This window comes from Gopherus flavomarginatus, chromosome 2 (assembly GCF_025201925.1).
Source record: "Gopherus flavomarginatus isolate rGopFla2 chromosome 2, rGopFla2.mat.asm, whole genome shotgun sequence".
NCBI classification, from domain to species: domain Eukaryota; kingdom Metazoa; phylum Chordata; order Testudines; family Testudinidae; genus Gopherus; species Gopherus flavomarginatus.
The window spans coordinates 245532014-245604102 of NC_066618.1; the positions used below are offsets into that span (position 1 = coordinate 245532014).

General features: G+C 42.1%; 1 protein-coding gene and 1 long non-coding RNA gene across 3 annotated transcripts; one reads left to right on the forward strand and one right to left on the reverse strand.

Annotated features, from left to right (window-relative positions):
• Nucleotides 1-2770: 2770 nt before the first annotated feature.
• Nucleotides 2771-28029, reverse strand: PEX2 (peroxisomal biogenesis factor 2). 2 transcript variants are annotated; one of them, XM_050941215.1, is made up of 3 exons: nucleotides 27773-28029; nucleotides 23732-23863; nucleotides 2771-4937 (listed from the first exon to the last, which is right to left on the reverse strand). In XM_050941215.1, the coding sequence occupies exon 3, from the start codon at nucleotides 4918-4920 to the stop codon at nucleotides 4003-4005; it is 918 nt and encodes a 305-aa protein (XP_050797172.1). In that variant the 5' UTR covers nucleotides 4921-4937; nucleotides 23732-23863; nucleotides 27773-28029; the 3' UTR covers nucleotides 2771-4002. The 2 variants fall into 2 exon arrangements, with proteins under 2 accessions (XP_050797172.1, XP_050797171.1); XM_050941214.1 differs by lacking the exon at nucleotides 23732-23863 and having other exon boundaries at nucleotides 27773-28028.
• A 51-nt stretch (nucleotides 28030-28080) lies between these two features.
• LOC127045424 (uncharacterized) lies at nucleotides 28081-39517 on the forward strand. Its single transcript, XR_007772688.1, has 4 exons — nucleotides 28081-28185; nucleotides 32464-32534; nucleotides 34972-35145; nucleotides 38773-39517. It is a non-coding gene; the product is annotated as an uncharacterized LOC127045424 (long non-coding RNA).
• Nucleotides 39518-72089: the final 32572 nt, after the last annotated feature.

Consider the following 72089-nt stretch of genomic DNA (forward strand, 5'->3'; position numbering starts at 1 on the left):
AAAAGAGTGATGCACAAGTGGTTGGGAGGGTGAAGAAGAGGCATGGGTGTTACAGAATCTTAGTCTCCCTAAGAAGTATAGGTAGGAAGAAAGCACCATGTATACTGTGTTCTGTAATTGTGGAATCTTTCTCTATACTTTAGATAGTAATTGCTAGAGAGAATCTTTAGCAATCTGAATATTGGAATTTACAAGAACCCAGCAAACTAAGGGGAAGTTCAGCAGAAGTTAGCGCTACTTGAACAGTTGAGAGAAATGTTAAGTCACACTTTGAGATTACTGGCTTGACAATGTTCCTTTAAAGGAAAACATCCTTTTGGCTTTGTGATGGGGTGTATCTACCTGCACTGGCCCCACAGGGGTTAACTGTGCATTGCAGGCTAAGGAAGCCTCGCCCCTCCATCTCTGCTGGGCACGCTCAGCCTGGAGAAAAGGTATAAAGGGAAGCAGCCCACCTCAGTCATGGTAGACTGCTGAGGACTGATGCATATTGTGAGCTCCTGCCACAGAGCTGCTGGAACCTCAGTTTAGAGACCAGTCATGCGAAATCCCAGGTGGACACTGGCCAGTGTGACCTGGGAAGGGAGTCACTGCAGACTTCACCACCAGAGGACTCATGGATTGCTGTACTAGTAGACCGGGTAGGAAGTAGCCCAGGGGAAATAGATACCAGTTTGGTCATAGAACTGGGAGACTTATCAGTGTGTTTTGGTGGGACCCCCACTGACCTAGTGACACCCCTCTCCCCCACCAGGTAGAGCTCTGGGCTGAGTCCCAGTGGAACTGGTAGGCCCAGGTCCCCCATCCCCTGCTGCCAATCCCACTCCAGGTTGGCAGCTTCTCCTCGCCTTAGGTCTAGAGGTTTGTGGTTGTCTACTGTTCACCTGAGTCAGAACGCTAAACTATTGAGACTGTGTCTGCCCTGATTGAGGGCCTGAGCACCCCAGACTGTTGCTTTGATGTTCTACCCTGCTTGAGGGCCTGAGACTTGGGGGTGACCCAATCTACTCTGACTCCTAGGTCCCACTGCCCCGAGAGCCAGTGTAGCCCAAAGGACTCTGACCGCTAGGTTGCGCACTCCCTTTTTGTGGATTAGGCTGTCAAACAGACTAGCAATTGGAGTGTAAGCTCCCAACTGACAGTACATGACTGGCCAACCCTTGATGGGGTATATCTATCCCGCAACAGGCTTATCTCAGCAATATGATAGTCCACAGTAGTAAGTACTTATCTCTGTTAATAGTCTATTTAAATATAGTGTATGTGATGGTTTGGGGGACAACTTATGTATGGACAACTTATGAATGCTGTTTAATATTATGAACTCACTACATGCATCTATCAAACTACAAACTCCATTTTGTTTTCTGAGCACCATTTTGATTATTACTGTTCTGTGCTGTCACCTTTGCTCTATAGCCTCCATATTGACCTGGAACACGCTGAAAGGGTCAAGAGAAATTCTTGCACCTACCAGCAGGCTAACAAAAGAGGGTAATTAAACCTTGATGATTGTCCATTCAAATGGAAGCACCTGGGGACAAAGAGCTGGTTACTGGCCAGGGCAAACTAATTTTTCAAGGCCAGTGGTGACCAAGTAACAGACCAACTGGTGGGGGAACTCTGATCACCTGACAAGGGTTTGAGGCTGACTAGGAAAGTCACACCACTGGGTCAGCTAGAAATTTATAAAAGAAATGGTCTCTCACTGGCTCTTTTAGAGAAGAGACCAGAAGGTAAAGCTATGTAGGAGATGAAGAAAGGACAAGGAAGGATCCCAGACTCCCTAGAGAACTCTGACAAAATCCCAAATGCTTGAGTGGTGTTAAAAAACAAACACCCCAAAACCCCTGAAACAGAATTGCATATTGGTGTTTCTTATTTTGCATGGCTTTGTCTACCCTGTGTTGTCTAAACTAAAGAGTGATTATTTTAGAAATCCTGCTACAAAATCAGTGTCTGTTTGCTTCCAACTATCACATGTCCCTGAAGGTGTAAACTATAAACCAGAGTGGTGATCTGGGAAAGGGTGTGCTCAGATACTGAGAAGTTTGGGGGAGGAGGGTGTAGGGCAGGCACTGGTTGTGGGGTCTAGCATGGTTGGATCATGGAATTCCACTTCTGACAAAGACTATCAGACAGAGTCTATGCCCAGAGTGAACCTGGCACCAAAAGACCATGCTGGAGCCTAAAGCTTAGAGCACATGGGTTTGGTGTTGGGATTCAAACACAGGGGCTGGGTGAGCCTCTAGCAGGGTGATCTTGACCAAAGCTGTGACAGGTGGAGTATGTATACACTGCAGCTGAGTGTCCCCCAGCCTTGGTAGACAGATTTGTGCCAACAGGGCTCAAGCTAGTGTGCTAAAAATATCCATATGGACCGTAACATACTGACAGAGGCTTGGGCTAGCCACTTATGCTCAAGATCACCCTTCCCGTTGAATCTGAAAGCACAACTTCATTTTCAGATTCATTGATACAATGAAAAAGTGTATTCAGACATGCAATAAGGAGTAGAAACTAGCTAAATGGTATATAGTAATAAAGGCTGATAACTTCTAACTTCTAACAAAACTCAGAGTTCTGGTACAGGGTACATAGAACTTACACCAGTTATAGGCATTGGTTCATTCCACAGCTGCACTAGTTACTCGGGCAACATCACTGTTCTAACTGTAGTTGAACAACAGAACTCTAACCCAAGATTTAGTTTAAAAAAAAAAAGACTGAAAAAAGTAATGCTAAAAATAAGAGATTTGGACTGTTCTAATAGAAAGTATCAGCAGACATTTTGTTTTTATTACATACACCTTTTAGATGACAGTATAATTAGTGATATTTTATCCATACAATAAATGAATAGACACAACAAAGGCAGTTATCTTTAGGATAGAACACAAATTAGCTGAATTTTTTTCCTCATATCTTTAGGAAAGACATACATTTTAGGAATTTTCTGTTGTCACAAAATACAGCAGCAGTTAAGATCCTGTTTTGAAAATATAACATTAAATTTAAGTGTTAAAGGGAAGCTGCTAACTACTGAAGTTTTAGCTCCAAAATTTCCTCCCTTAAAAATATTAACCCAGTGTCAAATGTCTTCTAAACAGTTTGGAGGGGAAGAATTGGCTTCTCAATGGTTGTTTTGACTCCTTCGCAGCCAAGACTTCACCTAATTACGTAGTGTAAAAAAAAAAAATAAAAATCTAGTATTGCTAAGGAACCCACCCCAGACACACACACTAAAACACCTGTTATTTATGACAACTTCAGAGTTTGGTGCTCTGCTATTGCAGAGCTGTACTGATAATTGATATCCAGTGAAATTGTGGTACAACAATGAAAATAACCAAACAAAGAGACCCACGTTTATCACTGTGGTATATGAATGCCTATAATAAATATTTATAAAGGCAATAAAAGTACCCTATGACTTTTAGGTGGTATCCACTTAGTAGCCTGGAACGGTAGATGTATTTGGTTGGGACAACTAGGGAACAGATTCACTGCAATGAATTTAAACTGACTTAATGGTACAAAGTGGCAAAAAATGTTTAAAAGGTACTTTTAAGCCTATTCCCCAGTACTAAGAGAACATTATTATTATTATTTTTTGCTGATACATCCTAGGGTGCAGCTCTCCATTTTTCTTTAGGTGATCTCACTACTTTATTATAGATGCTAATGAGTTACTTACCTCAAAAGTAGTTTAAAAGGAATGTCTTTTATGGTGATTATAGAAGGCAGTTGATGAAATATGTGGATAGCTACCATCAATATAGTCCCATGAATCTTTGATTATAATTGGAATAATGGTTAAATTACAATTTTATATTAGTATATGGAAATTAATGTCAATACAGACTTTATTATATCCACAGACATAAGACACAAAGATCAAACTGCTGTAAACAAATATGACAATATGATCAATTTAATAGTGGTTATGAATACTACACAGTTTACTCTAAAGTATGTGCTTCAAGTGCACTGCAAAAAACTCTAGAGGGTGTGAACTTCTGTCATTTCAATCTTGTATTTCAATGGCTGAATATTGTGTACCTCTGTACCACACTTAGGACAGGTAAAATACATGTCAAATAAGCAGTTGCTTTTAATACAATAGTAGCAGAAAACATGTGAGCAGCCTATGGTATGAGGCATAGTTGGCCACTCCCCACATACAGAACATTCCTTGCAATGTGCTGCTAAAGTGTTTTCACTGTTGGAAAAAACTGCAATAGGCAAAGACCAAGATGAAATTTTGAGTTTGAGCTTTTGCATGTTAATGAGTGGTAGAAGATAGATGAGAAATTCAGCAAAGCCATGCCAAAGAAGTTCCCTGTTCATGTATTCAAACCCTATTTGACGAACATTCTGAGGCCTACAAAAGACAGATCTAATTCCTAAAATGCGTTCGGTAAATGTTGCAAATTTTCCTTTCTGAAGGAAAATCAGAAAGTTCAATAGTCCACAAAGTTTTAGAAGTCCAGCTACAAAATTAATGAAATGCTTGGTTCTGAAGAATGACTCTAGCTGGCGACTGCTGAACAAATCATAGCATCTTTCTTCCAACCACCTTCCGCCAACAGTGCAGATAAGATACCATAACTTCTGGTGTTTGCTCAATGGCTGATATTTCTGTGTTTGAGATAAGTCATTCTTGTACTGAATATTCAGAATAGTCTGTCCCACAGTTGCATTCTTAGAATAGATGGTGAATCTCCACAAGAAAAGCCATAAAAATGCTTTTACTTCTGGTTCAATGTGAGCCAACAGCCCTGGTTTAAATCCATGAAAACAGCTGGAAAACTGGGACCAAACTAGCTGCTCCAAGGCTTTGTTTAGTTCAAGAGCATCCAGCTGACTTATTCTGAGCACAGGGTTCACGCTCTCTGCATTATTGCCACTGGAAGTCATGTCTTCTTCACAGATTTCTAGGAATAAATACAGATAAGCTTATAGTATAATTTAACATTTTGCATTGTTTATACTTTAATACAGTTCATATAATATTGTGAACAACAAAATTGAACAAGCAAAGCCATCTCTTTAGGAAATATTAATGCAATATTACACACTGCAACCACCACAATTCAAGAAGTGTCATTAATAACATAACTATCCATCTTAAAATTACTTTAACTGCACTATTATTCCATACAGTAACACAGCTGTATCCTCTTTGAGCTATTCATGATACTAATCACACATTTAGTAATTCACTATAAGACTTAATGCATTGCCTGATGCTAGAAGAGTGATCAAATACTAAAATGAAGAGGAAGATTGTCAACAGTAATTGTAAAACAGTATGCTGGTTTATGGAACTTAATGTGGCAAATAGGTATAGTAAGTAAACTCTTGAGGGGAAAGTAGTGAAGACAAACTTTGCCATATCAACACATCATAAGTTGCTGATAAACTATATACTATAGAAGATATTAGGAGATCTGAGAACTAAGCATAGAAGAAATATGGAATGTAAACAAGTTGGGGATAATAAAGCCTTTAAAACAAAGATAGTGATGTTTAAAAAATGCTAAAAAGATCAAATAAATTTTCAGCACGCACACATTATCTTACAATATATCAGTGATGCCAGCATCTATTTTCTAATCCTCTTTTGACAGGTGCATGGTTTTACTACTGGTTGTATAACAATTTTTCTGGCAAGATGATTAAAATGTATGCTGGTAACATCAACTAATGTGTACTCTTTTCCTGCCTGAGTATTAGAATGAAAAATGATGTTATCCTAAAAAAATAACTTGGTGCATATGTAATCATATTAACAATTCTGTGCAATGGGAAAACAGTAGTATACAGTATAAGGGCATCAAAGTAATCTTGCATAAAAGTCATGGCATAACATGTTTCAGAAATGCAGGATTCTGCTGTGGGGTACCTTATGTAGTGGTCCTTTCACTGAGATACAACAAATAAAAAGAGTTGCTAGGAGGCCTAGTAATCTAATAAGTGCACAGGTTGCTACCACAGATTTGGGGTTTTAAACTGAGTTCCTCACAAAACAGACCAATAGGACTTAATTGCACTGTGGAGGTAGCATGTTTAGTTGATTTAGAAAAGTTGGATAGGAACAGAATGAGTCCCTCCAGAGAACAAAAGTCTGAAATGGAATTTACCAAACTCCACAGGGAGCTGCATCCAGTCCTTATTTGTTAGAGAGAAAGTTGCCATAACACAGAGGTTTTTTTTAAAGAGGTGAATGAATTCTCCTTGAACACACACACACACACACACACACACACACACACACACACACACACACACACACACACACCTGGGGGTGGAGTAGCTGAAGTACGTAGCTGAAGTCAACGTACTTAGATCGACTTTCACTGTGGTGAAGACACCATGGTGTTAACTGCTGTGGCTCCCCCATCAACTCTGCATTTCGTAGCGGTGGAGTACAGGAGTTGACAGGAGAGTGCTTGGAGATCGAGTTATCGTGTCTAGACTAGATGGGATAAAATCAACCCCTGCTGGATTAATTGCTGCCCACCAATCCGGTATGTAGTGTAGACATACCCATAGTACTATCGCAAGGAACACACTGTTGAGCTAAATCTTGCAGTAGATGTGATTAGTTTTTCCATGTGTGCTTGAGAGAAATAATATTAAAGTAAAGGAGATCAGAAAAAATTCAAGATGTTGGCATGCTAAGCTTTTCCTGTTGCCTATAGGTATATCCAATCCTCAAACTTGCAGTGCAATTCCTAGTTCAAGACATACTTTGTATTAGCTCTGATCAAACAAGCGTACTAAAAATAGAGCAGTTGTGGTGGCATGAGCAACAGGAGGGGCTAGTCAGCTTGAGTATGTACTTGTCTGAGATGATGAGTACATACTCAAGGAGACGAGCCATTCCCGCTGCTTGCGCTGCCATGAAGTGTAGTCAGACTCTATGGCAGTAGCTAAGAATTCTAAGTCCTGGAAATTAATATATATTTAAGTAGTTCTAGATAATGTAAGCCACAACAGACTATTAGCATGGGCTCTTATCCAGCAAACCACTTAAGCACATGCATAACTTTGACTTTAATAGGACTATTCACATGCTTAAAGTTATGCACACACTTAAGTAATTTGTTGGATTGGGGCCATACATCGCACTCATTACCCTCCATCACTACGACCGTGTTGAAGAAGCCTGCACTTAACTAGGGTTGTTTGGACAGTTAGAATGTATATAAAAAGGCAAGATTCTGAAGTTGCTCCCATTGATTTCAATGTTATCCATATGTGAACATCAAAGAGTAGAATTTGAAATGCCTAGTCCCATTTGAATGATAAATATGTATGAGAATCACAGTGGTCTTGTGGCTAACTTTTGTTGAAATAATAAGCCTCCACTCCACATATTTCCTGTTTTGCAGCAATGGTGGTTTCTTATTTTACTCTGTTTTTATCCACTTTTATTTTTAAACAGTACTAACACAAAAGGTCTCCTTTGATTACTTTCCCTGCCTCAACAACAGTTATTTCAATGCCTTGTTAGACTTGCACTTTGTGTTGTTGTCACAGATACTGGCCCTATCATTGGAACAAATATGCAGCTTGGTGTCTGTACCGATAAATAAATAAATACATACACAGCCTCCAAGTATCATCATCTTTCAGCTTGTATTTTTTCATTGCAATTCTTCATTTCATATTCTTCTGTTTTATACAGATCTCACCAAGAATCTTGTTTTCCGTCATGCCGCCTAATTAACTTCCATTTCTCCTAGTCCCTACTGCTTGTTGTTCTCTTTTCATCATCTTGCTTTAGATCATTTTAAACTAGTGAAGGAACCAGAATTGTATGCCCAATAATAAAGACAAACACCAGTGTTTCATTTAAGTATATCACCAGGCTAGGAGTACATGAAGGGAACGCTCGAGGCAAAAATCAAGAACAGATAAACAGTATAGTGCATTCTACTAAAATCAGTGTGATTAAGTTGTTACATAAATATGTTAAGACAAAATGATTTAAAACTAAATATTGAGATCTCCTGTTGACATTTTATCACCACAGCCAATTGCTTTTATTTCACAGAAAAAACCCTGAAAAATCAGTTTTCCAATAAGTCTTTTCTTTCCCTAAATAAGCCCATGCTTTGCTTTTAGTTTAAAAAAAATAACCCAAAAATCTATCTTGCACAGTGCATTCCAAAATAAAACAAATTGTATATCACAAAGAAAACAGGAATTTCTCCCATTAGATTTTAATGCCGTTATTGAGTATTGTACAAATTATGAATGAATACATTTTATTTAGAAACATATTATTGACAGAAATCAATCAATTGTAATGTGAGTATTGTCAAGAGTCTGTCAATATTAATGTAATTGTGATTAAGGGGATAACATGGATTTTAGCTATAATACCAAGTAACATCTCCTACATTGCTGCTATCAATATAAGTATTATTATTGACCTGTTCTGAGACACTCAGTACTAGATGTATTACCATTAGGCATATTTGTCAATGCATTCTGCCTACAAAAATTCTACGTTTAAATTTACAGCCCTATAACCTTTGTCAGCACAAACGCACGAATCCAAGTAATCTCTAGGGTGTCATTCTCCCCTACCCCGCCTGGCTATTTCATTGTAATAAACTAATTTCCACTGTTCCAATGTCACTGCCATCTTACTCCCACTTTTCTAGCATAATCAACAGAAATATTGTATTTATATAATTTCTGTGTATAAGCTTCAAGATTTTAAAATATTTCAGTGTTTAAAAAATGTTCAAATGAAAACAAATTTTAAAATGTGTTCTGTTCACAACTGTTGTAATTAAAAACATCATTTGGAATGTTATCCTGCATATTTAAATTAGTAGGCTCACTCCTGTTGACATAAATGGGTTCAGGATTGAGCACTTTAAAATGATCTCTCTCCTGCAGCAAACAGAGTTAGTTTTCATATATAAGAAACATATAGGAGACAAAACAATGGCATCCTGATGGAATTTAGGAGGATATCTATTCCAGAAAAAAATCAAATACTGGCATTGGAAACAAGTTCATAAAACTTTCACTACTCTATACTGATTAATGCAAGCCTTCATTAATATACAGGAGTCCAAGATAAGAAAATATAAAAAGTAGCCAGTGTCCAAACATTTACATTTTAATATCTTAATCATTAAATCGTAAAGGAATGCAGTCCACACCATGGGCTATCAACTAGAACCATCAGCCCCAGATAGTACCCAATAAAACCGGAAGTGAACCATCCCCCTTGCATGGAAGGGGGACTTGGACTCCTCTTCAACACTACCCACCCTGAGACTGGGCTCCATACACAGGAATGTAGTAGGCACTGGGCATGCTGAGGAAAATTTCACATCATCTCTCACCCAGCCCTGTAGAGCTCACGTGGAATAGATAATCAGCAACTCGGGCTCTTTTCTGCAGTCCCCAGCAGATGTCACAGGGAAATGCCAAGTTAGTGCGGATTGAATGGAGCCGTACTATGAAGGCGATGACGCCATGGGGGGCTAGAGCTAGTGCTGAGACACTGGGCTTCCATACCAATAGTATAAGATCTTCCAGGTTTGCAGTTGGCCCAGTCCACTCTCCCCTTTCCCTCCAACAGAGCAACAGTGGAGTATCTGCAAGGGGATCCTCATGGAGATTTCTTCTACCTAAGTCCCCTCTTTTAGATTTTTCCATGAGAGGGGAAAATGTAGACCTCAGTTTTCAAGTCATCACTTTTAAATGAGAGAAATCATATTCCAAACCATCAGTATTCAAATTCTTGTTTACACTACAAATGCTTTGAAATTATAGCTAAGACCCTAGTGTAGACCCTTTATGCTGACAGGATTTTTTCTGCTGGCACAGTAATAGCACCTCTTTGAATTATATTAGCTATTCTGAGAGATGCACTCTTCTGCTGGCATAGCTGTGTCTACAGTGGCAGTTTTACAGGCACAGTTATGTTGGCTGGGGTGTGTGTGGTTTTTTCACATGCCTGACTGACATAGCTATGCCGACAAAACTTTGTAGTGTAGATCTGGCCTTAGTCATCAAGTCTTCCCCTGAATAGAGCCTTATAAACTCAATCCTTGAAAGACTAATGAAAAAAATCTTACATCTTAATATTTGTTTATACACTTTCCAATCTCATCTAGTGAGGGCAGAAGTACCCCCAGCTCAAAGTAACGTTGTGGTTCTGACTGCGTTATTAGCCACTGTAAAATTAATTTGTCATCTATCATTAGCTCATATAACCTAAATTTTTTACATGTCAATTAAGAACTTATCATCTAAAAGAATATGGACTTGAGTTCTCTAAGCATAATACTTCATACTTACATAACGGATATTGGTTTCATTTGTTAGTCTCTAAGGTGCCACAAGGACTTCTTGTTTTTGATAAGGGATAGTGAATCATTGAAAATATCTAATTATTTCTCCTCAAAATTCCTGTGAGGCACAGAAGTATTATCTGCATTTTACAAATGGAGAAACTGGTTTAGAGAGGCTAAATAATTGATCAAACAGCAAGTCAATGCTAGAACCAAGTTTAGAACTCAGATTACTCAACCATTTGTTCATTCCCATCTTTGGTTATAATCATATTATTGTTTGTTCTGTTGTTTCTTCCCGAGTTTTCAACAGTGAACAGAAAACTGATCAAAAGATTGAGACTCTGGCCTTACTACTTCCTATTTAGTGCCAGACCAACAAATTCAAGAGACGAGTGCCATTCCCAACTGAAACTCATTAAGCCTAGATGTTGTAAAATGGGACACAAGAAATTAGCCACTATTCTGAGGCACCTTAAATATCTAGAGACCACAGGGAACATCAGAGACAAGTTGGCTGGGTTATATTTCATAAAATAACTCCACCCATCAGAGTCAGAACATTAGCGTTTCAAGTTCCACAATCAGAAAAGATTCATAGTAGCAAAGATTGACATTATGAAGTAATGAAGGGCAGCTGGAGGTGCTAGAAGCAGTTCATCCAGTCCTCTCTGTCAATATCTGATAGAAATTTAAATTTCTATGTCCATTTTTAAAAAAAATGGAAGATCATCAATATCTTGGGCGACTTTCTCTTGATGAACCAAGTAGTAACCAAGTTTGTTAGTATTCTGATTTTCAGAAGTGTTGAACACTTAGTTCCCAGTGACTCCAAGGGAATTTGTCATCACTTTGCACTTTTGAAAGTCAAGCCACTTGTACTGAATGGCTTCTAGATTACATTGCATAGTCACTGTAATATAACACTTATTGGTTTATACTTTGTAAAGTCTGAGTTGTAAGAGTTATTAAACTCCTAAAAAATAAATAAATCTATATTTCTGTTCTGTGTAACATCAATGAATGGCTCCATCTCACCCAACATTTGGGATACAATCCCACATTTTTATTTATTTTAAAAAACAGAGCTAACAAGATGAATATAGTGAAAGAAAATAGGATTGACTGTTATAAAATCTTCTTTCCCCACTGTCCTTCCTCTGCTCTTTTTTTGGTCATCCCTTACCATATTATATCTAAATTAGATTGCAATTTCCTCCGGGTAGGGACACATCAGTTTTATTTATCTGTAAATCTCCTTTTTACCTTAATAGAGTGAGATATTTTCTGACCCTTATAGTTAATGTTGTATAATGGTTTTCATTCCAACCCCTCTCCCACCATTTTCAGTCATTTAGGCCTTTCATTTTTCAGACTGAAATGTTATTCTTTGAGTGCTTGCTCATATCGATTCCAATTAGGTGTGCGCGCGCTGCGTGCACGTTCGTCAGAAGATTTTTACCCTAGCAACACTCGGTGGGTTGGCTGGGTCGCCCCCTGGAGTGGCACCGTTATGGCGCCAGATATATACCCCTGCTGACCCAACGGCCCTTCAGTTCCTTCTTACCGCCCGTGTCGGTCGTCGGAACAGTGGAGCATGGCTTAGCTGATCTCCACCTCCCTAGCTACCCGTAGTTTTCTCGTTGTTATTGTGTATATAGTTCAAATTTCTATACTTGCAGTTAGTTTATTATTTTCTTTAACATAATTAGTGTATAATTAGTGTATATAGTTAAGGGGTTCGGGGATTAGCCCCTTCCCCTCACTTGGTGCCGAGGCCCATGCCCGGTTCACCGCGTTTCAAACCGTCACTCGGCCTGTCGCAAGCCGATGCCTACAGGAGATCCTCATGACTCGTGCCTTGGGGAATCCCACCTCGCAGATAAGTGCTGCATTTGCAAGGTCTTCAAGCTACAGACCAAAAAGGAGCGGGACTTTCGTCTCTGACAGCTCCTGATGGAGGTAGCTCTTCCTCCTCCACCTTCGGCACCGCAGTGCACCGGTACCACTAAGGCCCCTTGGCACCAACCATCGCCAGCCCAGATGTCTGCTCAGCATCGCTCCCTCTCCCCGCAGGTCAAAAAACATAAGACTCCTGCGGCTTCCGTGTCCATGCCACAGTCGGAGCACATGCCTAAGTCAGACCTCCCGGCACCGACAACTGCTGTGGCACCGACAACTTCAGCAGCACCGACAACTTCAGCACCATCAATTCTGGTCCCGCAAGAGCCGTCGAGTCCAGTGCCTGACAGCTCCCCGGCACGCGCCGTGGTTGAGCTTACTATTCCCTCCACGCAGGAGACGTTCTCTACGGCAAGGGAACTGATTGCACTGACAGAGTCTGCGCTGCCTCAACCCCTGGCACTGCCGGTGCGGGTTATACAGTCCATAGGCAAGCCTGCCCTACTGAGACCATCCTCCGTCAGCACCACTGAGAGGTACCGATCACGATCATGGTCCCGCCGGCGTTCTTGGTCCCATCGCCAATCCCAGTCCCGACGCCTCTCGCAGTCCTGGTACCGTTCTCCATCTCGGTACCGGTCGCACTCGCGGCACTGTTCAGGACCCCGTTCGCCGGCCCAATACTCTCAGTACCGATCAAGCTCCCGGCACAGCTCACGGCACCGCACCTCTCGCAGCCACTTCCGGCATCAAGCTTTGAGGTCCCGGTTGACCTCCTGGCACCATTCCGGTCGCAGGTCCCGGTCTCGTTCCCGGTACCGGTATAACACCCGGTACTGCTCTCCGCTGCAGCGTACAGACAGACTACCCAGGGATGGAGACCATTCTCAGGGGTTTTCAGCTCCTCAGCCGTCTCGCCATGCATATATGTCATCCTATGCGGACAGTGCTTCCTATGCACAGGACCGTGACTTGGATGTCCCCAACCGTGTCTTCCAAGAGACCCAGGCTCAGGACCAAGGACCTCATCAGTGGTCCTTCTGGACGCCTTGGGCATATCACCAAGCCCAAGGTGGACCTCCAGTGCCATCATGCTCCATACCGTCGGAGCACTGGGTGCCTGAGGCTACTGTTAGCTGCCCCCCTCCTGCAGGTACGGAGGACGCTCCCATTCAGGCGCCAGACCCTCAGGTCCCACCAGAGCCAGACGTCACCCAAGTCCACGAGACAACGGAGGACCCGATTGTTCCTGGCCTTTCCTCTTCCTCTTCTCCAGATGAAGCGGTGGCGGGGACATCCTCCTCGGGCCCTCTTCCAATTGACCTAAGGTCACATCAAGACCTCCTGAGACAGGTGGTCCTGAATATGAACCTCCAGGTGGAGGAGGTTCCGGAGATAGAGGACCTGGTGGTAGATATTTTGTCCCACAAGGGTGGCCTTACCATTTATTCGGACAATCCAAGCGAAGGCTGATACCATCTGGCAGTCTCCAGCATCTATTCCGCCCACGGCTAGGGGAATTGAGAGGAAATACATGGTGCCCTCTAAGGGGTACGAGTACCTGTACGTACCCTCCTCCCTGCTCCCTCGTCGTTCAATTGGTTAACGAAAGGGAGCACCATGGCCAGCAAGCCCCTGCCCCAAAAGCAAAGGAGGCTAGGCGCATGGATTTATTGGGACGTAAAATCTACTCTGCGGGGGGCCTCCAATTCAAGGTGGCAAACCAACAAGCCCTGCTTAGCTGCTGTAACTGTAACACCTGGGTGGGGGTGAGAAATTCATAGTTAGTCCCCCAAGACTCACGTCAAGAGTTTAAGGCCATTTTGGAGGAAGGAAAGAAGGTGGCGATAACTTCTTTCCAGGCCTCGTTAGACCCAGCCGACTCCGCAGCCAGAACTCTGGCTTCAGGAATTGCCATGAGGCGAATATCATGGCTTCAGGTGTCAGGCCTTCCACCTGAATTGCAGCATACGATACAGGACTTGCCCTTCGAAGGTCAGAGCCTACTTTTGGAAAAGACTGACCCTAGGCTGCAGAGTCTGAAGGATGATAGGGTGATCATGCGCTCGCTCGGGATGCACACACTGCAGACTCAGCACAGACCCTTCCAGCCCCAGCCTCAGCGCCCTTACCCCCCGCCTAGACAGCGGCAGGACTGCAGCAGGAGGCATGGCCGAGGCAATTGTAGACGGCAGTCCGGACCCCAAGGGGGTCAGAATCCCGGCCCCGCCAAACCACCCGTGGGACCTAAACCAAACTTTTGAAGGTGTGCCCAAGGGCGACGTACCAGTTGTTCAACAGAATCCTTTCCCTCCCTTTTGCAACAGCCTCTCCTTTTTCCTCCCTGTGTGGGCCCAACTAACTTCAGATCGTTGGGTCTTACGCACAGTAGAATTTGGATACCGCCTTCAGTTTATTTCGCCCCACCCCCATCCTCATCCTTCTTCAGGGACCCCTCTCACAAGCAAATCCTCTTGCAGGAGGTACAGTCCCTCCTTGCCATGGGAGCTATAGAGGAGGTACCGGAGGACTTGAGGGGCAAGGGGTTCTACTCCCGCTATTTCCTAATCTGCAAGGCTAAGGGAGGTCTCGGAACAATTCTAGACCTGCGGGGACTCAACAAGTTCTTGATAAAGTTGAAGTTCCGCATGGTATCCCTGGGGACCATCATCCCATCCTTGGATCCTGGAGACTGGTATGCCGCCCTCGATATGAAGAACACGTATTTTCACATTGTGCGGAGGATAAATGGCAGACAGTGCCTCAGGTTTGTTGTCAACCGTCAACATTTCCAATTTACAGTCCTTCTGTTTGGCCTCTCCACAGCCCCAAGAGTGTTCACAAAGTGTATGGCCGTAGTCGCCGCCTCCCTCCGTCGTTGACGCATACACGTCTTCCCGTATCTCGACGATTGGCTCATTCGCGGGGCCTCCGAGACCCACGTAACATGGCACGTGGGCATCATCAAGGACCTATTCATCCAACTAGGCCTGATGATCAACCTAGAGAAATCTACTCTGGTTCCCACACAAAGAATAGAGTTCATTGGGGCCATTCTGGATTCCAGTCTCGCCAGGGCCTGCTTACCACAGCCGCAGTTTCACGCAATGATATCTATTATACAAGGCCTACAAAAATTCCCAGCCACTTCGGCTCGAACTTGTCTCGGCCTCTTGGGTCACATGGCTGCCTGCACGTTCGTGACCAAGCATGCCAGGCTACGCCTATGTTCCCTTCAAACTTGGCTCTCCTCAGTATACCACCCGGGGAGACACAATATAGGCAGGATCCTCACGGTTCCCCCGAGACTCCTAGGCTCCCTCGACTGGTGGTTGACGCCCTTCCTGATGTGTGCAGGGATGCCATTCCATCTGCCCCAGCCTTCTATGGTCCTGACGACGGATGCATCATCTCTTGGCTGGGGTGCTCACTTCGAACATCTTCGCACTCAAGGCCTTTGGTCATCTCAGGAGCTGGCCTTGCACATCAATGTCCGAGAGTTGACAGCAGTCTGCCTTGCATGCCAGGCATTTCAACAGCATCTGCAAGGCCGTTGTGTCTCAGTGTTCACAGACAACACAACGGCCATGTATTACATAAACAAACAGGGGGACACGGTCCTCCCCTCTTTGTCAGGAAGCCATTCAACTCTGGGACTTTTGTATAGCCCACTCGATAGACCTGGTAGCGTCCTTTCTCCCAGGGCTTCAGAACACTCTGGTGGATCGACTCAGCAGATCCTTCTGCTCTCATGAGTGGTCGATCCATCTGGACATTATTCATTCTGTTTTCGGGAAGTGGGAATTTCCCCACATAGACCTCTTCGCTTCCCGCGAGAACAGGAAATGCCAGATGTTCTGCTCCTTCCAAGGTCTCTCCCTGGGCTCGATCTCAGACGCTTTCCTGATACCGTGGACGAGCCAACTGCTTTACGCCTTTCCACCGTTCCTGCTGGTTCACAGGATCCTGCTAAAGCTCCACAGGGACGGAGCTCACTTGATCATGATCGCCCCAGCGTGGCCCAGGCAGCACTGGTACACCATGTTGCTCGACCTGTCGATAGCCAGCCCAGTTACCCTGCCTCTTCACCCAGACCTCATAACTCAGGACCACAGCAGACTTCACCACCCAGACCTGCAGTCCCTTCACCTCCACGGCATGGCATGGCTCCTGCGTGGTTGAGCCAGTCAAAGTTACGCTGCTCTGCCTCAGTACAACAAATACTCCTGGATAGCAGGAAACCTTCCACTCAGTTTACGTATCTGGCCAAGAGGAAGCATTTCTCCTGCTGGTGCGAAACGCAAAATGTTACTCCCACCGAGGTCTCGCTCCCCACCATCCTGGACTATCTCTGGTCTCTCAAACAGCAGGGCCTAGCGGTATCATCGAGGGTGCACTTGGCGGCCATTTCTACCTTCCACCCAGCGAGAGTGGCCGCTCCGTGTTTTCACACCCTATGGTTTCCAGGTTCCTCAAGGGCTTGGAGCGCCTATACCCCCAAGTACGCCGCCCTGCCCCTACCTGGGACCTCAACCTGGTCTTAACCAGACTTGTCTCCACCATTTGAGCCATAAGCAACTTGCTCGCTGCTATACCTGTCCTGGAAGACAGTTTTCCTCGTAGCCATTACATCGGCCAGACGAGTCTCCGAGTTTCGGGCGCTCAGGGTGGACCCACCATATACTGTGTTTCACAAGGACAAGGTGCAGTTGCGACCACACCCAGCGTTCCTCCCTAAAGTGGTATTGGCCTTCCATATCAATCAGGACATCTTCCTTCCAGTCTTCTTCCCGAAGCTGCACTCATCACGACGGGAGCAACAACTGCACTCCCTAGATGTCCATAGGGCGCTCGCATTTTATATCGAATGGACGAAGCCCTTTCGTAAATCACCGCAACTCTTCGTCGCAGTGGCAGACCGAATGAAGGGCCTACCTGTCTCCTCCCAGAGGATCTCCTTTTGGGTGACGGCATGCATCCGCACTTGTTATGACTTGGCTCATGTTCCCTCAAGCCATCTCACCGCACATTCTACCAGGGCTCAGGCTTCATCTGCTGCCTTCCTGGCTCATGTACCAATCCAGGAAATATGTTGCGCAGCTACCTGGTCCTCGGTCCACACCTTTGCCTTGCATTATGCTCTGGTTCAACAGTCAAGAGATGATGCAGCCTTTGGCTCAGCAGTTTTGCATTCTGCAACATCTCACTCCGACCCCACCGCCTAGGTAAGGCTTGGGAATCACCTAATTGGAATCGATATGAACAAGCACTCGAAGAAGAAAAGACTGTTACTCCCCTTTGTAACTGTTGTTCTTCGAGATGTGTTGCTCATATCCATTCCAAACCCGTCCTCCTTCCCCTCTGTCGGAGTAGCCGGCAAGAAGGAACTGAAGGGCCGTTAGGTCGGCAGGGGTATATATCCGGCACCATAACGGTGCAACTCCAGGGGGTGACCCAGCCGACCTACCAAGTGTTGCTAGGGTAAAAACGTGCACGCGGTGCATGCACACCTAATTGGAATGGATATGAGCAACACATCTCTAAGAACAACAGTTACAAAGGTGAGTAACCATCTTTTCTTGGCTTCATCTCTATGTGAAAGTGACTCAATTCAGCATAGAACTTAAACACATGCTTAACTTAAAGATTGTGACTGATCCTATAATCTTCAAATGGCGCAGTATGAGCAAAATTAATATAGTTGTTTGAGAATTATATATATTTTAAATCTTGTGACCACATTCAAAATGGGTGGAAAGTTGAAGTTTGGTGTGGAAATAGTCCTTATTATGGCAAAATACCATAGAGTATTCCAATGAAATATGTTTGAATTGACCAAGTGACTGACCTTTAAAACATACACAATACACTTGGAATGCTGCTTCTGTCCCCCGAAAAGAGCTTGTGAAGTATGCGCTGAGGAAGCATATCCTCTACAAGTGTAAAGCTAACTTATCTGTGTACTGAAAAGTGAATTGAGACTATCAGCTGATGGACACTTTACAAACGTTTGCTGGAGGGAATCCACCTCTGGTGTACTTTAGGAACTGTGCCTCCCCTAATGTTTACAGGAAAGAGCCTCCCTGCAAACTTCTAAAGGATTGCTTCTGGATCTCCTAAGGTGTGTGTGAGAGAGACAGGGTTTCAGGGCCATTTAGCCAAATGGTTCCAAGTTACTGTTATCAATTTATTGAAAAACTAGCAGAGTTTAGAAATCCTGCAGAGTGAAATTCCTTCTTTCATTTTTCTGTGTGATAGTAGAAAAATATAGTGGAAAACATGTATTTATTAAAATACTCTTATTCATGAGTAAGGCTATGTTTTAGTCATGGGTATTTGTAGTAAGTCATGGACAGGTCACTGGCAGTAAACAAAATATTCAGGGTCTGTGACCTGGCCATGACTTGAACTATATATCCCAAATTAATACTTGGGCCACCGGGGGGACGGCGGGGAGGAAGAGAAAGGGGAAAGTCTGGGGGCACCACTGGTGCTGGGGAGGGGAGGCGGACAGCAGCGCATGACCCGAGACTGCTGCTGGTGGGGGGGGCTGGCAGACTCACTACCTAGCTCCACACAGCTTCCCCAAGGTGGCCGGCATGTCCCTGCTGCTCCTAGGCCCACAGCATTTGTGCAGGTAGTGAGCCAGATTCTGCTATAAATCCAAAATATGTTCACTGAAGTGAACTCTTCTGGTCTAGTCAAGGAAGCACATTGCTTTTAAAAGTACAGAACTTTCTTTTAACATAAGTAATGGATGTCTGTTCATTTCGTTTTTGTTATTGAACATATCATTTATTAGGATAGGATATCAAAACTGTATGTGTGCCTAATGTGTGCCTGTAATCACTAGTCAAATTTAACTGGCCACCTGTTGACATACTGAATTTGCTCATCTCAGTCAATGCACACACAATTATGCACTTCAAAAAAAAAAAAAAAGTTAAGCTGTTGTTGTCTTTGCCAAGAGATCCTGAAATGGTCTCTGATTGAATAGTCATATAATATACTTATTTTGACCCAAAACTATCTACTGGTGATCTTTTGTTTAATGTTAATTATTTTGAAGTGGAAGCTTAATTATCAATTTTTTTCCTTTAAGAGGCAGAAAGAAGGTAGAATTTAATAAAGGTAAGATCTATTCCCCCCGCATTTTGAGTATATTTTGTTGCAATACAGCATAGGTGAAAATGAGATCCAGGTCCCATATATTTTCCTTGGTAAACTCATTTTAAAATGTATTTACTTTGTTCATGTTCTCTTATGTTTCTTGGCATTGATGGAGTACAGTACATAACCTTCTTGAAGTTTTTCTCTCCCCACCCCTGCCCCAGATCCTCTTTCAAGCTGCCAGTGGCAAAAAACACTAGCATTTAGTAATTTTCTGAACCCCTATTTTAATCTTCTATAGGCACACTTGACCTTCCCCTGTCTTTAAAAGACCATTTCTTGACTTGCCACCACCATACAGGCAGAGGTCCAGGGATTAAAAATGGGAGTATCAACATCAGAATGCAGGAAAGTGCTTCTCTCATCCTATACTATGAAGCCGCTGGAGGAGGCAGAATGGTGTATAGTATAAGTTGTTTATTTTAATTTATCCATAGGTCCACATTTGGTTCATATGAATCTTGAATTGCAATAAATGTCATTGACCCAGTTCTCAGCACGAGTCACTGACTCCTTTATGAAAGAAAGTTACATCTGAAAAGATTATGTGCAAAGAACATGAACAGTCATAAGAACATTCTGATTCAAGGTGAAAGCTTCCTCTTTAAAGATCGTGTTGTTTTTTAGCTGCATTATAAAACTGGTTGTTGACCTTATAACACTTAGCTTTTGTTTATAATAAATTCTGCTTCTTCCCTTGTCAAATGGTTTATAAATGCACGAGAAGAGCTTTTTTTTTTCCTTCTTTTAAGGTGTGGCCATACAGAATTTAGAGTCTATTAAACAGTCAGTTCTAAATTAGAACTATCTGTAAGTGAAAATATTTGTATTTAACCCTAAATTTTAAGGCTTTTGTTTCTGTAGGTTAATCATACTTTTAATAGTATGCATTCTTCTAGTTTATATCTAAAAAAGTGTCACCTGAAAAATAACTCAAGGAATGAATGATAATATGATGAATTAATTTTTAAATTTTGGAACATCAAAATCATGTAGAGTAGACCCATTTCTAGTGCTCAATGATCCACCACTGTGAACCAGACTGTGATATCACATCTACCAGAAACTCCATTAATCCTTGCATAGTTTTAAAATGCATCCCAAGATCCAGTACTTGTGAAGTGAAACATAGCCTCTATCTTTATTTTGAGCAATCTGGACATACTTTCCCATATCACAGAGTATAAAGCTTCTCAAAGTGATCTTTATTAACTGAACTGAGTAGTTCAGCTGTCTGATGCCCTTTTACCATCATTAATGTACATGTTTGCATCCTCTGTAAAGAATAATGGCAGCTAGTCTAAGTCGTGATTCATCCAGGTACTTAAGCATAATTTTGAGTTAATCACAGTTCTCATTTCACTGTTATACAACAGAATACCAATTGAAATTTATTAAATGTTTTGGATGTTTTCTACCTTTTCTAATACAGGATTTCAATTACAACACAATACAAAGTGTACAGTACACATTTTGTATTATAACATTTGCACTGTAAAAATTATAAACAGTATAGTATCTCACTTCACCTCAAAAGTAGCGTAATGCACTCTGTTGTAAAAGTGCAACTTACAAATGTAGATTTGTTACATAACTGCACTTAAAAATAAACAATGTAAAACTTTAGAGCCTATAAGTCCACTCAGTCCTACTTGTTCAGCCAATCGCTAAGAAAAACAAGTTTGTTTATCTTTACGGGAGATATGCTGCCCGCTTCTTATTTACAATGACCTAAACTGTGAACAGGCATTTGCATGGCACTTTTGTAGCCAGCATTGCAAAGTATTTATGTGCCAGGTATACTAAACATTCGTATGCTACTTCATGCTTTGGACACCATTCCAGAGGACATGGTTCCATGCGGATGACACTCATTTTAAAAAAAAGAAAGGTTAAATAATTTGACTGAGCTTCTTGTGGGATAATTGTATGTCTCCTCTGTTTTACCTGCTTCCTGCATATATTTCATGTTACAAAGTCTTGGATGATGACCCAGCACATGTTCATTTTAACACCTTTTCCTGCAGATTTCACAAAACGCAAAGAAAGTACCAATTTGAGATGTCTAAAGACAGCTACAGCAGTGATCAGCTTTCAATGTTAATAACCGGTTCCCTACCAGCTCTTCGATGGCAGGTCGTTCAGTGCCACTGAAGACCTCCGGAGCGAGTGAATGACCCGCCGCTGAAGTGCTGCCGATGACCCGGTAGAGAACCAGTTATTAAGTGCCGCCCATTGAGTACAAGCCCAAGACCCCCCACTCTAACTGCCCTCCAGGGCCCCACCTCCTACCCAACTCGCCACGCTCCCCGTTCCTTGACTGTCCCAACCCCATCCACCACCACCCCGACAGATCCTTGGAACTCCCATGCCTACCCAACCCCCCCCACATTTTTCCATTCCCTGACTGCCCCCCCAGAACCACCCCCTCCAACTGCTCCCTGCCCCTTATTCAACCCCTCCTTCCAGCCCTGGCTCGGCCCTCTTACCATGCTGCTCAGGGCAGCGTGTATGGATGCCGCGTGACCCCCTGGAGCTTGCAGCCCCATCCCCTTACCATGCCACTCAAAGCGGCAGAAGCTACAGAGCTGCCCAGGAGCGGTCCAGAGCTGCCCAGGAGCGGTCCAGAGCTGCCCAGGAGCGGTCCAGAGCTGCCCAGGAGCTGGCGCAGGGCTCTGCGAAAGGTAGAAAGGTGGGGGTGGGGCCAGGGGAGTCTCCCCAGCTGGGAGCTCAGGCAGGCCGTACAGGTCGGTCCCACGGGCTGGAGTTTGCCCACCCCTTTAACAATCGGTTCTAAAACCAGCTTCTAATTTTAAACAACAGGTTCGTGCAAACTGGCTCCAGCTCACCACTGAGCTACAGTGCTCAACCCAAGGTTTAAGAATCTGAAGTGCCTTCCAAGTTCTGAGAGAGACAAGGGGTAGAACATGCTTTCAGAAGTCTTAAAAAAAGCAATACTTCGATGCGGAAGCTACAGAACCTTAACCACCAAAGAAAATCAACCTTTTGCTGGTGGCATCTGATTCAGATGGTGAAAATGAACATGCGGCAGGCTGCACTGCTTTGGATCATTATCAAGCAGAACTCATCATCAGCATGGACGCATGTCCTCTGGAATGGTGGTTGAAGCATGAAGGGACATATCAATCTTTAGTGCACCTGACACAAATATCTTGCAACACCGGCTATAAACGTGCCATGCAAACACCTGTTCTCACTTTCAGGTGACACTGTAAACAAGAAGTGGGCTGCATTATCTCCTGCAAATGTAAACCAACTTGTTTGTCTTAGCAGTTGGCTGAACAAAAAGTAGGACTGAGTGGCCATGTAGGCTCTAAAGTTATACATTGTTTATTTTTGAATGCAGTTATTGTGTACATAATTCTACATTTGTAAGTTCAACTTTCATGATGGAGATTGCATTACAGTTCTTGTAGTAGGTGAATTGAAAAATACCATTTTTATAGTTAAATATTTGTAATAAAAAATGAATGTAAAGTGAGCACAGCATACTTTGTATTGTGTTGTAATTATCAATATTTAAAAGAGCAGAAAACAAAAAATTTAAATAAATGGTATTCTATTGTTTAACTGTGCGACTACTCGTGATTAAATTTTTTTAATTGCTTGACACCCCAATATAGAACCATCACACCTTTTAAACTTCTATTACTATTCCTCTCCTCTTTGATTAGTCAAATAGTTCTCCATTAATATGTTCCATTTAGCTTATAGCTGTTTAATATTCACACAAACAATAAATCATCTACTAGAATCATAAGATAGATAAACAATATAATGGCCGCTTCAGCAGATATCTAAATTGTACACACGAATATAGTTAGCAAGAGCCAAACAGTGTGCATTGAGTGACATAAGCAGAATTGTTTCTAGCCAGTGCTGTTAACATTTTTGTTGCCATTTTCTGCACTAGCTTGAGGCAACAGGATTGTGTGGGTAAAGGAGTCTCAGCGGTCTGAGCAGTATCAGAAACTATTCTACGGGCCTCACAAATTTTCCTCTTAATCATTAAGGCCTTCCTTCCAAGTATCTTACCAATGCATCTGGCACTACATAATTTTACATATATATAGTTTCATTTTAGTAATATTCAGTTGCTAGTTTTTACTATTTCTTTTGTGGGGCACATAGAATGGCAGAAATGTCACTTTAGAAGAATATTGCCTAAATTGGTAGGCACAATGGAGGACATAAATTAGATGTTCGCAAATACACACAGTTGTTTATACAGGCAGTCCTTGACTTTGACATTCGACTTAAGAATGGCACTTACAACACTTCTGAATTTACCCCCTGATTTGACTTACGAAAATTTGTTTCGACTTTACGATGCTCGGTCCCACAATGGCGTGTATTGCGGTTCCGAGTTACAAGACTTCAATTTATGAGGCAATGTTCAGGAACCAACTGTGTCGTAAGTCCAAGGACTGCCTGTATAGCTAAGAAAATACTTTAAGCGAGGTGCCATGGGCTTAGTAGAGGAAGAACATTCCTGTGCACCTAGCCTTAACTCATTTTCTTATAAATTCCACTTGGATTAAGATAGAATATTGTGCACTGGACAATACGCTTCGAATAGGTTGGTTCAATCTGATGTATATGAAAGAATGTCACTACATTTAAGTTGTCTGAAAACAAGACTATTGTGGAGAAACTAAATGAATTCTTTGCTTTGGTCTTCATGGCTGAGGATGCGAGGGAGATTCCCAAACTTGAGCCATTCTTTTTAGGTAATAAATCTGAGGAACTGTCCCAGACTGAGGTGTCAATAGGAGATTTTGGAACAAAGTGATGAATTTAACTGTAATAAATCTGGAGCTCAAATATGAAACTGAAGAACAATTAACTGTGGTACATAACTTATTGCTTAATCAGCTTCTGTACTACATAATAAGAACATAAGAACGGCCGTACCGGGTCAGACCAAAGGTCCATCTAGCCCAGTATCTGTCTACCGACAGTGGCCAATGCCAGGTGCCCCAGAGGGAGTGAACCTAACAGGTAATGATCAAGTGATCTCTCCCCTGCCATCCATCTCCATCCTCTGATGAACAGAGGCTAGGGACACCATTCTTTACCCTTCCTGGCTAATAGTCATTTATGGACTTAGCCACCATGAATTTATCCAGTTCCCTTTTAAACATTGTTATAGTCCCAGCCTTCACAACCTCCTCAGGTAAGGAGTTCCACAAGTTGACTGTGCGCTGTGTGAAGAAGAAGAACTTCCTTTTATTTGTCTTAAACCTGCTACCTATTAATTTCATTTGGTGACCCCTGGTTCTTGTATTACTAAATAATTGGAGGATAGCTGATGTGACATCAATTTTTTTTAAATGGCTACAGAGGCAATCCTGCCAATTACAGAGCAGAAAACCTAACGAACAACAGGAAAATTGATTGAAACTATAGAAAAGCGTTATTAGACACATAGATTAACACAATATGTTGGGGAAGACTTAACACTGCTTTTGTAAAGGGAGATTGGTGAGGCATAATCCATTAGAATTCTTTGAGGGAGTCAATAAGCATGTGAACAAGGGTGATCCAATAAAAATAGTGTGCCTGGACTTTCAGAAAGCCTTTGATAAGGTCCTTCACCAAAGGCTCTTAAGCAACGTTGGCAATCATGGGATATAAGTGGAAAGGTCCACTCATGGATCAGTAAGTGGTTAAAAGATAGGAAACACAGGACAGGAATACATGGTCAGTTTTCAAAGCAGAGAGTAAACAGCAGGGCCCTCAAAGGATCTGTTCCGGGGCCAGTGCTGCTCACATATTCATAAATGATGTGGAAAAAAGGATAAACAGTAACGGGGCAAAGATTGCAGACAATACAAAATTAATCAAAGCTAAGTCTAAAGCTGATTGTGAAGAGCAACAAAAGGATCTCACAAAATTGGGTTACTGGGCAACAAAATGGCAGATTAAATTCAATGTTGATAAAGGCTTATTGAAAAACATAATCCCAACCACATATACAAAATGGTGGTGTCTAAATTAGCTGTTATAGTTCAGGAAAGTGATCTTGGAGTTACTGTGGATAGTTCTCTGAAAACATCCACTCAACATGCAGTAGTGGTCAAAAAAAGCTAATAATTACAAAAGGATAGACAAGACAGAAAATATCATAATGTCCCTATATAAATCCACAGTTCACCCACATCTTGAATACTACATGCAGTTCTGGCCACCCCATTTCAAAAAATAAATTAGAACTGGAAAAAGTACAGAGAACAACAACAGAAACAATTAGGGGTATGGAACAGCTTCAGTAGGAGAAGAGATTAAAAGATTGGGATTGGTTCAGCTTGGACTAGGGACGACTAAGTGGGGATATGATAGAGGTCTATAAAATCATGAATGGTGTAGAAAAAGTGAATATGGAAGTGATATTTATCCCTTCACATAACACAAAAACCAGGGGGTCACCCAATCAAACTAATAGGCAGCAGGTTTAAAACAAACAAAAGGAAGTACTACTTCACACAATATACAGTCAACCTGTGAAACTCGTTGCTAGGGAATGCTGTGAAGGCCAAAACTAGGCTCAAAACATAATTAGAAAAGTTCAGACAGTAGGTCCATCAATGGCTATTCACTCAGATGGTCAGAGGTACAACCCCATTCTCTGGGTGTCCCTCAACCTCTGACTGCTAGTAGCTGGATGAAAGGGGATGATCCTTCAATAAGTGTCCCTGTTCTGTTCATTCCCTCTGAAACATCAGCACCAACCACTGTTGGAAGACAGCATACTGTGCAAGATGGACAATTGGTCTGACCCAATATGGCTATTCTCATGTTCTTATTCTTTCAGAAGAAATAAGAGGAATTTAATTTTTTTTGTTCCAAGATTATGTTTTTAAGGTACATATTAATAACTGTAGTAGATATGCCACTATCGATATTATTGCCTATTTCCACAAGGAGTGCTGGTGGTGGTGGAGTTAAGTCATAGTTGTCAAACACCTGCTCTGCATATTGGATCTAGTGCTTCTCATATATCTATGTGACCTGCATGAGCTATTCAGAATCTACTAAAACATAATTACAAAAAATATTCTAGACATCATGTTTATAAAGTTAACCCTCTAACTGCAAAGTGAGTAACTGATGTGAAATTCCATGAATCTGTGGACAGCCTGAAACAATAGATTTTCAGGTACGAATTCCTTTACGCCAATTAATCTAATTGGAATATTAATTCCAGGGACAAATGCTGACACTTAACAATTTTATTGATGATCACTTAATCAGATGAGCTGGTGATGATGAAGACCATGAGTGAATGGCAATTGGGAGCTACTGTACAGGAAGGAAAATAGAAGAGGGATATACAGAGAGAAAATAGGATGGAGAAAGAAAAAAAAAAAGTGTAGAAATTGACTCTATAAAGGGTAGAAATAATGGTGGTCCTAAATGTGAACATTTACCTACTGTGAGATGTTGACTTGTGAGTTAATAGCTAAAAGTTTAGTTTACTACAACCAGGCCCTTTTCCCTGCACAAACAGTGCACCTCAACCTTTGTGCAAGTATACAATTGATACTGGGGGCAGAAGTGGATGGAAAGAGAAAGAGGATGGTGACTGCTATGGACTGAAGGGAATGTACAGTCCTAATTTTTTTAACCCTGGTCTATAAATTAAAAATAGAATTCAGCTGTCTTCAAACATAAGTTTACCACTAGCAGGTTAAGGGATAAAACTGTATTCACTATGTAAAACTCATACCCCACTCAACTGGTCATCAGGAGCCCAAGTGCTATCAAGTGAAACCAGAGGGCAGCCATCCTTAGCAGAGAACAGCCCCAACGTGTAATGAGCATAGCAAAGACTTCAACCCTAGCATGTAACACCCCATCTTAATCCTAAAGGTCTAGTGGTCAAAGACTACAGGACCTGGCTTACAGGGTTCCTATAGCTGCCACTTTGGACATGGCACATTCCAGGCTAGGTGGGCCCTGTAGTCTCTCCATAGCCTCCATCAAAGAGAAATGGGCAAGAGATCAAAGGCCGCACAGAAGAGCCGGAGTAAGCTTTTCTATCACCACTGTACTGTGACCCTTGCTACCAGCTAGTCTCCAGCTGGCATAGTGGGAAGCCTATAAAAAGTGATGCCAGGCCCAAGTCTTTGACTACGCCAGGGGCAGGGCCTGAGCGCTCCTAGTCCCCCAAGCGGGGCAGTTCCGGGGCCATTAATGGTGAACTCTTAGGGAAGGGGGGTTTCTTCCTAGGTCTGAGAAATAAGAACCTAACATTCACTAGAACAAACAGCTTCTCCCTCCCCCACCGCATCCTTATTCTCCCCCGAACTCCTCGAACGGCTGCCCCCGGTGTGCCCCAGACTGACCTCTGCTGCCGTCCTGGCTGCTGCCCAGAGCCGCCTGGCGCTCGCCCCCCGGCTTTGAGGCGAGGAGAACCTGAGCGTCCCTCTCGCCGCCTGCCAGTGGGAGGCAAAGCACCAGTGAGCTGCCAGGGCTGGGGCACCCTGGCCCGTCTCGCGCCCAGGCCTGGCTCCGTTATTAACAGCTAATTGCAACCCGGATCATGGCGCCTGCGCCCACTGCCTAGACCGGCTGTCACGCAGCCCAACAGATACCACAGAGATAGAGCCCGCCGCCGCCTAGAGTGCCCCCAACTAAATGGGAAATGCCATCGAGCTGGAGTAGCCAGGCTCGCGCTTCCGGGGCTGACAACGCAAGCCGCTATTTAACTGACAAACCAGTCAACCAATCAGAGGAAGGAAAACAACGGGCTAGTGCGGTGAGTCTGATAGTAAGGGACTTGCTGAGGCAGCGTGTGTAAGGAGGGGAGCGCGGTAAACTCCGGGGAGAGGGCCGGGTGCCGGGGCCTGCCCCGACTATTGCTTTAAGGTGGGGTCTGTGCTTCGTTCCTTTTCAAAACGTTGTGTTTTGTAGCAACGGCCCGTCACCGCCAAAATCACCCCCGTCCCCACCTGACCCCCTCCGGCCTCCGCCAAAATCACCCCCCCCGGAAAAATCACCCCCCTCCCCTCCCCACCCGGCCCCCGCCAAAATCACCCCCGTCCCCACCCGACCCCCTCCGGCCTCCGCCAAAATCACCCCCCCCGGAAAAATCACCCCCCTCCCCTCCCCACCCGGCCCCCGCCAAAATCACCCCCGTCCCCACCCGACCCCCTCCGGCCTCCGCCAAAATCACCCCCCCCGGAAAAATCACCCCCCTCCCCACCCGGCCCCCGCCAAAATCACCCCCCTCCCCACCCGGCCCCCGCCAAAATCACCCCCCTCCCCACCCGGCCCCCTCCGGCCTCCACCAAAATCACCCCCCACCCCGCCAAAATCACCCCCGTTCCCAAACCGCCGCATTCGGACCCCTCAAAATCTCCCCTGGTCCCACCCCCCCCCCCGGCATCAAACTCCCCCCACCCCGTCCTAACTCGGTCTCTGCCCTGGCAAAGTCACCCTCTGGCCCGGCCCGGCCCAGCCCAGCCCTTTCCAACGCACACGACCAGCCTCACATTTGGGGGTCTCTCACCACTCACTCCCCCGATCCATTCCACATCCTGTTACTGGCAGTATAAGCAAACGTGCGTTTTGTTGCTGCCTGTGAAGCCTTATCTGTCCCCATCTGCCTCCGCCCTACTAGAGAGGAGAGATGGCAACAACCAATAAAGAGGTGCTGAAGACAAGTATTTCGACACCACCACCACCCCACCTACCTAAACTCTTGATAGATTTCTTTATTATTATAAGAGCCAAGGCACTTGATATGCCACTGTCATAGTATAATTCCCAAATCTGGACCTTAGCATCCAAAATATGGGAACTAGCATGAATTCCCCTAATAATTACCAGCTTAGATCTGATAGGCTGCAACCAATCAGGACTTAGGTAGAGTGCCTGATAGACTCTGGTCTCCCCAAACCCTTCCCTGGGGATCCCCAAGACCCAGATTTCTTGAGTCTCACAACAAAGGGAAATAAACCATTCCCTCCCCTCTCTTTACCTCCTCCCAGATCTTTCCCGCCCTGGGTACTCTAGGAGATCACCGTGATTCAACTCCGTGAATCTAACACAAAGAGGAAATTTACCTTTCCCTCCCTCAGGGCAATACAGATTCAAGCTTCTTGAATGTGACACAAAGAGGAAACTTATCCTTCCCTCCCCTCTGCTCTCTTTCCCTTCTCCCAACCAACCAATTGGGAATTGGTGTACATTGACTCAGTTCCTTTGAGCGTTAACTAGGAGAAAAAAAAAATCAAACAGGTCTTAAAGCGAAGCTTCTAATAAAAAAGAAAGAAAAAAGTAAGAGGTTTATCTCTGCATCTAGATGGTAAACAGTTACAGGGTCTTTTAGCTTATAGAAAACGGATAAACAGCCTTATCCAGAAAAAATACAATTTAAACTATTTCCAGCAGACTACACATTTGCAAATACAGAAAAACAATGTAAAAGCCTATATTGTCTTTCTACCTCTGTACTTACAATTGGAAACAGAAGATTAAAGAGCCTGGAGATTCATGTGGTCACTCTCAGAACCCAGAAAGAGAACAGACAAAGGACCCACACCCAAACTTCCCTCCACCCAGATTTGAAAGTATCTTGTCTCTGGATCGGTCCTCTGATCAGGTGTTGCAGGTCACTGTTTGTTAACCCTTTACAGGTGAAAGAGACATTAACCCTTAGCTATCTGTTTATGACAGCCACTGAAATGCAGCCATCACTGGAGTGAATGTTTAATTGAGGCATATAATTAATCTTATTATTTATATATGGTAGCACCTTTGAATTGCAATCAAAGATTCATAGACTCTGTGACTGGAAGGGACCTCAAGAGGTCATCGAGTCCAGTCCCCTGCCCTCATGGCAGGACCAAATACTGTCTAGACCGTCCCTGATAGACATTTATCTAGATAAGGGCTCCATTGTGCTAGGTACTGTACAGACGTGTTGCAAAGAAGGCAGTCGCCATGTAAGATACTTACAAAAAGGCCTGTTTCTCCCCATCAACAAACAAAAACCAAACCAGCTATTGTGTGACATATCAGATATAGAATCAGAACTGGAAGAGACCTTGAGGGTCATCTAGTCCAGTCCCCTACACTCATGGCAGGACTAAGTATTATCTACATCATTCCTGACAGATCCTTGTCTAACTTGCTCTTAAAAATCTCTGATGATGGAGATTCCACAACCTCCCTAGGCAATTTATTCCAGTGCTTAACCACCTTGACAGGAATTTTTTCCTAATATCCAACCTAAACTTCCCTTGCTGCAATTTAAGCCCCTTGCTTCTTGTCCTATCCTCAGAGGTTAAGAAAAACAATTTTTTTCCTCCTCCTTGTAACAACCTTTTACATACTTGAAAACTATTATCATGTCCCGTCTCTGTCTTTTCTTTTCCAAACTCAACAAACCCAATTTTTTCAATCTTCCCTCATAGGTCACATTTTCTAGACCTTTAATAATTTTTGTTTCTCTTCTCTGGACCCTCTCCAATTTGTTCACATCCTTCCTGAAATATAGCATCCAGTACTGGACACAATACTCCAGTTGAGACCTAATCAGCGTGGAATAGAGTGGAAGAATTACTTCTCGTGTCTTACTTACAACACTCCTGCTAATACATCCAAGAAGAACGTTCGCTTTTTTTGCAACAGCGTTACACTGTTGACTCATATTTAGCTTGTGGGCCACTATGACCCCCAGATCCCTTTCCGCAGTACTCCTTCCTAGGCAGTCATTTCCCATTTTGTAGGTGTGCAACTGATTGTTCCTTCCTAAGTGGAGAACTTTGCATTTGTCCTTACTGAAGTTCATCCTATTTACTTCAGACTCCAGTTTGTCCTATCCTCTAAAGCACTCGTAACCCCTCCTAGCTTGGTACTGTCTGCAAACTTTATAAGTGTACTCTATGCCATTATCTAAATCATTGATGAACATATTGAATGGAACCACACCCAGAACTGATCCCTGTGGGACCCCACTCATTATGTCCTTCTAGCACGACTGAACCACTGATAACTACTCTCTGAGAACAGTTTTCCAACCAGTTTTGTGCTCACCTTATAGTAGCTCCATCTAGTTGCATTTCCCTAGTTGTACAGTTTATGCATTCTCACTTCTATTTTCTTCTGACACACCTAATTGCTCTTGCTATCCTTCCTGATGTGTTAGTATGGAAATCAACCTGGTAGCATGAGAAAATGTAGATCCACTGTCTAGTAATCTAACTCCAGGACACAGCATGTATGAAGATGTATACCTAACAACTTCATTCCTGATCAGACCACTTTTACAGATTAAGTAGCTGGAACTGATTTGTACAGTTATACAAAATTTAAGGAAGAGAAGCTGTAAATTGCATTGCTGGAAACTGAAGAGTAAAGACTTACCAGTACATAAGTTACAATACTAGTCCCATCAAGAAGTAGATGGCTAATACAGTGAGATATTTTCTATTTCCAATTTGAAAAAAATTTCCACTCTCTGTCTTTCTTCAGCCATAGTTCTTGAACTGTGGTCATCTGCTGCATTTTTGAGTGTCCTTACAGAAAATGAAAATAATTCAACTCCTGATCTGTGAGATGTCCATGTAGCATATTTCAGAACGCAGTAGTGCAGTTGCTTTGCTGTTAATACTCTACACACAAAGCAAAGAAGCACAACTAAGGAACTGGAATTTGAGGAGGGAGTGAGGGATGGAGGGAAAAATTCAAATAAGATGCATATCTTTCATTCATGCTTAGTGTTCCTTGTCACATTTCCCCTTCCCACCCCCTAACACTTGAACGACATGGTCGAAAAATGCCCCCAGTCCCCATAAAAAATGCCCTAAAATTTTTCGATTACTATGAGTGCTTGGCGTTGGTTTAAAAAAGGAAAGATTTTCTATAGATTTAATGGCCTGTAGATCTGTCCCAGTGCTGAAGAGGCCTCTGTGCTTGCCTAGTAAGTACTTTTCATAAACATTTTTAGAATATTTGACCTTAAGCATGACCTGAAGATTAATAGGTATACATTGTATAACTTTTTAAGTGGGCCTGTTTTCCCCCTCAGTGCACTTGTGACTTCTATTAAGGCTAATGGGAGTAAGGTGTGTGCCTAAAGGTTAGAAGAAACTTCTAAAGGTGTGTATTAATGATCTCATAATTGCTGAGGTGCGGCTTCTTCATATGGAAGCAAACTAATTAAAAAATCCTATTGTATCTTGGGATAGCAACATATCTGGAATATATCATGTGTATGTTTCTTTGAGTTCTCTAATACTTAGATACTGTGGGCCAAATTAAAGGTGGAGTTTGAGCCTTAACTCTGAACTTCCTTGTTTTTAAGCGTCTTTTGTAACTTCAAAGTTATACGTTAAGGTTTACTTCTTCAGCGTTTATCAATTACCTCTAGTCAAGGGGATAGAGTTGGTTCTTTTAAAATATATACATTGAAAAGAACAGGAGATGTAAAATGAATCAATCAAGAGGATTTAGTGGATTTGCTCCCCAAGGAAGAGCAGTTGTTGTTGTTTGTACATTTATACAAAACTTAAAGAGAAAAGGAGTAAATTGCAAGCAGTGAACATGATTTCTCCTCTTTCTTTTTAATGAGTTTACATAGAATACAAACCGAATACTGGTAGTAAACATATTTGGCCCTCTCAGTAGGGCATTTGAGCATTATGCATGACATATGACAAAACACATGTACTTTGAAAAAAAGCAATGACATGACCTTTGGGGTATATTTGTTGTCCATAGTGTGTTTGTGGAGTACTTACTGCTTGACTGAAATATACCATGTGGTCTATTTGTTTGGGGGATTGTGTGCTGAGCCTAGCAGCCTGCTAGGCAAGGCTGAGAACTTCTTAACGAGGCTTTGATCCCTAAGCCCTTTAGCACCCATCAACCCTTAACCAGGGGGCAGGGCTACTGAGGAAGACCAGGGCTTTAAAAAGCCCTCTCCTAAGCAACCAGAGGAGCTAGCAAACAGGGGTGTTTTGCGAGGGAGTTTAGTGGGGAGCTAGATACACTTAACATTCTTTAAACTTAAGGCAAATACAGCCCCTGATAAAAACAAAACAACAATGGAACGAGCTGCAGGAGTAAAAAGAGAATGCAGGCAGAAGTCCAGCAACAGAGTGGGGCATCTAGTTTATTATACTCAATGCAGCATGTATGATTATCTGTGGTATGGGCAGGTTGCATGTGTGTGCGTTAGGAGAAAGGAGCTCCTGGCCCTCAGAGACCGTATATGGGCTTTGGAGATCAGAGTATCTGAACTGGAGGAGCTAAAGGAGACAGGTACATGCATGAGAGTTTCTGGGACACAGTAGAATGTTCCTACCCCTGGTCTGACAGCCTATGTGCTGTTGAGGAGGATGAAAGTCTCAGAGAAAGAGAACATCCAACTGGAGTAGAGGGAAACAATCCCATAGTTGGGATCCTCCTTCCAGATGATGTGATGGTTATCCTCTCACACTGAGGATACCTCTCCAGGGGAGAGAACTCCAATTACTGGGAAGAGAATAGTAATAGTTATGGGGAATTCAATTGTTAAACCTAGATAGGTGGGTTTGGGATGACCACAAGAATTGCATGGTGACTTGCCTGCCTGGTATGAAGGTTGTGGCTCTCTCAAGATATCTACCGTGACGGGGCAAGGCCAAATAGCTGTATTAGCCCCAGGTTAAACAAATCCCTGGTACCAGGATAAGTAAATGGCAGCTGCTCCAGGTCAATTAAGACACCTGGGGCCAATTAAGATCTTTCCAGAAGGCAGTGGAGACTGCTAGGTTGATTGGGACACCTGAAGCCAATCAGGAGCTGGCTGAAACCAGTTAAAAAGCCTCCCAGTTAGTTAGTCAGGTGTGTATGTATGTCAGGAATTGTAAGGAGTTGTGCTGTTGGAGAGACTGAGCTGTATACACCATACTAGGTACAAGGAAGGTGGCCCTGAGGTAAGGGTGAAGTGGAGCTTGAGGAAGTGGGGGCTGCTGTGGGGAAGTAGCCCAGGGAATTGTATGTGTCCTGTTCCTAAAAGATCAGCTACTATAGCTGATACTATTGGTGTCCCTGGGCTGGAACCTGGAGTAGAGGTTGGGCCTGCCCCCCCCCCCCCCCCCCCCCGCTTAATCACTGAGACTGGGAGACAACAGAGACTGTGCTAGGGAGGATAGCTTCTCCTCACCTCCCTCACTGGCTTATGGTGAAAATGGCTCAGTAGACTGTGACCCTTGTCCCTAGAGAGAGAAGGGTTAAGGAGAGGATCACGGTGAGCCTCTGAGGCTAGTGAAATCTGTCAGGAAACGCAGGATCCATGAAGATGAGGATGGAACTTTGTCACACTAGATAGACTTGTGTGTAGTGCTGGGGAGAAGCTGTTGGCTGTGGAACATGTAAATATCAACTGTGAGCCTATGCCCCATATTCTTCATAGAGATATGCTTCTGATATGAATATGACATAACTAAAATGTGTTATGCAAGATGGGTCATGTGAGGTGTCATTGGAAAGGTTCTGTTTTACTGAAATTCATTATCCTATTTGTATGCATGTATCATTTCTGTATCTGAAGTTAGGAATATTGTTTACATTTGGGGGACGTCCACCAGACAGTATGCAATCAGTCTGGATGGGACATTTGGGAGAACAATAGGACTCTGAAGATGCTAGTCTCCCACCTTCCTGAGAAGTTTCCTGGAATGCTGTAATGATGTCACATGGTGCTGGATTACATCTTGGACTTCAGGTATTTTTCCACTAGGAGGTGAGGGAATTGCACTGAAACAAAAGATTTGTACCATATATAAATCCTATTTAAAGCAGGGAAGTGAGGTAATCAGGGTTCTTCTCCACTGCCCTCCCACCCAAGAAGGAAGACTGCTGAAAACACCTGAAGAAACAAAGGAACTAAGCTCAAGGGGTTGGGAGGCAGGGGCTGAACCCACATGAGAAAGGTCTAGCCTGTGAAAGGAATGCCTGGAGATCTAAACTGCACTGCTTGCACCTTACCTTCAAGAAACTTTACAACCTACAAAAAACAACACTTAAAGTGAGAATTTGTTACACTAAATTAACTGGTTAATAGTATTAAGCTTCATTTATGTTTTTTGTTTTGTTTGCTCAGTAATCTGTTTTGCTATCCCTTATAATCACTTACAATTTATCCTTTGTAGTTAATAAACTTGTTTTGTTTTCTAAAACCCAGTTTGTGCAATTCATAATAAGGGTGGGGTTGGGGGGAAAGCTGTGCATATCTTCCTTCACATTGAGGGAGGGAGTGAACTTCATAAGCTTACACTGTACAGTTTTCTGTGCAGTGCAAGATAATACAACTTTGGGTTTATACTCCAGAGGTGATGTGCACTTGAATGCCTGGCAATTTCCGAGCAGAGGTGATTGTAGTGTCTGTATGATTATACAGCTGGGTTTGTTCCGACCTGTGTGTTTGCTGGAGGAGGCCAGAGAGCTTAGTTCAGCAAAACAGTGTAAGGGAGCCCAGGCTGGCGGAGGAGATTAGGTGGTATCCTGGAAGGGGGGTCCAACCCACCATACCAATGACTTAGGGAAGGATAGGAGAGAGGTCCTGGAGTCCATATTTAGGCTTTTAGGCAAGATATTGAAGTCAGGACCTCCATGGTATGTCTGTCTGAACCATATGCTCCAGGCTAAACCATCTGGGGAGAGGGATAGCTCAGTGGTTTGAGCATTGGCCTGTTAAACCTAGAGTTGTGAGCTCAATCCGTGAGGGGGCCATTTAGGGATGGGGCAAAAATCTGTCTGGGGATTGGTCTTGCTTTGAGCAGGGGGTTGAACTAGATGACCTCCTGAGGTCCCTTCCAACCCTGATATTTTATGGTAGCTTTCTCTTAAATAGTTCAAGTTCCACATGCAGGGCCAGTTAGACAGGTAGAACTGCAGGGTCTCAATGCATGGATGAGATGATGGTGTAGGGAGGAGGGGTTTAGATTTATTAGGAACTGGGGGAACTTTTGGGAAAGGGGGAGACTATACAGGAAAGATGGGCTCCACCTAAACCAAAATGGAACCAGATTGCTGGCACATAAAATTAAAAGTTTTGTAGAGCAGTTTTTAAACTAAGGACTGGGGGAAAATTGACAGGTACAAAGGAGCGTATGGTTCAGTTAGAGACATACCTTAGGGGAGGATCTACTAATGGGGATTCTTTCCCTCCAATTTAGGAGGGGAGGGTCTGATGAGGAAAGCCAAATGAAAAAGTCCCATTCAGTTACAGATGACTTAAACAATTATTCCATTCCAGAAAGCATTGCATAACTCAAATTTTGTGTGCATTGGAAATGTATACCCATACATTATGAAAAAATTTCCTCAACTCGAAAATCCTATTTCTGGCTTATGGAACTTTTTCCGTAAGTGCGAATTTGCGTAAGTCAGGTCTTGCATAACCCGGAGAGCGTCTGTACATTATGCAATGGCAGATAGGTTAAAAAGTGACACGTTTTTAAAGTGTTTATATACAAATGCTAGATGTCTAAATAATAAGGTGGGTGAGCTAGAATGCCTCGTATTAAATGAGGGTATTGATATAATAGGTATCACAGAAACTTGGTGGAATGAGGATAATCAATGGGACACAGTAATACAAGGGTACAAAAATATATCGGAAGGACAGAACAGGTCTTGCTGGTGGGGGGTGTGGCAGTATATGTGAAAGAAAGCATTAAATCAAATAAAGTAAAAATCTTGAATGAACCAAACTGTGACTTAAAATCTCTATGGCTAGCGTTTCCATGCTCAAATAATAAGAATACAGCAGTAGGGATATACTACCAGCCATCTGACAAGGATGGTGATAGTGACTGTGAAATGCTGAGGGAGATTAGAGGGGTTGTAAAAATAAAACGCCTCAATAATGGGGGATTTCAACTATCCGCATATTGACTGGGTACATGACACCTTAGGATGGGATACAGAGATAGTTTCTTGACACCTTAAATTACTACTACTTGGAGCAGCTAGTCCTGGAATCCACAAGAGGAGAGGCAATTCTTGATTTAATCCCAAGTGGAGCACAGGATCTATTCCAAGAGGTGAATGTAACTGGACCACTTGGTAATAGTGACCATAATATAATTAAATTTAACATCCCTGTGCTGGGGAAAACACCACAGCAGCCTAACATGGTACCATTTAATTTCAGAAAGGGGAACTACACAAAAATGAGGAAGTTAGTTAAACAGAAATTAAAAGGTATAGTGCCAAAAGTGAAATCTCTGCAAGCTGTGTGGAAACTTTTTTTTTTTTTAAAAGACTCCAACTTAAATGTATACCCCAAATTAAAAAACAGAGAACCAAAAAAAGTGCCATCATGGCTTAACAACAAAGGAAGAGGAGCAGTGAGGCAAAAAGGCATCCTTTAAAAAGTGGAAGTTAAATACTAGCAAGGAAAATAGAAAGGAGCATAGACTCTGGCAAGTGAAGTATGAAAATATAATTAGGAAGGCTAAAAAAGAACTTGAAGAACAGTTAGCCAAAGACTCAAAGTAGTAATAATGTTTTAAGTACATCAGAAGCAGGAAGCCTGCTAAACAACCAGTGGGGCCATTGGATGATTGAGATGCTAATGGAGCACGCAAGGATGATGAGGCCATTGTGGAGAAATTAAATGAATTATTTGCTTTGATCGTCATGGCTGAGGATGTGAGGGAGATCCCTAAACATAAGCCATTCTTTTTAGGTGACCAATCTGAGAAACTGTCCCAGACTGAGGTGTCATTATCAATTTTGTTCCAAAACCACCTCTAAACAGCAATAAGTCACCAAGACCAGATGGTATTCACCTAAGAGTGCTGAAGGAACTCAAATGTGAAATTGTGGAACTATGAAGTGTGGTTTGTAATCTATCATTTAAATTAGGTTCTGTACCAAATGACTGCAGGATAGCTAATGTGATGCCAATTTTTAAAGAGTTCCATTGGTGATCCCAGCAAGTACAGGCTGGCATGTTATTGACTTGAACTGGGACCATATATAACATGGTTGCAACCAAGGTCATGTAGTGGCACCAAATCTGGTATAAAGGAGGTCTAGGTGTCTAAGACAAGGTTATGGTTTGCTGATTATGATTATGCTATTTGTATGCATATATCACTTTTGTATTTAAAGTTATAAGTATTGGCTATATACTGTCTGTATTTCAAATTATGCTGTTCTTCTGTATGACGCCCCAGACAAGCTGGTGTCAGCTCTGCCTAGCCTGTTTGATGGCCCATTAAGGACCATCGGCTATACAATTGACCCATTGAGAGAAGGCAAATAGGCCTTGTAACTCAGCAAAGTATGCAGGGACTTGCCCATGTGACTCCAGATTCAATTTTGCTGTAATTTTCCACAGTAAGGATAAAGATGCCTCATCTCCATCTTGTCTTCAGTCCTGCTTCATACCTCTGGAAGGACTTTGCTACAAACGGAAGCTCTACACAAAGGACTGATGACCCATCCCAGCTGTAGATGCACTCCAGAAACTTGATTTGAACCTGCAGTTTATTTCATCACTGCTGCAAGCCTGAACCAGGAACTTTGCCATTACTGTGTGTACTTGATTCCGTTTAACCAATTCTAGCTCTTATCTATATTTTTTCCTTTTACAAATAAACCTTTAGATTTTAGATTCTAAAAGATTGGCAACAGCGTGATTTGTGGGTAAGATCTGTTTTGTGGTTTTTTGTTTTTTTCCCCCCCCTCTTTTAAATATTGACCTGGGTCTGGGGCTTGGCCCTCTGGGATCAAGAGAAGCTCTTTTCTTTTACTGGGGTATTGGTTTTCATAACCATTTGTCCCCATAAAGAGTGGCACTGGTGGTGATGCTGGGAAACTGGAGTGTCTAAGGGAATTGCTTTTGTGACTTATGGTTAGCCAGTGGGGTAAAACCAAAGTCTTCTCTATTTGGCTGGCTTGGTTTGCCTTGGTGTGCGTAGAAACCCCAGCCTTGGGCTGTAACTGTCCTGCTTTAAGCAATTTATCCTGAATTGGCACTCTCAGTTGGGTCCTGCCAGAACCAGCATCATTACACAGTCCAATAAGCCTGACTTCAGTACCAGGGAAATTGGTTTAAATTATAGTAAAGAACAGAATTGTCAGACACAGATGAAGAAGATAACTTCTTATGGAAGAGTCAACATATTTTTTTTTTTTTTTTGGTAAAGGAAAATCGTGCCTCACCAATCTGCTAGAATTCTCTGGGGGAGTCAACAAGTATATGGACAATATATCAACTGGATCACCCATTTAAATTTTCAGAAAGCCTTTGACAAGGTCCCTCACCACAGGCTATTAAGCAAAGTAAGCTGTCATGGGATAAGAGTCCTCTCATGGATTGGCAACTGGTTAAAAGATAGGAAACAAAGGGTATAATTGGTCAGTTTTCAGACTGGAGAGAGGTATATGGTGGTGTCCCCCAGGGGTCTGTAATGGAACCAGAGGTATTCAAAATATTAATAAATGATCTGGAAAAGGGGATATACAGTGAGGTGGCAAAATTTGTAGATATAAAACTACTGAAGATAGTTAAGTCCAAAGCAGAATGTGAAGAGCTACAAAGGTATCTCACAAAACTGGATGACTGGGCAACAAAATGGCAGGTGAAATTCAGTGTTGATAAATGCAAAGTAATACACATTGGAAAACCTAACCCCAACTATACATATAAAATAATGGGATCTAAATTAGCTGTTACCACTCGAGAGATCTTGGCATCCTTGTGGATAGTCATCTGAAAATATCCACTCAATGTGCAGTGGCTGTCAAAAAAGCAGAATGTTGGGAATCATTAAGAAAGCGATAGAAAATATATTGCCTCTATATAAATCCATGGCACGCTCACATCTTGAATACTGTGTGCAGATGTGGTCGCCCCATCTCAAAAAAGATTCAGAAAAGGGCAACAAAAATGATTATGGGTATGGAACAGTTTCCATATGAAGAGAGGTTAATAAGATTGGGGATTTTTCATCGGGGGCGGGGGAGAGAGACGACTAAATATATGATAGAGGGATACGATAGAGGTCTATAAAATCATGACTGGTGTGGAGAAAGTAAATAAGGAAGTCACTTTTTCCTCATTTACACAAAAAGTAGGGATCATCAAATGAAACTAATAGGCAAAGATTTAAAACAAACAAAAAGAGGTATTTCTTCACACAATGCACAGTCAACCTGTGGAACTCTTGGCCTTCACAATATCCTCTGGCAAAGACTGTAATAGAGTTCAAAAAAATAACTAGATAAATTCATGGAGGATAGGTCCATCAATGGCTATTAGCTAGGATGGGCAGGGACATGGTCCCTAGCCTCTTTTTGCCAGAAGCTGGGAATGGGCAACAGGGGATGATCGCTTAATGATTACCCGTTCTGTTCATCCACTCTGGGGCACCTGGCATTGACCACTTTCAGAAGGCAGGTTATTGGGCTAGATGGACCTTTGTTCTGACCCAATATGGCCGTACTTATGTTATGTTGTCCAAAATGAAAAGCTTGCAGTTTTGTGAGTGTATTACAAAAATGTAACAACTGAGTTCCTATGATGTTATGCTTATCTCTGTGTCATTTGTATCTGAGCTAAGATACCAATATGTTGAGTTGTTTAAAAAAAAAAAAAAAAGACACACTTGCTTTTTATCATTTAGCCTATCACAATATTTTGACCAGACCCAAATCAAGCCAGTCTGAAAGTACTAAACACACTTCACTGATGCTGAGTTATCTGGACTGATTTTTAGACCTTCTAAAAATGACAACATTCTGAACAATATTTTTGGATAAAATTTTTAAGAGCCTGAGTGACTTAACCTAAAAGCTTTTCTTCACTGACCAAAAAGTGTTGTGTTTGTTGTTGTTTTTTTTTTTTTTTTTTTTTTTTTTTTTTTTTTTTACTGTGGGATAACTGATGTGCTGTAAAAACATAGTGGAGACAAGGCTCTCTAGTTTTACTGGGAGGTAAACTAGGTGAAGTCAACCCTAGGTGGAGGTATAGTGCTGACCTCATCTAGCCATTTCTGGTAAATACTACAAGTGCCATGGTTTCACTTAGTTATCTCACTGTAAAATCCTATCACATTTGCACTCTTGCTATATAAGAGCACCTTTTTAAACAGTGAAGAGAAATCTACAGCCTGTTTTGTGGTGTTTTTTTTTTTTTAAATGATTTAGGTAGCTAGGAACCTTCATTTCATTGACTTTTAGTGTGACCTAAGCAGCTCCTAAGTCTCCTTGGCACATTCTGAAAATTTTACCCCATGGTTTTACTTCCACAGTTTTCCACCACTTAGGAAATAAACTCAGATGCAACCTTCTTCACAGAAATAGATTTGGAGTAGAAATCAAATTCTTAATCTAAATTCTAGAAGTAAAGGAAGGAACTCAGGACTAGGTTGTGTTCCCCACATTTAAATTTTTTTTTCCTGTCCTGGTTTCAGCCTCTGTATTTAGGATAAGACATCTTGACTAAGTAATGGAAAGGGTCCATAGCACCTCTGAATTGTTGTGGGTTTTTTTATTTTATCTTTATGTGGTTCTAGTTATTTGCTAATTAGATCAAACCAGATTTCCACTGAGACTGTAACAGTAGTGTCATCGGTCTGTAATCTGTCAAATCCCTAGTAAATCTTTCAATTGCTTATGTAAATGTATTCAAGGTTGGCAGTTTCCCAGGAAAAACTGGATTAGGTCAGGGTACTGTTAAATACTGATTTAAACTGTGAAAGTTTGAAAATATTTTTTATTAAAATATACTAATGAAAACGACAGACAAATATTTAGCAATTTGATGATTTTCCAGTAAAATGGCTTCATTAATTTTAATGAGAGGAAATAATAATAAAAAAAAACCCTCCCCCAACCCCTGTATGCTATTGCCTTGGCTATCTCAAACAGAAACTGAAACTTCTGAATCCAGGAACACCCTTTCCCCAGATGGAGAATTCCTGGATTCAGAAGTTTTGTTAAACTGCCAAACTGTCCAGTCCAGTAGTCTGTCTCTTGATCTGGCTGTCTGCAGTGCAACTCCTATGATTGCACTCAGTGAGTACAGTGATTCAGGACAAAACATTTCATCATGAGCAAGATGGAAGACTAGTTGACCCAATTTATGGCTATTTTGACAACTTTTCGTGAAGATGAGAGAGACTTAGATGCAGAAATGGTAAAGAAAAAGTTAAATGGGAAGACTCCAGAACCACTGACTTTGGCTAAAAATACATGAGTATTAGAATCAGACTCTTGAGGATGAAGGTACTGATAATACTGCAGTGTCATTGCCACGTACATCAAAAGGAAGCCATTTACAGCTCAGCTAAAGATGAGGAGGGGGAAGTATCACAGTTTTACAACCACAAATGGCTATGTTTGTAACAAAAATCTCCAGAATTGAAACAAAGTAGACTTGAAAATTGCAGATTTTTTGAGTGTAATATTCCCTCTTCTGTTATAGAGCATCCAATTTTTCAATCAATTATCAGCTGCCTAAGGCCAAGCTATAAAGCTCCCTGTCAAAAGAAGGTGGTAGATGAACTGTTAGATACAGTTACTGATGACTTAAAGGTGGAAGCACACAACAAATTGTGTGGAAAAGCAGTTACATTAATACAAGATGGCTGGAGAAATGTGCACAATGAGTCAGTAATAGCTAACTTTGGCTTCTCTATTGGTAGTTGATACTGGAAGCAATAAGACTAGAAAGTACTCTGCTACACTGGCAAGAGAAGCCAAGGCATTAGCAAATGAACTGTACCATTGTGTAAAGAGCTACCTGACAGACAATGAGAAAAAGATGTAAAATATGAGAAGTGATTTAGAACAAGAGGACAACGCTTTGGTTATGTATGGATTCACATCACATTGGCTAAATCTACTTGGACAAGACCTTACATCAAGTGCTTTGATGAAAGATGTTGTAGATTTACAAAAGCATTTTCGTTAATTGTCATCAGCCTGAAGCCTGGTTAAAAGAATGCCAAGTTCTGTAAAACCCTAAATCCCTGGGGATTCGCAAAGGAACAGTCAAATAACATGCCTGGAAACATATGTTTAAAAATTGGCCTCATTATCTCAGGATTCTCACTGACCATGAAGCAGAACTGAAGATAGTTGAGTTGTCAGTATAATTAGGGCCATGCCATTTTGGTCAATTTCAGAGTCATAGGATTTTAAAATTTGTAAATTTCATAATTTCAGATATTCTGAAATTTCATGGTGGTGTAACTGTAGGGTCCTGACCCAAACAGAGGCCCAGGAGTGGTGGGGGGACAGGGGATCACAAGACTTGTAGGGGGGTTTGCATTATTATCTCCCTTACTTCTGTGCTGCTGCTGGTGGCAGCACAGCCTTCAGAGCTGGGAGCCAGAGAATGTCACCTGCTGGCCATGAGCCTAGCACTGAAGGCAGCGCCACCACCAGCAGCAGCGCAGAAGTAAGGATGGCATGATGTGGTATTGCCACCCTTACTTCTGTGCTGCCGCCTTCAGAGCTGGGTGCCTGTTGAGAAGCTGCTGCTCTCCAGCCACCCAGCTCTGAAGGCACACAGAAGTAAGGGTGGAAATACTGCGACCCCACCTACGATAACCTTGCAACCCCCCCTCCCCGACCTTTTTTGAGTTGAGACCCCAGTTTGAGAAATGCTGGTCTCCCCCGTGGGGGGAAAAGACTGAAATCTGATCTCCCTCATGAAATCTAATCTGTGATGCAGTTGTCAGGGCCGTGAACCGGTAGGGCCCTATTAATAATCAAGGGATTTACCAAGAAGCAAATAATTCGATCAGACAATTAAAATCAGTTGCTGTGAAACTTCATGCACACAACACACATTGGCCAACCTCCTTCATCCAAAATACAGAGGAAAGGAATTTGGCACCTGAACAAAAAGAAATTGCAAGGCAGTGGTTACTGAGTAAAATCTTGACTCTCTCATATTTAGCTTGATTTAAAGTAGAAGAACTGCTGTATCTGAAATCCATTGTTTTCATCTGCTATCCCTTTAACATGATGGAAAAAATTGTAGAATGATGATATTCTGTCTGACTTGACTGCATCAGTGTCCAGCAAGTTCAGCAAGCATAGAACTAATCTTTTCAAACTTTGAATACATCCATCCAGAAATAATGTATAGGCTTCATCTATCCACTACATCAAAGTTGATTTTCTGCTACACAATTTTGAATGGCCAAGTGGACCTAGACTGGTAGTCTGCAATTCTGCATGCTTCTGATTGCTTAATGCGTCAAGCCTAAAATTCTGGATTGTTTACATATAACCAAATGTTTTGACTTCTTATTTATTAAATATTGAAAACAGAAATAAGTCCTGACATGTATAACTTCTTTGAGAAAATACTGAACCAAAATGTATACAGATATTCTGACAATCAGTTTTATACTTATATAGTTATGTTCACTGCAATTTTACGTTTTATTTGTGAACTAATCTCCTAGTGCTCTGTGTAATCACAATTTGAATATGTAACTAAAACTGTGTAATGTGGCAGCAATATAATGCATCAAGGACCCAATTTTAAAAACAGAAAATGTCTTAAACTGGGACTAACTAGTTTTTCCTGAGTTAGGGAAAAAATGATCTAACCAGCTAAAAAACATTTCTAGTAAATACCATGCTGTCCCTGAGTTTAGTGCCTCTTCTTAGAATCCCATGTGTAAAACGTGTGCTATGTTTTGATCAAAGTCTTAATTGTATAACTTGCCCATTAATTTGATTTAATTTCTGCTGTTTCCATTTTAGTAATCTAGAACTTTCCCCTCCCCATTTAAGGAAAAACAGTTATTCCCCTTCTGTATTATGCCATAGTGGTAAGTAATTCTGTTATAACCTCCTTTTTTTTTTTTTCCTTTTTAAAATGAAAAGTGAAGTTAGCCTGCTTGAGTCTAGTTTCTATATAGCTACTGATGCATAAAAGTAAAGTAAAAACAGGTTCATTGTATAAATGAGACCCACAATAAACTTTTAATTCCCTAATTTTATAGTTTATTTCTGTGACACTTGCTTACATAGTCTTCTGTGTGGATAAATGTGTGAACACATGCATAATAGCCTTCCAAAATTGTTATGAAAGTTTGGACGTAATCAGGCACAAAATTTCATTTTTGAGGGAAATGGTCTTATGTTCAAAGTGCTGGACTTGGACTTGGAAGATCTGAGTTCAAATCCCAGTTTAGCCACAGATTTCCAGTGTAATCTTGGGCAGATTACTATCTATGTATGGTTGAGTTCTCCCTCTGTAAAATGGGAATAACAGTATTTCCTTTGTCTTGTTGACAGATACTATAAACTCTTTGGGGCAGGGACTGTCTCTTAGTATGTGTTTATACAGTGCCTTTCGCAATGGAGCACCAGTCTTAGTTGGGGCCAGGTGCTACTGTAATACAAATAATAATTCCACACTCTTAAAATGATAAATGAAAAGGGTATATTTTAATTCCTGTCTTAAAAACAAAACAAAGAATTGCAGCAAATAAAATCTGTTAACCCAAGGTGAATGCGCAAGTAGAATTTTAATGGGCTAAATTACAGAATATGTATACAATGTTCTAAATGTCAAATCAGACTGCTTTCTTGGAAATAAAAAAATAGTATACTATGGAGTAGGCAACCTTTCAGAAGTGGTGTACCAAGTTCACTGTAATTTAAGGTTTTGCATGCTGGTAATACATTTTAAAGTTTTTAGAAGGTCTTCCTGTATAAATCTATATTATATAAACTATTTGTATTTAAAGTAAATAAGGTTCTTAAAATATTCAAGAAGCTTCCTTTAAAATAAAATTAAAATGCAGATCTTATCAGTTTAGTGTGATCCCTGCCCTCGCTTTTCATTGCTGAGTTTTCCAATGGGGGCTACAGCAGGGGGTGGCTAAAGAGCGCTGGGTCAAGGCCAGGAGCAGAACGCTGGGTTGGCTGGCGGTACCCCAGGCTGGCAGTGGGCTGAGCGGGGCTGGTGGCTGGAACCCTAGACTAGCAGCGGGATGAGCTGCTCAGCCCACCGCTGACTCCGCTCAGTCTGCTGCTGGTCTGGGGTTCCAGCAGGGATGAAAGTAACTTAAATTTTGTTACAGGTACTGTCATATTGCAACCCCCCTCAGGGGAAGGAGCTCGGGGTGTGAGCACTCAGGGCAAGGGGGTTGGTGTGCAGGGGGCTCAGGGCAGGGGGTGGGGAAGTGAATGATGCAGGAGTCAGGACTGGGAGCATGGGGCGTGCAGGAGGAGTCAGGGTTGGGTGGCATGAAGAACTCAGGGCAAGTGTGTAAGGGAGAAGTCCTGGGGGGCGGAGGCTTCGGGCTGGCCTGGGACAGTCCTGGTTGTAGCCAGGTTACCTGGATGGTGGATGGGTCCCTGCCCCACGCTGTTCCTGCCAAGGGAGCTGTGGGTCAGCTGTGTGGGGGCACTGCATCTGCAGCAAATGGGGGATGGCGGTAGAAGACCCCTTGGCCCGCTGCTCACTTCCCCTTCCTCCCAAGGGGCCGCAGCTGTGCAGTAGTGCCCTGGTATCCAGCCACAGTGGCGAGAGAAGGGCAGCAGGACAGGCTGGGATGCGGACACCTCCACCGTGCCTCCCACCAGCCCCTTTCACTTGCCTGACTGCCTGCTGCTTAGTCGGTGCACAGGGCTGCCAGCACCAGCCTGCTGGAGCGTTCCAGCTGCAGTGGAGCCTCCAGCCGCAGTGGAGCACCCCAGCATCGGCTGCTCCGAGCGTGCACAATCCACCTTACTTTCACTTGTAGGTTCTGGCTGCCATCCCCTTGCCAGTCTGGGGTTCCAGCAGCTGGCTCCTGCCAGCCAGGGTCTCAGCCACTGTCTCTGCTCAGCTCGCTACTGGCCTCGGGTTCCCTTCAGCCAGGCCAGCAGCAGGCTGAGCAGGGCCGGTGGCTGGGACCTCGGTGTGCCATTAAAAATCAGCTCACATGCCACCATTGGTACGCATGTTGTAGGTTGCTGACCCCTGGTATACTAGTACTTAAGCCTCTGTGCATAACCTATTTGTCTTAGCCTCACAAGACAGATTACCTTGCTAAATTTCGTAAGATTAAAGTTGTTCAATGTCATATATATTTCATCATTATGAATTGGATCCTAAATCATAGTTTTTAATGTGGTGGTAGTTAATACCTGATAAGGGTTCTGTGGAGTATAGCAGGTCCATTTTACAGAGGGCTTAACTGAGTCAGAGAAGGCATAACCTAATGTCACAAGGGAAATTGATGGAGTAGAGTGTAAACCCCAGACATTGTGACTCCCGTGTCTGTAATTAATAGCCTGATTTTGCAACCCTTATTTTTAGTAGTGCTCTGAATGACTTAAAGTTGTAGAATCATGCCCTTAACCCAGGGGTGGTGAAACTACAGCCTGTGGGCCACATCCGGTTTGTCAGACCATTTAATCTGGCCCTCAGCTCCTGCCAGGGAGTGAGGTCGAAGGGTTTCCCCTCTCTGGCACTCTAGCTGTGGAGTGGGGTTGAGGGCTTACCCCACTCAGCACAGCTTCCAGGAAGCAACCAGCGTGGCCCTCCTCTGGCTCCTACATAATACACAGAGGCGTGGCCAGGTGGCTCTGTGCGCTGCCCTGTCCACAGGCACCGCCCCTGCAGCTCCCATTGACTCTGGTTCTCAGCCAATGGGAGCTGCAGGGGTGGTGCCTGCAGACAGGGCAGTGCGTAGAGCCGCCTGGCTGCTACTCAGAGCTGGAAGAGGGCGCCACCTGGAGCCTGCACCCTTGAGCCCTCCACCTCCCAGTGCCCCAGTCCCCCTGCCATAGCCATGATCCCACTTCTGCCCTCCAAACCCCTTGATCTCAACCCAGAGCTCTCTTGTACCCCAAGCCCCACACCCCCAGCTAGAGACCTTACTCCCCACCATGCCCCAACAGCCTGCCCCATCCCTGATCCCCCTCCTGCCCTCTGAACCCATTGGTCCCAGCCCAGATCCCCCTCCTGCACCCCAAACCCCTCATTCTTAGCCCCACCCCAGAGCCTTCACTTCCCCCCCACCCCCAACCCAGAGCCCCCTCACGTACCCTGAACTCCTCATTTCTGGCCCCAGCCGAGACTCCTCACTCTCAGCCAGAGTCCTCACCTCCTCCCGCACCCCTATCCCCAATTTCGTGAGCATTCATGGGCCAGTATACAATTTCCATACCCTGATGTGGCCCTGAGACCAAAAAGTTTGCCCGCCCCTGCCTTAACCATTATTAAGTCACCCATGTGTGTTAGTATATGTAGGGTGTTTATGCACCATGGATTAATAGTTGCTTTATAAATTTTAATTTTTTTTAGCAAAAAAAAAATTAAATGATAGAGATATATATGTGGTATGCTCAGGATTCTAACTTTTTTTTTGGTAATACCTTATATCATGACTGCTTTACTGTACTTCATTTCTTGACACCTCACAAGTGAAACAAAATTAGAAGTAATGTGTTTAAGTTGAATAGGCTAGGAAACAATTAGTTTTGGTTGTGCTTTTCTACATGTTAGTGATCCAAAAATCCTCAGAAGTAAAAACAGAAATATCAAAATATCTGTGGGGGAGAGGAGAAGAACATTGTTTGGCACTGCTCTTGCTCCTTTCTTTTCTTTGTCAGTTTTGAAGCTGGAGAAGAAATTGAGTGCAACTTTTTACTCCTGTGAGTGGATTACTTTTCCCACCCTGCTGCTACCACCACTGGAAAGTATTCTTGTATAGGAAAACAGTACTTTTGAACTTCATTTTTATAAACCAGTGTTGATCTCAACAAAGATAAAAGGGCTAATCCCATTTTAAATCAACATTTTTGATGCATAAAGGTTGTCTGAGCTGCTATAATATTTTTATAATGAAGTTACCCATTGGATGAATTAATATGTTAAAAATATTCAAATTATCATGACTTTACTATCATTGGACTAACGTGGCATGATCTTCACCTCCAACTAGTTAAGGAAATCTTTGCATTTGACTGTTTGTGGGTGGGGAATGACATTCTGTTGTATTCTGACACTAACAGTAACTTAAATCACATTGACATCACATCAGAACAATGTTTTATAGCCTCTGCCAATTTAAAAATCAAATTTGATGTTAGATCTGTATAGAACAACATATTTGACTGACAGGAAAGGTAGTTATATATGGATGTGATGTTCTATCCATGTATAATAAGGTTTTTGACTGACAGTTTAACAGTGGGACAATTTCTATCCCTTAGATTCCAAATGATGATTATTGTCGTACAAAAAAACACTTTTCCACTAGCTCTGCATAGAGAACATGCATACTTTTTTTGTGCAATAACATTGAGTCTTTTGAAGTCTCAGATGGTGACAATTAATGAAGGCACTATCAGATAATTGTTATCAATGTCAAGGACTGCTATTGTGGTATGTGATGTGGAAGCCATTGGGTACATAACTCCCAGTGGACGATCGGCACAAATCTTTGACATATTCTGCACACTGGATGAAATGTCTTTGGAGAAGTGACAGAAATATTTCTTAACTTGAAGGCTTCTTATCTCTTTTCAGCTTTGCAGTTCTCTACATCATTATAAAATGCAGTTTTAATCTGAAAAATAACTATCTACATATGGTACCTCTTTATCCAACAGATGCACTCCCTATATGTTAGGTCCAACAACTCTGATTTCCACAATCTGAAGCCTAAGGTTGTTCAAGGAAAGGATAATTGGGGATGTGAAAGGTATTTAGTTCTTCGGTTTACCTGTCTCTTTTTTGTCCCTTTCCCTAGTAAATTTCTCATTCCTAGGCTTTTCACTCTTAAGTTCTTACTGTTTGTATCCTGACTGGTTCCTTACAGGATGGGGACTTTATCCTGTGAAGCAGTGACTCGGGAGTGATGGTGGATAATCAGCTGAACATGAGCTCCCAGTGTAATGTTGTGATCAAAAGGATGAATGCGATCCTGGATGTGTAAATGGGTGACTTGGTAGGAATAGGGAGATTATATGACCTCTGTATTTGGCACTGGTGCAACTGCTACTGGAATTTTGTTTCAAGTTCTGGTGTCCACAGTTCAAGAAGGGTATGAATAAATTGGAGAATGTTCAAAGAGCCAGGAGAATGATTAAAGGATTGGAAGCCATGCCTTATAGCGGCAGACTCCAGAAGCACAATCTGTACAGTTTAACCTGGAGGTTAAGGAGTGACTTATTCACAGTCCATAAGTACTTATATGGAGAACAAAAATTTGATGATAAAAGGCTCCTCAGTCTAGCAAAGGTAAAACAAGACCAGTGCCTGGAAGTTGAAGCTAGACAAATTCTGACTAGAAATAAAGTGCTAATTTTTAACAATGAGAAAAATCATTGGCATAATTTACCAAGAACTGTGATAGTCTATATCACAGGGAACTTTAAAATCAAGTTTGGATCTTTTTCTAAAAGATATGCTCTTGCTGAAACAGGAGTTAATTCATGGCAGTTCTACATCCTGTGTTATACAGGAGGTCAGACTAGCTGATCACAATTGTCCCCTTATGCTTAGTAAATATGAGCTCTGTGTTTGACTGAAGAGGTTGTTGGAGGAGTTAGAACTGTCATTTTTCCTCAGTAGAATCATTCTCTCTGGCATTCTCCATCAGAAACGATCTAGTCATGATATTGTTGATTGTTTAGTAGTGAAGAAAGAGGTGTAGAAAGAAGATGAATTTTCCCAGGTAAGGGAGAAGCTGTTAGTCACTAATTGTGTTTAGACTTTTTTTGTATGGCTGTACAAATTGGGAGAAGATTAGGACTAGAAACTGTTTTAACACTATTGTTTTGAAAGAATACATTTTTACTGGCTTTTATGAAAAATACAGTTCCTTGTTGAATTATAGGTTGATGAGGAAATTCACTCAACTAATCTGTCTGTTTGTGAGCCTCACACTGCTAGGTAGGTGATGTTTTAGAAGCATCTGAAGACATGAAATGAAGGGTACAGACTACTCAGAAAATATTTTAATTCAACAAAATAATTACTCAAACCCATATTATATAGATTATGTAATTTCTTAACTTTAAAAAAAGCAAATGGAAAAAAACAAATTCTGTCATGTGGAAACATATTAACTCCTACATGATTCATCAGCAAGGGTTGAACTTTTCGATTCATAGCACAAACCTCTGCCACTTCAGTTACTCCTATTAACAGCTGTCCTTTTCTGCAGTGATAGGGACACCCTGGGACACATCTACATAGAATGTAGCAGGTTGCAGCCCCTTTTTTGACTCCTCCAGAACCTCTTTCTGGCTGCACTTCTCACATCTCCTGATTTTCACTCGCACCCCATCCGTGGCCCTACAAAGTTGTGAGACCCCCTCGTCGTCATCCTCCTGGCATTGGCCAAGATGGCCAACCATCACACCAGGAGGAGGAAACTGGCTGGTGCTCTGGGGCTGTGGGACCTATTTCCATTCCCTTGTTCAATCAAGTCTCCTTGCAGAGTTCCCTTTGGCGGTGTCCACTGACTCCTTAGATGCCTTTAAGAAGCAGTGGTTTCTGTAGGGGGTTCTGTGCTTGGTGTCTGCTTCCGGTTCACTAATTTCACCCTATAATTTCACCCCTTCACCCTATAATTTTGTTCCTATCCCAGTTTTTTTCATCTTTGTCTTCAGTATCCACTTTGGGAAAACCATGTACCGGGTCCACCTCTGCCTTGTAATTAAGGGGAAGGGCTTTTAGCAATGGGCAGGCTTAAGCCTGCCATCTCCCAGCAACCACAGTAAGTTCTTTATTAACTTATAGAAGCTGTCATCTTATATGTGAGCTAGCCACTAGACAATCCAGTCTATCTTGCCATCCAGGCAAGCTGGTCTATGTGATAAATGGTCACTTGCAACAAAAAAAGACAAAATAATCAGTGCCGGAAGACCAGTCACACCCCCAGGTCAATTTCCATTCTAGATCTCACACCAGAAACAATGCTGGTAGCCAGTAGTATAGTAAACTAACTAAAGGTTTGTTAGCTAAGAAAAAGGAATGAGAGCTACTGAGAGGTTAATGCAGGTAAAAATATATGTACAGATGAGTCACAGTATATAATTTCGAAAGGTAGCAAAGATGTAGTAATCTGCCAGTTTCCCAAAAGTCTTTTAGGGCTGCTCAGCGTAACTCTGGGGATCTCTGTCTTCTCATGCTGTTATTCTTCCCTGTTAGAATCCAAACAGGATTTTTGCTTGTGTTCATATGTATGGCTTTTTCTCACAGACACCAAGCTGACAGGATGGCCCCCAAGTGGGTACCTTCTTTCATGATGAGAGAGGAATGCATTTAGAGAATTTGATCTTTGCTCTCTCACACAATGACTATTTGGCTTTCCATGCACAGGAATTATCACTTTCCTGTTAGTTCTTAATTTGAATTACACGAGACTTCTTTCTCATTTGATGAGTTACTTAGTTACAGGGGTAAATACAATGCTAATGTTTACTATTTCATTATAACAGGGTACAAGATAAGAGAAAACAGTGCATGCAACATCTCGTCAGTTTTTTTTTTAAGTTAACAGGTTTCAGTATTTATATTTATTTATTTGTTTTAACTGTTTCTGTTAGTAATGCTTACCTTTTAACTCTGTATTCTGATTGTCAGGGAAACCTCTCTTCCATCCTACTCACCATTTGAGAGACAGAAAGGGAAATCACTTTATAGTGACACTTGGGAGGAATGGAGATGTATCTGTCTTAATGTATAAAGTATTATACTCCAATTTGCCTATAAAATAAGAAAAACAAGTTAATTTAAAACAAATCTGCATACCCACCAAATCTTGGCTCTTACCTAAGACAGTCAAAATTAGACTATTTTTTTTCCATTGAACTAAAAGGGAAAGAATTTCTTTCCAGCACAGTTTTTTTCCTCAGGCAAGACAATTGTCTGTATGAAGTAAGATGACAAACATCCATTGCCATGGAAATATTAGAAAATATTATATTTAAAACAAATATTTGTGAGGTATGATTTGTTTTAATAATTATTTTCATAATCTTTTGATAGGCACAGGTTTTCAACCTCAAGGATTACAAACAGATTTTGGGAGGTTGAACCACTCTCCTTTCTTTATGGCTAGATGGAAGGAGCATCTTAAACCTTTTTTCTGTTCTTATTTGAGGTCTTGTTACATAGAAGGTAGAGAACCATTGCACTAGAGAATTGGCTCCAAAATGGAACATCGAGCTAATCTAGCACAGTCGACCTCCTGCAGTAGAGTTTTCTTTCAAGGAAATTGAGGTTGAAGAAACTATTAACAGTGTATTCTGGAACCTTTAGTAAAGACCAGCTGAATGTTATTCATCTGTGCTGCATTTGTTGCTGTTATTTATTTAGGTATTATTTGTGTTACCATAGTGCTTGGGAACCAGTCATGGACAAGAATCCCATTGTGCTAGCTGCTGTACGTACATAGAATAAAAAAGGTGATCCCTGCCCTGAAGCGCTTACAATCTAAATTTTAAGACGAGAGAGCAGATGGCTACAGACCAAAAAAGGTGCAATACAAGGAAAAAGTGAGACAACATAGGTCAGCATGATAGGTCGTGGTGTCAGCACACCAGTGATCTAACCATTGTTAAGGTTTTTTTTTGTATGTGTCATGGCAAAGGAGAGATTTGAAGGAGGATAATGAGGTAGTTTTGCAGATGTTTACAGAGAGCTCCTCCCATGACGGGGAGCATGGGAGAAAGCACCAAGGTACTAGGCTGAAAATTTAATAAGCAGGTGATGGAGGCTATATTGGCTAGTCAGAGGCAAAGATTGATGTTTTGATAGCGAATGACAGCAGATAGGCTGTGAAAGGCCTTGAAGGTGAAGACAGATGGCTTATGTTTGATGTGATAGAGAAGGGGGGAGTCAGTGGAGGAATTCAAAGAGAGGAGTGATGTGGTCAAAGACAAGCTAGAGAGTGTATCTATTTGGAATGCAAAGATCAATCTGGGAACAATTGTAGGTGTCAAGACCAATGAAAAAGACATTGAGATGTGAGATGATGAGAGCCTGGATGAGAGTTTGAACTGTGTGGATGGATAGGAAAGGCTGTATCTTAGAGATTTTATGCTGAAAAACTTGGCAAGATTTAGACATAGTGCTCAAATGCAGGCTAAGAGAGAGGTGCAAGTCAAAGATGACATCCAGGTAACTGGCCTAAGTGACAGATAGAATCATGGTGTTGTCCACAGTGATTGACAAAGGAGGTGAAGGAAGAGCTGGACATGGGAGGAAAATTAAAATGTCTAAAGCAGAGCTCTTAAGCTTTAGCTGATAGGTATACATCAAAGAGAAATGTTGGGTGGGAGGGAGGGGCAAGATTTTAGTTTGGACAGAAGACCGGACTGGACACGAGAAATAGGTCTGTGAGTCACCAGTCTGAAGATAATGTGTTAGAGAGAGGAGAGAAGGGGACCAAGGACAGAGTCCTCTGAACTGATCACAGAACTAAAAATTAATGATAGCTTAGGTACAAGCAATTATGATTTGATTACATTTATATGTGCAAACAGAATAAAGTACAGACCAGTAATATACATACTAAGTGCTTTAAAAGGACCAATTTCAGGAAAATCAAAAGAATTTTAAGCCAAATCAGCTAGGACAAATTTAATCAGAAAAATGTGAAAGATAATTGGGAATTGTTTAAGAACATTTTACCCAAAAAGCCACCATTAAGGAAGAAGGCAATATTGGTTAAAAACAGGCCAGGTTTAGAGGGGAAGTGAAGGCAGATATAGAACACACACATGTATGATAAATGGAAGAATGGAGAAGCTGATAGTAATTAATATAAATCAAAAGCTAGGAATTGTAGAAAATTGATAAGAGAAGAAAAGGGATGCAAAGAGAAATCTATGGCCAGCAGAGTTAAGGACAGTAAGAAGGATTTTTTAAAATTATATTAAGAACAAAAATAATCCTAACAATGGTATTGGTCCATTAGTAGATGGAGATGGTAGAATTATCGATGATAAAGAAAAGGCAGAAATGTTTAATAAATATTTCTGTTCTGTATTTGGGGGAAAAAACAGATGTAGTCATTTTATACCATAATACTCTTTCCATTCCACTAGTATCTCAGGAGAATGTTTAAGATCAGCTATTAACATTAAATACTTTTAAATCAGCAAATCTGGGTAACTTACACCCAAGAGTTTAAAAGTGCTCACTGAGTAGCCAATTGGAACATTGTTTACTTTTAATAAGTATTGGAGAACTAAGGGAAGTTCCAGAATTTTGGAAGAACGCTAATGTGCCAATATTTAAAAAGGGTTAATGGGAAGCCCGAGTAATTATAGACCTGTCAGTCTGACATAAATACTGGGCAAGATTACGGAGCGGCTGATACACGACTTGATTTTTAAAGAATTAAAGGAGGGTAGTATAATTAATACCAATCAACATGGGTTTGTGGGAAATAAATTTGGTCATACTGACTTGATACTTTTTTTTTTTTATGAGACTACAAGTTTGGTTGATAAAGGCAATAACATTGGTGTAATAAGCTTAGACTAAGGCATTTGATTTGGTACCACACAACATTTTGATTAAAAAAACTAGAACAATATAAAATTAACATGGCACCTAGTAAATGTCTTAAAAGCTATCTAACTTATAGGTCTCCAAATGCAATTGTAAATGGGGAATCATCATTGAGCAGGTGTGTTTCCAGTGGAGTCCCTCCAGGATTGGTTCTTGGTCCTATGCTATTTAGCATTTTTGTCAATGACTGGGAGATAACCTAAAATCATCACTGATAAAGTATTCAGATGAAACAGTAATTACGGGAGTAATAAATAATGAAGACAGATTACTGATTCAGAATGATCTGGTTCACTTGGAAAACTGCGTGCAAACAAATATATGTTTTAAGATGGTTCAGTGTAAATGCATACATCTAGGAACAAAGAATGTACGTCACACTTGCAGGGGGCGGGAAGGGGGATTTTATCCTGGGAAACAGTGACTGAAAAAGATTTGGTGGTTGTGGTGGATAATCAGCTGAACCTGAGCTTCTAGAGTGACGCTGTGGCCAAAAGAGCTAATGCAATCTTTGGATGCATAAATGGGAATGTCCAGCAGGAATAGGGAAGTTATTTTACCTCTGTATTTGGCACTGGTTTGACCCCTGCTGAAATTTTTTGTACTGTCTTGGTGTGCCCAATTTAAGAAGGATATTGCTGAATTGAAGAGTGTTCAAAAAAGAGCCAGGAGAATGTATAAAGGATTAGAGGGAAAATTTCAGTCCTGATAGTATGTTGGGTATATCTACAGTTTAATATATAATCAAATCATGAGTGCCATATAATTGCATTCAATTCCTGAGCCACTAAAGTAGCAGTATATGGAAAACACTATCTTTTTTTCTTATATAATTGTCAGAGGGTTGTGATGGGCAACTCCTCCTCCTTCCAAGAGTCTTCGCTTTTAGAATTGCACAAGAATCGGTCCTGTCTTCATCCCTTTTCAACATTTATATGAGATTTCTTGGATAACGTAAGTGCTACAGGCTGCAATGCCATCAATACACAGACAACACCTAGCTTTAAGTCTTAGTTCCAATGAATCTAGTCACATATGAAGATTTGCTGATTCTTGTCTAGAGCCCAGCATACTCTAAAACTGAATGAGCAAGGTTGAAAGGTTTTGTTTTTGTTTGTTTTGCTTTTTTAAGTATAATTGAAAAACTGTTTGATGCAAAAAAATCCCAACCAACCAAAAAAAAACCCCTAAAACAAAACAACAACAACAAAAAACCCATCACCCAAAGTCCAAAGAAACACATAAAACCCTACTACCTTTTGAGTATTTTATACTAGCATACCCTTTCCATTTTTACTGGATCCTAGGTTGTCTGGTGGGGCTGCCTAGATATAGGTTCTTCACCACAAACTTCCCCAAATAATTTCCTTCCTCTGAAAGTTGTCTTTGATTATTTGTTGCATCCTATCTAGCCATTTTAGCTGCCATGATGATAGACTTCAACAGCAACTGATTTTACTTAAATATATATGGAATCTTTACAATAGAATAAATTAATCTCTTCATTTTAATCTTTTATAGTTCTTCTTCGAGTGATTGCACATGTGCGTTCCACTCTGTGTGCATGCCCTGAGCACAGTCACCAGAAAAATTTCCCTCAGTGGTACCTATCAGGGCAGCTTGAATGCCTTCTGGTGCTGCACGGTCATAGGACTGGCATAAAGTACCCCACTGATTCTGTGCCCCCTCAGTTCCTTATCGCCTGTGACAGTTGCTGGAATTGTTATCCTTGCTTTGGCAAGCTCTCTCAGTGGTCTCTTTTTTTGTATATTTGTACATAGTTAGTTAATTAGTTCTAAATAGTTTTAGTCAGTTTTGGTATAAGTTTGTAACTTACTGAGTTAATGGAGTTTTTGTTCATTACCTGGGGCCGAGACATACCTTGGTCACCAGGCTTCAAGCCCATGCTTCCTGCAACAAAGGCTGAGCAATCCGCACTCAATCTCCTTGAAGTGCCAGGGGGGATTCTCACAAGGGGGACTGCTGCCAAACCTGCAGAGACTTTAAGCCTTGCACAAAGACGGATCAAGAGACCAGGCTGAAATTTTTGCTCATGGAGGCGGCACTGAGACCTCCATCTGAGCCAGGCCAATCTGACTGCACAGAATGCCTTGGCATTGGTAAGGAATGCTCTTCCTACTTTGCTAGAGTCCCAGCACCATTCACCCTCCACAGTGATACAAAAAGGCAAAATAAAAGAAAAAAAAGAAAAAAAAACAGCTAGTCAAGAGAGGACACTCTCTCCAGCACTGAAGATGGCCAGGCATGAGGATCAGAGCAGTGTGCAACCTAAGGCAGGGCAGTCCTCTGTCTCAGTACTGCAGAAGTCAGCATTGTTGACTCAGGCACTTATGCAGGCACCATTGAGTCCGGTACCGGATGAGTCTATATCTGTGATATAGTGTGGTATCTACACTATCTCAGTGTTGACCATGCCAGAGGTGTTTGCTGCTGCCAGAGACTTTCTATCACTGTTGGTACCAGTATCACTGGCAGTACAAAAGTCAACAGTATCAGTGCCGGTGATCAGGAAGGAACCCATTGGTTCCGGTTATTGTGCAGTACTAGGCCCTTCAGTACCATCTTCACCACAACACCCGTCTCTGGCACTGGTGGGATCTGCACCTCTATGGTCACCGGATAGTCGTTGTCTTCTGAGTCAGAAGTCTAGTCTTACTCCTCTTGTTCGAGGAGTCATCCCTGCTTCTCCCCTAGACACTCCTACCCTTCCATGGACCTGGAACAGGGATAGCATTGAGTGCATGGTCAGGTCATCACTGGGGACCTATGCTTGTCCAGTAGACATTTTGGAACCCATGAGGTTTTCCCCCAGTTTCTGGAGCTTACTTTAGGTGCTCCTATTTGGTGGCCTCAGAACGAAGGGCATCACCATCCCATCCAACTGCAACCGAGCCGCACTCACGTTCTCACAGACTCAGAATTACAGGGGACTGCTCAATGTGATCCTGCCAGGAAGAAAGAAAGGGAGAGTGTCCTCAGCTGGTGCTGTCGCTGTCGTCGTCGTCCTCCTTCTCCCCTGATGAGGCTGTTTCAGGGGCAGGCGTGTCACATCCTCCAGATGACTATAAGGCTCACCAAGAGCTGTTGAAAAGGGTAGCCTTAAATCTGGGCATACAGGTGGAGTTAATGAAATAATCCTCCCACAGCTTAATTGACATTTTAGCTGCGATGAGCACACCTGCTTCTCAATGAGGCCATTATGGACCCTGTTAAAGCCTTGTGTCAGACTCCTGCATCCCTCCCATTTCAAAAAGTGTCAGTCACAATAAAAATTGCCCCTCCCCCCCCGGGTTACCATAAATCTGTCACAAAAGGGCTAAGCGAAAGTACTTTGTTTCTGCCTAGGGTCACATGCTCTTGTATACCTGAACCCCTCTCAGCCCCCTGGGAGCCCTGGTAGTATCCACTGCCAGTGAAAGAGAACTACAGGGTCATCAGAGTGAAATCCCAAAAGTAAAGGGCTTCATGAAGTTGGATTTGTTCAGTAGAAAAGGTTTATTCTAGTAGGGGGTTACAATTCAGGATTACAAACTAGCAGGTGCTGCTGGGCAGATATGATTTCAACATGTGGGATTCCATGCAGAAGTTCAAGGACTTGCTCCCACAAGAGGCCAAGCAAGAGTTCTCTTCATTGGTGGATGAGGGAAAATCAGTAGCAAGGGCATTGTTGCAAGCTGCTTTGGATGCATCTGACCTGGTGGCCAGGTCCATTGCTTTGGCAGTGGCTATGCACAGGAGTTCATGACTTTAGTCCTCAGGTCTCCCACAGGAGGTCCAGCAAACCCTTCAGCACCTACTTTTTGAGGAAGTTTTTCAGAACAGACTGATGTGAAGCTTCATAGGTTAAAAGACTCGAGGGAGACCCTTAAGTTACTTGGTTAGCACACACCAGAAACTTCAAGGAAGCACAACAGGCCCCAACAGCTCATTTAATATTCTGTCCATCAGCATCCACAGAGAAAAGAAGCAGGGATTTTCGATGTAGGTCAGCACCTCTTCTACCTCAATGTCAAAGCCTGCCCCACTCAGACATCCAGGGGGTTCTAAACAGGTGTTTTGATGGGACACTTCAGGACTCTGTACTAGTTCCCATGATGCCAGGCCCAGTTTCTCCTTTGTTTACAAACTGACTTTCCCACTTCTTCAGTGCAGGGTCCAGTATCACCATGGACAGTTGGGTGTTGAGCATAGTGGAAGTGAGAGATACCCTTCAGTTTATTTCCACTCCTCCTTCCTCCCCTCCATCCCTGTCCTTCGCCAGGGCCCCCTGTCATGAAGAACTTCTGGTCCAAGAGGTTCAATCTCTCCTTTGGGTGGGAGTTGTGGAAGAGGTTCCATAGAATTTAAGAGGGAAGGGACTCTACTCCCATTATTTCCAATCCCAAAAGCCAAGGGAGGTCTCTCACTGATTCTAGTCCTGCGCAAACTTAACAGAAAATAAAGTTCCACATGGTCACCCTGGCATCCATTATTCCCTCCCTGCATCCCGAGGACTGGAACACTACCCTCGATTTAAGACACACTTTTTTTCATATATAGATGTATCCAGATCACAGAAGGTTCCTCAGATCTGTAGTGAATCACTCGCATTACCAATTCATGGTCCTTCCGTTCAGCCTGGCTACAGCTCCACGGGTGTTTACAAAATGTATGCCAGTAGCAGCAGTCTTCCTGAGGATCTTAGGGGTGCAGGTCTACCCTTATCTAGATGACTGACTAATGAAGGGCCGGTCCAGTGCTCAGGTAGCATCCAGCGTTCAACTCATCCAGTCACCTTCAAGGCCCTGGAGCTTCTTATAAATGGGGAGAAATCTACCCTCACTCTGGTGCAGAGGTTAGAGTTTATTGGAGTGGTGGTCGACTCTACTCAGGCCAAGACCTACCTCCCAGAGGGAAGTTTCCAGTCAATCATATTCCTGATAACACACCTCAAAGGTCATCCCATCACAACAGCCCAAAATTGCATGAGGCGTTTAGGGCACATGGCTTAATGCACCTATGTGGTACGATGTGTTAGGTTACACCTCAGGGCCCTCCAGACATGGCTGGCCTCAGTGTACTCCCCAAACTACCACCATCTGAACACTACACTCACAGTATCTCCATAGGGTCCTTATCTCCCTCAGTTGGTGGTTGGATTCTCTCACCGTTTGTACAGGTGTTCCTTTTATATGTCCTCACTCAACAGTGGCTCTAGTTGCAGGCACAAAATGAGCTGGCAGTTTGCCTCAGCAGGTCTTTTTCAAGTTACCACGACTGGTCCCCCAGATGTGGTGAGGGGTGTTTTCAAGAAGTGGCGGATTCTCCACAGACCAATTTGCAATTCAGTACAATAGAAAGTATCATCAATTCTGCTCCCCACATGGCCACAGTCTGGGGTCTATCATGGATGCCTTTCTGCTACCATGGACAAAACACCTGTACTACGCTTTCCCTCTGTCATGGTATAATTCCCCACTCTGAACCTTAGTGTCCAAAAGATGGGGTACCAGCATGAATTCCTCTAAGCTCAATGAACAGCTTAGAACCTGTAGCGCTGCCACCAACCAGGAATTACAGTGCCTGGTACACTCTGGTCCCTCTAAAACCTTGCCCGGGGACCCCCAAGACCCAGACCCTCTGGATCTTAACACAAGGAAAGTAAACCCTTTCCCTCACCAATGCCTCTCCCAGGCTTCACCTCCCTGGGTTACCCTGCAAGATCACTGTGATTCAAACTCCTTGAATCTTAAAACAGAGAGGAAAATTTACCTCCCCTCCTCCTCCTCCTCTCTCTCCCTTCCAGACTCTCCTTAAGAGAGAAAGTAATCCTAACACAGAGAGAAAATTAACCTCTCTCTCCCCCTTCCCTCCTTTTTCCCCACCAAGTCCCTGGTGAATCGAGACCCAGTCCCCTGGGGTCTCACCAGAATAAAAAAAAAAAACAATCACGTTCTTAAACAAGAAAAGCTTTTAATTAAAGAAAGAACAAAGTTAAAAATTATCTTTGTAAATTTAAGATGGAATAGGTACAGGGTCTTTCAGCTATAGACACTGGGAATATCCTCCCAGCGTAAGTATACAAGTACCAAATTAAAATCCTTTCAGCAAAATACAAACTTGAACTCCTCCCAGCCAAATACACATTTGAATTCCTTCCAACCAAATACACATTTGCAAATAAAGAAAACAACCATAAGCCTAACTCGCTTTATCTACCTAGTACTCACTATTCTGAATTTATAAGAGCCTGTATCGGAGAGATTGGAGAGAAACCTGGTTGCATATCTGATCCCTCTGAGCCCCCAGAGTGAACAACCACCAAAACCTAACAGCACACACAAAACTTCCCTCCCTCAAGATTTGAAAGTATCCTGTTCTCTGATTGGTCCTCTGGTCAGGTGACAGCCCGGCTCACTGTTCTTGTTAACCCTTTCCAGGCAAAAGAGATATGAAGCACTTTTGTTCTATTAACTCTTACTTATCTGTTTATGACAGCCTCCCATCCCGCTCTTGCATGGAGTACTGTTAAAAATCAAGTGGGACCAAGACTGGGTCATTCTGATAGCCCTAGCATGGCCCTATCACACTGGTTCGCCACTCTGCTAGGCTTCTCAGTAGTGACCCCAATCCCACTTCTATTACACCCAGACCTGATCTCTAAGGATCAAGATTCACTGCTCCATGTGAACCTGAGCTCCCTTCCCTAACAGCCTGGAAGCTTCACGACTAAATCCCAGAGAGCAGGCTTGCTTGGAGTAGGTTGTCATGTCCTACTATGTAATAGGAAGCCTCCACCAGGGCTACTTACCTTTCAAAATGGAAGTGGTTTTCTGTCTGGGCATCCCAATGCAGGGTCTTGCCCACGCGGTCATCCTTAGAAGAAATTCTCAAGTATCTATTGCAATTGTAGCTGCAAGGCTTAGCTATCTCCTCTATCAGGGTTCACCTTGCAGCAATATCAGCCTTCCATTCCAGGTTGGCTATCCGGTCCCTGTTTCCACATAACCTGTCTGTCCAATTCCTGAAGGGCCTAGAAAGCTTTGCTCTCAAGTAGGAAAGCCAGTTCCTCCCTGGCACTTGAACTTGGTCTTATTAAAGCTCATGGGCCCTCCATTTAAACCATTGGCAAATGTGCTTCTTATTGTAACTGTCCTGAAAATCAGTTTTCTTAGGCCAAGTCTACACTACACAGTTGTGTCGGCAAAAAGCAGCTTTTGTCGACAAAACCAGTGGAGGTGTATACACTATGATGCTCCTTTCATTGACAAAACTCTCCTGCTTTGCTGACTTGATGAGAGGCTTAGAGCTTTTTATGGCAAAGTTAGATTGACACAGCATCGGTGTAAATGCTGCATTTGTTACGTCACAGTAACTGGCCTGCAGGAAGTATCTGACAATGCCCACCATGACTGCTCTGCTCACTGTTTTGAACTTTGCTGCTTTGCATCCAGCCACAGGCACATGCCCCTCTCCTCTCAAAGCTCCCCTTTCAAATTTTGAAACTGCTCAGCATGGAGAACTCACATAGCTACTAACCAGCCGAGCATGCCGGCTCTTGGCAGCAAATGAACTCCTGCCTGGACTACAGGGGAGGTGATGGGCCTCTTGGTTTGTGAGGAAAGAGGCTGTGGGAGAACTTGGAGGGAATCACAGAATCAAAACATTAATGCAGAATCCTCTTCTCCCCAGCACTAGGACCGCAGCGGCAGGCAGGCAGGACGAAGTGCTGCTAGGGCGGAGAGGGATGGCTTTGCTGTGCAGAGCCAGAAAATGAGGCTGGGGCAGATGTCGGGGTGTTCCCTTCCACTGCTGGTGTACCAGTCTCCACTGAGCATAGTGTGGACATGCAGCAGCCGTTTAATTATAGTGGTGGTTGTATGTCAGCATAACTTGCATTGATAAAACTTTGTAGTGTAGCCAAGGCTTATGTGGCCATCATTTGGGTCAGAAGGGTCTTGGAGCTCCCTGACCTCACATCTAGAGCCTCTATACACCCCTTTAAAAGTAAGGTGCAGTTACATCCTCACCCCAGTTTCCTCCCCAAAGTGGTTTTGCAATTTCATAGCAATCAAGCAATCTACCTTCCTCTCTTTTACCCGAAGCCACATGCAAATAGGAAGAAACACTGGGAATTAGATGAGCCCTAGTTTTCTACATAGAAAGGACTAAACCATTCTGAAAGTCCATCTGACTTGTTTGGAATGGTAGCAGGCAGGATGAAGAGTCTCCCAATCTCTTCACAAACAATTTTGTCCTGGATCACTTCAGCTGTCCTGACTGCTCATTCCACAAACTTGCAAGATTCTTCAGCAGCATATCTAGTGCAGATTCAGAATATTTGTAAAGCAGCAACCTGATCATCAGTGCACACATTCTCCTCCCACTGTTCCATCACTCAGCAGTCCAGAGGTGATTGGAAATTTGGTTAGCTGTCCTGCAATCAGTGTGACCATGAACTCCAATCCCTCCATCTATTATAATAATGGAGTTATACCTGTCTCCTAGAACTGAAAGAGTCATTGAGTCCAGCCCCCTGCCTTCACTAGCAGAACCAACTACTGATTTTGCCCCAGATTCCTAAGTGGCCCCCTTAGGGATTGAACTCATAATCTTGGGTTTAGCAGGCTAATACTCAAACCACTGAGCTATCCCTCTCCCTTGTTCAACTGTTGGGAAGTTACTTAGAGTGGAATGTATGTGTGTAATCACTCAAAGAGAAAAAAAAATGGTAACTAACCTTCCATAACTGTTTTTCTTCACAATATGTTGCATCATAACCCACCCTCCTGCCCGCAACATTGGAGTTTCCAGAAGGGAGGTGTGGGGTCAGCTGGGAGCTTTATACCGGTGCTATGAGCGCGGCGCACCAGAGAGCTCTCAAGCTGCCCCAATTGGTACCACCAAGGGAAAAATTTTCAGCAGCTGTGCTCAGGGCACACACACTCACCTAGAGTGGAATGGACAGGTGCAACACATCTCGAAGAGCAGTTATGGAAGGTTATTAACCATTTTTAAAATATTTTTGACCAAATGCTAGGCAGCATGAACAGCTTAATATAAGAGAGACTAACTGCTATCCAGTACCTTCTATTATAATTTCCAAAAGAAATAGGTTTTTATACCCTGGAGACTGTTTTTATAGACATAGAGTTGACTTGACACACATTTTATTTGCATACCTTGGAAATCACTTGCCACTCTCCAGACAATTACAAATAGGATTTGAGATCACAGAAACGATTAATTTACAAAGCAGTGTGGATAGTCAGGGAGGATTTATGAGTTTGTAGCTTTGAACATTGACCAGTTGGCAAACAAAAGATAGGGCTAAGATGTCCACAGCTGGATTGTGAGGGACAGGGATAGCAAATATGGATTCTGGAGAGAAAGAACATGGACTGAGGAAGCTGTGTGTTTCAGAAGATGATAGAATGGGTCTGATTTAGGGAGGCTAGAGTCAATTTTTTATTAATAGCTAGTGGCAAGGTCAAAAGATGAGGAGAAACATAAAATAGTATAAGATATTTATGTTGAGAGTTCCTAGAGATTAAATGAGATTATAAATGGATAGGTCAGCAGCTGCTATAATTTATCCATTCTTTATTTTCAGCAAGAAACATTATCCTCCTGTCTTGGACCCTACTGGACCACATTCAACCCTGGATTAAACAGATGTAATTCCTATTTAAGTAAATAGTAACTGCAAGTTTATTACATGGATGCATTTAATCTGTTTTTTTAGAGGTTTGACCCCAACATACTGACCAAAGTGTTCCTATTTTAAGTAAGTAATAAAATGTACTTGCAGTAGACCCTGAGGCTTATGAACACTTCAGGTATGGAAATGTTTGCAACTCTGAACAAAACGTTATGACTGTGCTTTCAATAGTTTACAGCTGAACATTGATTTATACAGCTTTGAAACTTTACTCTGCAGAAGCGAAATGCTGCTTTTAACTATCTTAATTTAAATGAAAGAAGCACAGAAACAGTTTCCTTACCTTATCAAATCTTTTTTTAAACTTTCTCCATTTTTTTTGTAGTTTATATTTAACACAGTACTGTACTGTATTTCCTTTTTTTTCTCTCAGTCTCTGCAGCTGCTTGATTGAGTACTTCCAGTTCCAAATGAGGTGTGTGGTTGACCAGTCAGTTTGTAACTCGGGGGTTCATAACTCTGAGGTTCTACTGTACTGTGAATATGAAAGTTTGATCAAGTTTGACAATTATTCTCCCTCTTGCTACTAGTAAGGAAATATGAAGCAGCAGCTGCTAAGTAGAAATGATGTGACCTTTGTTTAATTTTTCTGCCCGTTCTGTGGAAGGGAAGCACCAGAATGAAATTTACCAGAATAAGGACAGTTCACTGCAGTTGCTGCTGAGGATCTGCTGTGGAGCAACAGAAGTAGATCAGTTCTGTCTTCATCTGTTCTAGGGTGGGAGGAACCAACAGAAGAATGATTTTTTATGTTTGCTTGTTTTTAGTTGGGGCATAGTCCTGGGTATCGAAGTGTATGTGTTTTAGTTTTGACACAACCACCTTCCTCTTAATGACTTTGATTTTTAGATGTCAGAATATATACACAAAAGTTGTATAGCTGAATCAGTGCACAATAACAAATGGAGCTAGTATTTTCTTTTCTCCAGTTTTCTATTCATATTATCACACTGCATTAATTTGAATGTTGCAATCAATCAGAGTTCATATTTCTTGGAAACCATGTCTTTTCTGGCCTGTGTTTAAGTAAATGCAACATTATGGTTGAGAATGTGTGGGTTTGTTTGTTTGTTTTTTGGTTTTTTTTGCACTGCATATAGCATTACATTTATACATGTTGCTGTTTCCATATGAAATTGGCTAAAGAAAAACATTCTCCCCTTACACAGTGTTCTCACTGAATTTGTATTGAAACAAACAAAACATTACTAATTCTAGTTGGTATTATGCAGTTTTATTACATATAACTGATAGATTATGTGCTAACATATTACTTTTTCATTTCTGACTGCCAGATAGGCTCTCAAAATAAAACTTATTGATAGCATGAGCGACTAAACCCTGGTTTTGACCTGACTTCAGCAACTAATCTCATTCCTTGTTTTTCTATCCTTATGGTACTTCCACCCCCCACCCTCAATAATTAGTAACATTTGAACTCAATGATTAGTCAGGTTCTTGGAGGGAAGTTTGTTTTTCATCTAGTTAATTAATTTGGATAGTGTGCAGAATCTAGAACTTGTCTTTACTGTTCTCTTTATTATACAAGCTTTTGTTGATTGTTACAGTACTTGGGAAATAACATTAGCATCTGTACTACAGGAATAGTTCTTCACTTGGGGAAAAAAGAGGGATGTTCCAACTGATCCTGCAAAAGTCAAGTACCAAATGATGCCTTTGTATGAGCTGGATTTCCTTGCACCTTTTCTTTGTAGAGGATAACATAACTGTACAAATATTAAACCTCTCTTTCATTTCCATTATGGTAGCCATTAGGGGCCTACCAGTAATTAGTTATGTAGTCCTTTATATCTGTACTAGGTGAATGCAAGACTCTACCAAATCACAATGATTGCTTTTTACGAGGTTTAAATGAATAAACAAATGGAAACCAGTGGTAGGCTCCAGGTTCCTTGCAAACTACTTATTTTCAGTAGAAATGTAACTGGTCCACAGTAAACTTTAAAGCTCCAGGAGCTTTGATATCTTTCAGTTTACTTTCTGTACTGAGGATGTATATTGGGGTAGACAGTAGGCAGACTGGGAGCCAAGTCCAGACCACTAGATGCTTTTGAACCAATGGTATAATATAATTATATGGCAACTAATCAAAGGTGTGTGGGAACCTTGCAAAAGGAACAATGATCCTACCCTAAAGAGTTTGCAGTCCAGAGTTTGAATGAATGATAGTGAGAGCAAACTAAAGGGGGAAATAGGATAGATTGAGACTGGGTCATAGAAATTATATGATGTGGTGACACAGTGAGTTATGATTCAATTAGTAAACTAATGTATTAATTTTATTCACCTCTTCTAGGCTTTGTGGCAGAAATTAGTTTAAGAAAGGATTTTGTATGAGGAAAAGATGGTTACTTGGCAAACAGTCTTTGAGTTGTACAGGAGTTAAAATTTGTCTTGGTCAGTTTCCAAAAGCTATATCCTGAAGGAAACTGGGTTACTAATATACTATAGAACCTTCAGCCTCTAGTTCAGTCTAAACTTCTAATAAAATTAAGAAATCTTTCTGTTTTTTAGCAGTTGCTTGGGGCTACTCTTTCGAAGTATAATTTCTGTTTTATTTTGATAAATATTGTGTTACCATGTGCATTGTTGAGTGCTTAGAAAAATTAGAATTTAAAAAATATGTAGAAAATTGGCCCAGACAGCTTAATGGGGTAAGGAAAATGAGGATTATGATCTGTGGTAAATATTAATATATTGGAATGGATCTCAAGATAACTTTTAAAGCCTTGATTTTATATGTATTATTCTCATTGCAGATAAAACTAAGGATTCTACAATCCTGCACATATGGTCTAAGTCAGGGATTGGCAACCTCTGGCATGCGGCTCGCAAGGGTAAGCACCTTGAAGGGCTGGGCCAGCTTGTTTACCTGCCACGTTGGCAAGTTTGGCCAATCACGGCTCCCACTGGCCAATGGGGGAGGCGGGAAGCTGCGGCCAGCACATCCCTCACCCGCGTTGCTTCCTGCTGCCCCCATTGGCCTGGGACAGCGAACGGTGGCCAGTGGGAGCCGCTGTCTGCCGAACCTGCCGACATGGCAGGTAAACAAACTGGCCCGGCCAGCCAGCGTGCTTACCCTGGCGAGCTGCCTGCCAGAAGTTGCCGATCCCTGGTTTAAGTGATCAGAAGCCAATGAAAATACTTCTTATTTGGATCCTAAACTGCTGCACTACATTTGGAAATTCAAATATAGTAAGAGCTTCAAGAATGACTGAAAGTTTGAAAACCTGCCTCACAGTGAGACACTAATGAAACTCAATAGGTTTAGCTTGACAGTGAGGAGGTTAAGAGGTGACTTGATTATAGTCTGTAGATATCTACATTGGGAGAAGATTTCTAAAAGTATAGAGTTCTTTAATCTAGCAAAAGCATAAGATCAAATGACAGGAAGTAAAGCTAGACAAATTCAAAACTGAAATAAGGTGCAAATATTTTACAGAGCGTATATTACCATTGGAACAAATTATTATGTAGTGATTTGGTGGGAGAGTAGGGGGCAATTCTCTATCACTTGAATTCTCTAAAAGGTGTCCGCTAGCTCAGCCAGGAGTTATGGATTTGATGCAGGTCTTGTGTAGGAAGTCAGACTAGATTATCACAATACTCTCTTAAATCTTAAAATCTATGAATCACTATGTGATTTAAAAAGCAACAAAGAGTCCTGTGGCACCTTATAGACTAGCAGACATATTGGAGCAGAAGCTTTCGTGGGTGAATACCCGCTTCATCAGACGCATGCGAAAGCTTCTGCTCCAATACATCTGTTAGTCTATAAGGTGCCACAGGACTCTTTGTTGCTTTTTACAGATCCAGACTAACATGGCTACTCCTCTGATATGTAATTTAAGAGGACCACAAAATGGAAGATCTGGAGAGAAGAAAGGTGAGTAATAAGGGGAAAAGTGACCTCAATATCAGATAGAGCCTGCAAAATGGCTTTGTAGACTGTCTGTGCACACTACACTGAAGAATGAGGGAATGGCTGTAGCACCAGAGACTTTCTCTCTATATACTAAGAATCCCCTCCTCAGAGGCAGGGCCTTTTCCAAGAAGAGCTCATCCTCCCTTCTGAGTCATCCTGCTAAGGAGTTTATAAAGCACATCTCCTTTCAAATATCACTGAAAATGCTTGGAATCTATAGATTCGCAAAAGTCTCTTCTCTAAAATCTAGGTTAATGTATAATTTAAATGGTTGTTGGGTGGAAGAATTTTCAGGAAAGAACTGCATTAAAATATTTCCTGTTACAGACCAGGAGGGTAAACACGGTATTTTCCACACAAGAACATCTTCCTCTTTCTCTGATGATTCTTCCCAAAGGTATCTATCTGTCTATCTATCAAAAAAAAACAAACCAAACCTATACATTGAAATCTTCAGAAGAGGGAAAGTTAAAGCTCAGGTTTATGTCATGAGGACTGATTCAAATTTATTATCATCCAAGAGATTTCTTCCTCTTTTCCTGAAGACTGACTTGTGTTCTATATACTGTAGATTGTACAATGGGGCTGACTGATATGACTTTATGATAGTGTGTTAACACAATCTTGGACATACTCATCTTCCGCTAAATGAGATTTCTCTGTTAAAGTCATCACAGATAACATGTCCCTTAAAAACATAGTGGTCTTGGAATGGCTACCTTGGAGAACAATGGGTCAATTAATTGAGCTCCCATAAATTATATTGGGTTTCAACTACAAGTTAGACTATTTCTAATTTTCAATGTATGTATGTGTTGTGTATTAAGAGTTATGGCTATATGTTGAAATTATAACTGAAATGTGCTTAAACCAGGCATGTCAGGGGGAGTTTGTGAACAAGTCTTTCCTAAACAAAGGAATGTGGGTTTACCTTAATTTACATATAAGCAGAAAACAGGACCATCGAGACAGCAAGGAGAGAAGATTTCAGGAAAAAACAATTTGCCTTTTAGCAAACATAAGTGGAGGGGTGGGAAACAGCATGGAGCTTACTTTACCATGAGAATCCATGTCACCTTCCTTACAGCTTGTATAAACTTTACTTTGAGGTGTAAGCCTCATAAGAATGAATTTCAAAGGTTCATGAGAGTATTAAAAAAATACGCAGAAAACTGCAAGTTCTCTTCCATCTAAGAAGACAAAGGGTACAGCACTTCTGGGCATCTGAAAGAGAACCTCACCAAGGTGGGGTCAGCCACCATCTTGCTGGAAGACTGTAGGTGAGAAAAGCCATCTTGAACAAAGCCTGTACCTTAGTAAACTAAGGTTTAGACTTTTAGGCGCGTGTTTTCACTTTTATTTGCTTGTAAACATTTCTAACTTCATCTCTCATACCTGAACTCACTTAAAAGCTTATCTTCTTTTGTTTATAAAGTTGATTTACTATTAAACTAAGCCAATTCAAATAAATTTGAATTAAAGTGAATGTTAACTCCAGTTAATGTGGCCAGTTGGTGAGGTTTGTCCCTTTAAAGGAGAGAATGGATCTTATTACTCCTCTGAATGTTATAGGAGTGGGCTGGACACTACAGAGCAGAGAGGTTTGGTAAGGTCGGGAGTGGGGACGTGTTGGGGTCATTTGCTTATGTTAACAGGTCTGGTAAAGATAGAAGTATGTCTCTGATAACTGCTAGCAGGTTGTTGGATTCACACTGCTTGACTCAGAACAGGGAGCCACAAGTAGCAGAAGCATCTTGGAGAACACAAGCTTATAAAACAGTTAGTGACATAACCTCTCACTGGTCTGAATTGCATCTCAGAATGTGACAAACAACAGCTTCTATCAGGCCTGACAAACTCACTACACCTTATTTGTTGCTCTTATGGTATGTATCTGTAAAGAATATTGTGTAAGGTATCAGTTGAAAGCTTATATCATACTGGTCACCATAATCATTGTGTGATGTATGTATGCGTAACAATTAAAAAGTTGTATGTCTATACTGAGAATATGTTTAAACCAAACATACCAAGCAGGTTCGATAGACAAGGTTTTCCTTAGGCAAAGGAATGTTGATTTACCTGTCTGTCTATGTCTCTGGTTTAAATTGAGCATGATAAAAGCCAACACAAAGCAAGCTTTGCTTGCATGCTAAGTCAACAAGAAAAGTCTTTAAAGGTTTTCCGATTATAAGAAGAAGGGGACCGAACTTCTGGGTTATTCATCACTGAGTTAACAAAGTAGTCAGAGCCTTCTGTATATATGATTGGTGAATCCCCAGTCATGTGGGCTAGTGACTTTGAGATGTGGCTTTAGGTGAAAAAACACCTTAGACAAGACTATAGCTGACTAAGTTTTAGTCACTAGAAAGCAAATTATACTTTCATTTTATGTGTAACAATTTGCTGTTTCTGTTCTCTTTGGTTAGTATCACTTTTCACTTTTAGTAAACTTATTCTTAGTTTTACTATAAATTCATCTCAGTT

Bases quoted from the DNA above. Each gene is read 5' to 3' on its own strand.
- PEX2 (XM_050941215.1), bottom strand. From the start codon at position 4,920: ATGACTTCCAGTGGCAATAATGCAGAGAGCGTGAACCCTGTGCTCAGA.